Source organism: Hyla sarda, chromosome 4 (genome assembly GCF_029499605.1).
Source record: "Hyla sarda isolate aHylSar1 chromosome 4, aHylSar1.hap1, whole genome shotgun sequence".
In the NCBI taxonomy this organism is placed as follows: Eukaryota; Metazoa; Chordata; class Amphibia; order Anura; family Hylidae; genus Hyla; species Hyla sarda.
The window spans coordinates 244,408,639-244,480,727 of record NC_079192.1 but is presented as its reverse complement, the minus strand read 5'-3'; the positions used below and the strand labels follow the sequence as shown (position 1 = coordinate 244,480,727).

The following is a 72,089-nucleotide window of genomic DNA, read 5'->3' as shown; positions in this document are numbered from 1 at the left end:
GACAGATGCACATGCACTGATTATTAGGGTTTTTTGTTTGTTTGTTTGCTTGTTTGTTTGTTTGTGTTAGTAAAAACTTATAAAGGATTCTACATAGAGAACTATGAAGGAAAATTTTTTCCTTCTTTTTGGATCCAATACTTGTTTTGGATTGCACTACATGAAGACAATCTTAAAGGAAGTCTACCACCAGTATTGGCAAAATTAATCTGATAGTATTGCTAGATAAAGGGTGTTATTGTGTAATGAGCACTACGTTTAGTATTATGAATTCATGCTTGTCCAGGAAAATTTGCCCATTCAATATACAAATATGCTTTTTGATGCACTGCATGACTATCCCAGGGACCACCACTATGCCTTCCCAGTCCCTCCATCTCCTCCTTCTTCAGACACGGCTATAGCAGAAGATGGGAGAAGACCAGGCAGGCATACTAGTGCTCATGGAAATAAAGCCACTACTCTAGTGCACCAACAGCTAATTTGCATATTGAATAAAAACCATGTAACCACCAAATGTGGCTATAGAAGGAGATGGGAGGGGTCTGGCTCGGCATAGCGGTGCTCCTGGAAATACATCCATGTCTCCAAGAGCTAATTTGCATACTGAATGAAAAACATTTTGCCAGACAAGGACAAAGCACATACTAATACACCATTGGTTTAATTTAGCTAAAACTGGTGGTAGACCCCCTTTAACTTGCCAGTGCATATATGGTAACTGTAGTTCAATACCTGTCTCCATTCATGCCATGTGCGAGAAAGAGCTCTGTGCACAAGGCCATATGGCAGTGCATGGAGCCTACTTCTAGAAAATATCTTGCTGAAGCCTATCACAATTTTGTCTGTTGAAATTGAATGGATCCAAAACATAAAACCTCTATAATCCTCCTTGTGAAATTGAGATCACCTACAGCCACTTTCCCTGCCTACTTGAGTAACTTCACGAAACAAAAGATTCTCAATTGGATGGTGGTTCTTGTTCTTAGTAAGTGTAACGGGATACAAGTCCAAAACAGTAAACAACGCTGTATACAGGTTGTAACAATGCTGGATGTGGATCCTCTGACCTGTGTGGCAGATGACACAGCCGTATCGGGGAGCGGATTTTAAGGTGCTGCTGGTCTTCACCAGGATGGGCTTGCTGCAGCAGGCGACACCTAGGTCGCTACCCCCGATACGACTCGACCACACAGGTAGCTGGGCAAGACGAGGTACAGAAGGATAAGGCAGAGGCGTAGTCGGACTTAGCAGAAAGGTCAAGGCAGGCGGCAAAGGTGCGTAGTCAAATAACGTAGCGGATGGGAAAAAATGCATGGTAACAGACAATAGGGAACGCGTAATCTCAGGCAAGGGGCACTGAAGATCCGGCAGGGAAGAGGGGGAGGAGCTACCTGAAATAACATAGAGAATGGACCAGGCACCAATTAGCGGTGCACTGGCCCTTTAAATCTCATGAAGCCGGTGCGCACGCCTTAGAAGGAGGGGGTGCACGCGCAGGTAACCAGAGAGCCGGACAGAAGCTGGCAAGGAACGGGCCACAATTCACATGGGGGCGGGGTTGTGAGTGCTCACGGTGGGAGTGCCGGGGGAGCGGGTCGGAGCTCCCCCACCCAGTTTGCGCAAAAAAACAAACAAAAACATCCAAGACTAGACATCCTGCACGGTTCCGAGCTTCTTACAGGCCACAGGCATACAGCTGCCTATGGTTTATAAGATTTTAGTAACAGCGCAAGACTCATTACTCAGTCACAGATTTTAACTGTATACACATTTTTTATAACAGGTTAACCCTCTGTGTTCTCCTACTAGGGGGCTGTTCACATCACCATTTAAACTTACATTTAGAATATACTAGAAGGGTGGCCAACACATACTGTGGTGTACTGGCAGTGGTCTATTTCCCTTTAATTGCCTAAACGTAGTCAACTAGTGACTAAGTTATAGTCAATTCGCTGCATGTATATGTTTACTTTGCAGCACTGTAAAGCACAGCAGACCACACTTTTTAGTCATTCCAAGTAAACATATACATACAGAAAATAGACTAAACATAGCCCTTGACTATGTTTAGGCCAATAAAGTAAATGGGGGCATTGCCTCTACACCACAGTATATGTTGACAGAATATATACCCCAAGTGTAAGGTTAAATCATGATGTGAATATATAGGACCATATATACACTGCTCAAAAAACTAAAGGGAGCACTTAAACAACACAATGTAACTCCAAGTCAATCACACTTCTGTGAAATCACACTGTCCACTCAGGAAGCAACACTGATTGACAATCAATTTCACATGCTGTTGTGCAAATGGAAGAGACAACAGGTGGAAATTATAGGCAATTAGCAAGACATCCCCAATAAAGGAGTGGTTCTGCAGGTGGTGACCACAAACCACTTCTCAGTTCCTATGCTTCCTGGCTGATGTTTTGGTCATTTTTGAATGCTGGTGGTGCTTTCTCTCTATTGGTAGCAGGAGATGGAGTCTACAACCGACACAAGTGGCTCAGGTAGTGCAGCTCATCCAGGATGGCACATCAATGCGAGCTGTGACAAGGTTTGCTGTGTCTGTCAGCGTAGTGTCCAGAGCATGGAGGCGCTACCAGGAGACAGGCCAGTACATCAGGAGATGTGGAGGAGGCCGTAGGAGGGCAACAACCCAGCAGCAGGACAGCTACCTTCGCCTTTGTGCAAGGAGGAGCAGGAGGAACACTGCCAGAACCCTGTAAATGACCTCCAGCAGGCCACAAATGTGCATGTGTCCACTCAAATGGTCAGAAACAGACTCCATGAGGGTGGTATGAAGGCCCGACATCCACAGATGGGGTTGTGCTTACAGCCCAACACCGTGCAGGACGTTTACCATTTGCAGGAGAACACCGAGATTGGCGGTGGGTCAGTAACGTGTGGGGTGGGATTTCTTTGGGGGTGCCGCACAGCCCTCCATGTGCTTGACAGAGGTAGCCTGACCGAGATGAGATCCACAGACCCCTGGTGATTCCATATACTGGTGCGGTTGGCCCTGGGTTCCTCCTAATGCAAGACAATGCTGGACCTCATGTGGCTGGAGTGTGTCAGCAGTTCCTGCAAAAGGAAGGCATTGATACTATGGACTGGCACGCCTGTTCCCCAGACCTGAATCCGATTGAGCACATATGGGACATCATGTCTTGCTCCATCCACCAACACCACGTTGCACCACAGACTGTCCAAGGAGTTGTCAGATGCTTTAGTCCAGGTCTGGGAGGATATCCCTCAGGAGACCATCCGCCACCTCATCAGGAGCATGCCCAGGCTTTGTAGGGAAGTCATACGGGCATGTGGAGGCCACACACACTACCTACTGAGCCTCATTTTGACTTGTTTTAAGGTCATTACATCGAAGTTGGATCAGCCTGTTGTGTGATTTTCTACTTAGATTTTGAGTGTGACTCCATATCCAGACCTCCATGGGTTGATAAATTTGATTTCCATTGATAATTTTTGTGTGATTTTGTTGTCAGCACATTCAACTATGTAAAAACGAAAGTATTTCATATGATTCATTCTGATCTAGAATGTGTTATTCTAGTGTTCCCTTTATTTTTTTGAGAAGTGTAGTAGCCAGAGAAGGAGAGAACAGAGGGAACTACTGCCCCCTATCCTAACTTCTACAAATACAAATTCCCACATATGGTGACCATATAATGGTAGATATCAGCTGTGCACAGGCTCTGCAGACCATATAAACGATTACATACAGTTACATAAGGTGACTCGCAGGTGACGTCTTCTCTGATCAGAGTTGGTTACTTTCCTTTTTTTTCTTCATCCGGCCCAAAATATTCCAGACAAACTCGTCTCCACAGAACCAGCAAGACCAACGTTTTAGGCTCTGCACTTTTCCAGCACCTATAGTGCCCCAAACAGTAATAATGCCCCCCTGTACAGATTACCAGCCTTCCTGTATAGCCCCTATATGGCAGTAGGTCCCGACCAAAGTTAGTTACCATCACATTCCAACTCCACAGTAGTGGCTGTTCTGCTCCTCATTGCCAGGCAGCAGAGGGTCCGGTGTATTCTAGCAGACATGACAGTCTCAGCGCGTCTATTCCCAGCAGCCATTGCCCTAGTAAAGTGGTAGAGGGCGGCTGCATTCCTAATGTGGTGGTGACGGCCCTGGGTGACTGTCACTGAAGAATACACACTGTAACAAATTACGTTTCCGATAACAAACTGTAACAAGCCCTTCATAGAATTAAAGACAAGGCTCATTTTGGCCTTGAAGACACAAAAAGTTTACTTTTTTTGCGTTTATATGTTTTTCCTCTTGCTTTATAAGAGCTATAACTAATTTCGCCATCCACAGACCCATAAGAGGCTTATTATTGCACGATCAATTGTACTTTGTAATGACATCACTCATTTTACTATAAAGTGTATGGCGCAACAAAAAAATATATATATATAATTTGTGAGGGAAATTGAAAAGAAAAACTAAATTTTTCAACTTTCTTTTTTTTTGGGGGGGGGGGTTAGTTTATTTGGAGTGTGCTTTATGGTAAAAATGATATGCCATCTTTATTCTGTGGATCAATATGATTAAAATGATTCCCATGCCTACATGCTTTTCTATTGAACTGCTTTACAACAAAAAATTATTTTTTTAACATTTAACATTTATGCCGTTCACCATATGGGATCATAAACATTATATTTTAATAGATCGGACATTTTCACACGCAGTAATACCAAATATTCAGGGTTGTTTATTTCTTTTTATTTAAAAAATTGAAAAAGGGAATGATTTAAATCTTTGTTAGGGGAGGGGCTTATGTGTGTTTAAAAAAAAAAATTTTTATTAGTTTACTTTCACTTTTTTAGGTCCCCCATAGGGAACTTTTACATGCAATCTTCAGATTTCTTACACTGAGTAATGTTGCGCTGTTGCATAGCATTACTCAGTGCTATTGGTGATCTGCTAGTAGAGCCTGGCTCAGCAGGCTCTATCAGCAGATTGGAGCTGGGACCCACATGGAGCAGGTGAGAGGACCTCAGTCAGGGGAGCAAACTGATTGGACAATTTGGGCCCCAGCATACATGTTGTGACGTAGCCAATTGATTTAGGGGGACAGTGATTGTGACACTTAAGGGGTTAATGAAGAACACCATTCTCTGTCATTTACTGTACGTGCACGGCTGCTGACAGCTCCTGCACTTGCTGCATAGTTGGTCTGCTGCTCAGGATGTAAGTGTACTTCCTGTTGCATAAAGTACCAGGGCACCAAGACATATATTTACCTCCAATGGGGGAGATTTATTAAAACCTGTGCAGAGGATAAGTTGACCAGTTGCCCATAGCAAAAGATTGCTTAAATCTGATGTGATTGGTTGCTATGGGCAACTGCACCACTTTTCCTCTGCACAGGTCTTTATATATCTCCCCCAATGTTCTTAACCCCTTAACGACGCAGGACATAAATGTTTGTCCTGGTGCGGTGGTACTAACGCACAAGGATGTACATGTATGTCCTGTACATGACCGCGAGCATCGGAGCGATGCCCGGGTGATGCGCGGCAGTTCCCGGCTGTTGATAGCAGCCAGGGACCTATCCGTAATGGCCGACATCCGCGATCGGGCAGATGTCTGCATTAACCCCTCAGATGCCGTGATCAATACCTGCCTCCATCCGTCTCCCGGCGTCTTCTGCTCTGGTCTGAGATCGAGCAGACCAGAGAAGAAGATCGCCGATAACACTGATCAGTGCTATGCCCTGTGCATATAAAACAGGACTTCAGAGAGAAACCAGGATTTTCGGCGCTGACCATAGAGAAGGTATCGGAGCCCAGGTAAGAGAAGGAGGTTTATTAGCTAATATTGGCTAATAAACCTCCATCTCTTACCTGGGCTCCGATACCTTCTCTATGGTCAGCGCCAAAAATCCTGGTTTCTCTCTGAAGTCCTGTTTTATTCCACATATTCCCCAGGAAGGCTGCAGACAACAGGATTGTGATCCTTAAAATCACATGCATTCAGCATAGTTGTGTATGTCCACACACAACTCAGCAGGGTGAGCACGGATATTTTAGTTTTCCTCCTCCCCACCCTCGTGCTGGCTTTACTCCACAGGGAGCGCCTTTCCTCTTTTCTTTTTCATGCCCTGTGCATAGCACTAAACAGTATTAGCAATCAAATGATTACTATGAATAGTCCCCTATGGAGACTATTAAAGTGTAAAAATAAAAGTAAAAAATAAAAGTAAAACATTTTTTTTAAATCCCCTCCCCCAATAAAAATGTAAATTGTCCCTTTTTCCACATTTTACCCACAAAAAGTGTAATTTTTTTTTTAATAAACATATTTGATATCCCTGCGTGTGCAAATATCCAAACTATTAAAATATAATATGAATTATCCCATACCGTGAATGGCGTGAATGTAGAAAAAAAAAGCCCCAAATTTCTGCTTTTTTTAAAACATTTTATTCCAAAAAAATTGATTAAAAAAATCACGGCGCAAAAAATGAGCTCTCATACCACCGCTTATACGGAAAAATGAAAAAGTTATAGGTCAGCAAAATAGAGGGATTTTAAACGCACTAATTTGGTTAAAAAGTTTGCAATTGTTTTTTTAAGCGTTACAATAATAGAAAAGTATGTAATAATGGGTATAATTTTAATCAAATTGACCCACAGAATAAAACATGTCTATTTTACAGTAAAGTGTAAAGCATGAAAATGAAACCTTCCCAAGTTTGCAAAATTGCGGTTTTGTTATCAATTTCCCCACACAAATAGTATTTTTTTGGTTACGACCTACATTTCATGGTAAAATGAGTGATGTCATTAAAAAGGACAACTGGCTGTGCAAAAAACGAGGCCCCATACTAGTCTGTGGATGAAAATATGAAAGAGTTATGATTTTTAGAAGGCGAGGAGAAAAAAAACGAAAACGTTAAAATAACATTGTCTGAGTCCTTAAGGCCTAAATGAGCTGAGTCCTTAAGGGGTTAAGGGGTTATCATTCTGATAATACACTGTAACAATAACCTCCTTATGTCCTGTGACAGTGTGGCAAGGAAAGGGGGTATTTCCCTAGCTAACCCTGGAGAAACCTCCACCTGTGACCTAATTAAAGAGGTAGCAGAAAGGGGAAGTGTGTTTAAGGGTGCGTTCACACGCTAGTAACTAGCAGCGGATTTTCGGCTGCGGGAAATCCGCTGCGAGTTACGTTACCATTCATTTCAATGGGTCCGCGGACAGTCCACAAATCTGACACTATTGCAGACTGTCTGTGGACTCATTTAAATCAATGGTTGCGTAACTCGCAGCGGATTTCCGCTGCTAGTTACTAGCATGTGAACGCACCCTAAGGGCACATTTCCACTTGGCGTATACACAGTGTATTTCACACTGTGCAAAATCTGCAGAAGCAGCGGGAAATACACTGCGTTTCCCTCGCTCACCATTCACACAGGGCTTTCCTGTGGCAGTCCTATGTGTGCAGTGAGTTTTGGAGGCGGGGCCGTGTGCCGTGTGCCGGCGTGACTGTGACGCGCGGCTCTGCCTCCAAAACTCCCTGCACACATAGGGCTGCCGTGGGAAAACCCTATGTGAATGGTGAGCGAGGTATACGCAGTGTATTTCCCACTGATTTTGCGCAGCATGAAATGCGCTGCGTATATGTCAAGTGGTAACATGCCCTAAAAGGAAGTCAAACAGAATAATCTGAGCCCTCCCCAGAAGACAGCAAGCTGGCTGTAGGGGGAGGCAGGGGTCCTGGTGAGGAACACACAGCCCGAGCTGTGAGTGGCCCCAAGTGTCAGGATGCTGGATTGTTTAGTTAGTGACTAGAGGGTCTAGGGTTTTGTTTGTTCCTGTGTTATGTTTTTATTTATCCTACAACCTATCTAATAAAGCTGGCGAGGGGCCGGACTTGAATAAAGTACTGTTGTTTGCCTGCTGATTGAAGTGGAAACGTGTCCTGTGGAGATGTCATGGATGATCCCAGAGCTATCCCCAGGGAGAAATCCTTACAGTCCCTATCATCATGATAACACACTGTAACAAACCTCCTCCTCATGTAATCTCCTTGCTACTGGGGTGAAACACTGTAACAAACCCCCTCCTCATGTAATTACCCTACAACTGTGGTGACACACTATAACAAATCTCCTTCCATGTAATTACCTTACTGGGGTGACACACTGTAACAAACCTCCTCCTCATGTACTCACCTTACTACTGGGGTGACACACTGTAACAAACCTCCTCCCCATGTAATCTCCTTACTACTGTGGTGACACACTGTAACAAACCTCCTCCTCATGTAATCTCCTTACTACTGGGGTGACCCACTGTAACAAACCTCCTCCCCATGTAATCTCCTTACTACTGGGGTGACACACTGTAACAATCCTCCTTCTCATGTAATCTCCTTAATACTGGGGTGACACACTGTAACAAACCTCCTCCTCATGTAATCACCTTACTACTGGGGTGACACACTGTCACAAGTCTCCTTCCATGTAATTACCTTACTACTGGGGTGACACACTGTAACAAACCTCCTCCTCATGTGATCACCTTCCTACTGGGGTAACACACTGTAACAAACCTCCTACTCATGTAATCTCCTAACTACTGGGGTGACACACTGTAACAAACCTCCTCCACATGTAATCTCACTACTGGGGTGACACACTGTAACAAACCTCCTTCTCATGTATTCTCCTTACTATTAGGGTGACACACTGTTAAAAACCCCCTCCTCATGTAATCTCCATACTACTGGGATGACACACTGTAACAAACCTCCTCCTCATGTAATCTCCATACTACTGGGGTGACACACTGTAACAAACCTCCTCCTCATGTAATCTCCTTACTACTGGGATGACACACTGTAATAAACCTCCTCCCCTTGTCATCTCCTTACTACTGGGGTAACACGCTGTAACAAACCCCCTCTTCATGTAATCTCCTTTCTACTGGGATGACACACTGTAACAAACCTCCTCCTCATGTAATCACCTTACTACTGGGATGACACACTGTAACAAACCTCCTACCCTTGTCATCTCCTTGCTACTGGGGTAACACACTGTAACGAACCTCCTCTTCATGTAATCTCCTTACTACTGGGGTGGCACACTGTAACAAACCTCCTCCCCATGTAATATCCTTACTACTGTGGTGACACACTGTTACAAACCCCATCCTCATGTAATCTCCTTACTACTGGGATGACACACTGTAACAAACCTCCTCCTCCTCAGGTAATCTCCTTACTACTGGGATGACACACTGTAACAAACCTCCTCCCCTTGTCGTCTCCTTACTACTGGGGTAACACACTGTGGCAAACCCCCTCCTCATGTAATCTCCTTACTACTAGGATGACACACTGTAACAAACCTCCTCCTCATGTAATCTCCTTACTACTGGGATGACACACTGTAACAAACCTCCTACCCTTGTAATCTCCTTACTAATGGGGAGACACACTGTAACAAATCTCCTCCTCGTGTAATTTCCTTACTACTGTAGTGGCAGACTGTAACAAACCTCCTCCTCCTCATGAAATTACCCTACTACTGGGGTGATACACTGTAACAAATCTCCTTCCATGTAATTACCTGTGGTGAGCTTGTGGGGATGTAGGGATGGTAGGGTATAGCTGTGCAGTGATGAAAGGGTGTCTGATTAACCCTTAACTGTTGTGACGCCAGGGTGCGGGTTCTTCCTCTATATGTATATATCCTACCGCCACCCGTCCCAGGAACGTTAAGGAGGAATAAAGGATTGTCCACAACCGGAGGTTAAGTAAACTGGAAATAACTTTACTGCAACTTCTCATGCAGGTTAACAGTAGTAACACTCTTTACAGAGGACCGGACTTTAAGTTCCTCAAAGTTGGTTGGGACCTTGTAGGGAAATAAGCTCTGAGGCCTGCTTTACGCTGTTCCACTGAATTTAGGGTTTGGTTTTAGGTTCAGTAGATTTAGGATTGAGTTTAGTTGAACTCACGGTTTTGTATTCGGCTGAAGTTAGCAGGCTTCAGGCCTAGATTTGTCTTGCAGGTATACACGGAACTCCTCTCTCTCTCTCTCTGATAGTCCGGAACACAAGAGAGTGATCATTGCATACAGCGCCCTTATATGGCAAGGGGGCAGACTCAAAGCTTATTGGTTCCACCAACTGTCAGTCCTTTCACAAAGCATTGTGGTACATCATGTGACCCACTCACATGACCTGGAAGGTCCTTAAGCTTAACCTAACAGTAGGCTTAGTAGTCATGTGAACTTATGTCCTGGAAGGACTATACATACATATTAATTATATAAATTATAAACATCAAACACATAAAATTAAAGAAGGAAGAGGTGACAAGGGGTTATCCCACTAGGAGGATCCTACTGGTACGCAGGAACTCTGACTTTGGGGAGTTAGCACACAAGGTACGGTACAAGGTACGGTACCGGGACACTACAAACCACCTTACTTGAGATAAGTCGACCAAGACGACCGTCCCCTAAGGCAGAGGGACGAAGTACTGAAAGTTCTGAAACAGTTCTGGGCATAATTTCCAAATGTCCTTTTATCAGGCTGTATTAATCCACAATAAGAGAGTCTTTGAGCATGAAAATATCCTTGCAAGCTCTGAATAAACTTATTAATATTTTTTTCATTTTTATATCAACAAGATTACTCAACTTTAATGTACAGATATGAGTACTGATAAACCCATGAACAAGAATGTATTGTTCATGAATTTAGGAACAGGATGACATTATTGTACAAGAAATACATCCTAGTATCTTTTTACTATATTTTTCTTACTTTAACTGACTAGAACTGTTATGAGTATGTGTGACAGGCTGAGAGCTACTACATACTAAGACATTAGAAATCTCACATTGCATTTTAATCTATACCTGATGAGTTACCTGTTACGTACACTGATAATGTACTGGCTTGCCTAATGCTGTATAAACAATACCTAGCTACTAGGGTCCATTGGCTACACGCACTTATCCCTAGAACTCTTTTTAGATAAACCTTACCTAGGTTACCTTTATTGAACAGGTGTGTACACTTAGGCTTACAGGAGGGCCTTCTGGCCAGGAAGAGCATCCTGAACACATAGAGAGAACAGAGAACAAATTACAGTACAAACAATGGTATGGACTGGATAATGACATGTGACAGTCCCTAAAGTTTTTTAGAGTGTGAGATATTAGTTTTGTGCACTGCAATAAGCGTGAGGTAGGTACACTAAAGAAGTTAAAATATGTACTATGTGTACATGAAATTACTTGGGAGTCAGTCTTGATATCTGAGGGGTAGATTACCCTGAGTAGGTGTTAGCGATGAGTGACATTAACGTTACTCTCAGTGGAGCTGAGAGAGTCACCTGAATACAGCTACTACAACACCCTTAAAATTTTGTGTACACTTGTATAGAGTTGAAATCCCTGTACAACAACCATTTACATTGGTTTAACCTATGGACACATATTTATTAGCAAGTACAGAAATTTTCAGGTGCATTCACCTGATAGAAGTGCAATGGAGCAACGTAAGAAAATAATATATACTTTTGAGTTATGTACATGTAAACAGACGCACAAGGATCGACAGTCCACCTGTGCTAGAAGTCCAATAAAACACGGCTACCACATTTAGCCGGACACATACTTACGAATCTCCTAATGACCAGGAGTCTCTTGGACAAGGGCCAGGCACAAGCTTAGTGGTTGCATAAGTAATTGTAACTGTCTTAGCATAGTCCTGCTAGGTGCTTCTTCAATGTTGCAGTCTGTAGAGACAAAGCTGAACATCAAAAAAAACATCAGATCAGCCTTCACACAAACCCCTTCCTGACATACCCTCCCCTCTGGGTGACACTCTTGCGCCTCTGGGAGTCAGGATGAGCTGAGGACCGCATGACAGGGTTAATGTTGGTGTCCCAAGCAACATTAGACAGGGTGGACTCGGACACCGTGGAGTTTACATTGAACATAAAATTAATAGCTGCTGTTCCCATTGGTGCCGGTTGGTTCTGGACCTTAAATAATTACTCCTGGGGTGTGGTCCTCGACCCCAGGAGATGCCCGTTTAAAGCCCAGCATTGACTCTTCCAGTGTCCAGTCTTATTGCAAAAAACTACAAACAGGCAGCTGAGTCCCAGGTGGTCTCACAGGGGGAGCATTAGGTGGATTAACAGGACGAGGGGCAGGCTTTTTAGGTGTAAGCGTATCGGGCCTAGATGAGTTGGATCCGCCTACCATCTCTTTAAAAGCTTTGATCAATTGCTCGATGTCCTGTCATACATTCTGTAGGTCGGTAGTCCAGGGACTAGTGGGGGTAGATGCAGTAATAGGCTGGGGAGGGGATAATGGTTGTACCGAGGCCCCCAGGGGTTCAACAGAAGGGGCACTGATTTCCTCTGCCTCGGGCCCTGACTCAATAACCTTGATAGCTAATCTCTTAAAGGCTGGGAAAGGCATATCAGGATTCTGCACCGCCAGCATCCTAAGTTGGGCCTTATCCCATTTGTTCAGTGCCCCATCTATGCACCGGTCCATCAGCACTTTGTTACCCTGTTCGGGGGTAATACCATCTAACTTTTGCACCGTTTCCAAAGCATTCTGTAATGCCACAGCATATGCCAGAAGAGTCTCACCTGGCTTCTGAAGTTGCTCATATAGTCTTGGACGTACCTCAGAGGGGGAGTGAGATTCAAACACTTGGTAAAGCCGCTCAAAGATTTTCTCCACTGTAGCCTTGTTGGCTGCCGGCCATGTGTGGACCTCCTCCAGTGCAGGCCCCTGCAGCTGTCCTGTAAGTAACTGCACCTGTTGGTTAGGGGGAAAAGAATAAAAAACAAAAATACTTTGTATCTTCTCCTTGAAGTCCCTCAAAGTAAAGGGGTCCCCATTGTAGTAGGGAAGAACTGGATTCCCCAAGAAAACAGGTGGGGCAACTGGAGCTTTTGAAAGGAATGGAGAAGCTGGAAATGAATCAGCTTCATCTTGTCTAGCTTGCAGTGGTGGTCCCAATGATGAGACCACAGGAGCACCACCATCTTGCTGGGCAGGTGGAGCAGGAGGTGGAGCAGGACCTGGAAGTGGCATTGGTGCTGTAGGGTCGGACATCCTGGTTTACGGTGCTGGCCCTTTAAATGAGTCTTGAAAATGCAGCACTCTTTAAGCAACACAGCTGTTCTTTAATCTGGAACTTGAGAGCGGTGATCTCGAACTTGAGAGCGGTGACCTGGAACTGGAGTGCGTTGAGCAGGAACTTGAGTGCGATGATCGGAAGCTGGAGTGAGTTGATGCAGAACCTCAGTATAGCCATCTGGCACCTTAAAGCTTTACAGAGCACTGGCTCTTTAAGAACTTTAGCCTGCCGCAGCACTCTGTGCTTTTCCCCCACTCTAGCTGCACCTTCCTGCAGGCCTTCTGATTTAGGCTCCACCAAAATGGCCGCTGTGACTCCGGAGACCTCAGTGGGCGTAGCATCGGGCGCGCGGGAAGGCCCTGCGCTGACTTTAACCCCTTCCGATGAGTCTTGCAACTCCACTGACTTTTTCGCCTCCCCCCTTACTTTTCGTGCGCACTTCTTGTACACCGTACCATAAGCACAGTCCCGTACACGTGAATGTAATTCACAGTACATTAATACAGTTCTTTACATGGGGGTAGTATACTCTGTTAATGGTGGCAACAGCTGTAGGCACACACCCTATCCTGTTCGTAAGACGCCAAAAAGCTATGTGGTGAGCTTGTGGGGATGTAGGGTAGGTATAGGGTGTAGCTGTGCAGTGATGAAAGGGTGTCTGATTAACCCTTAACTGTCGTGACGCCAGGGCGTGGGTTCTTCCTCTATATATATATATATATATATATATATATCCTACCGCCACCCGTCCCAGGAAACATAGGGAGGAATAAAGGATTGTCCACAACTGGAGGTTTAGTAAACTGGAAATAACTTTACTGCAATGTTTATGCAAGTTAACAGTAGTAACACTCTTTACAGAGGACCGGACTTTAAGTTCTTCACAGTTGGTTGGGACCTTGTAGGGAAATAAGCTCTGAGGCTTGCTGTTCCACTGAATTTAGGGTTTGGTTTTAGGTTCAGTAGTCAGGTAGATTTAGGATTGAGTTTAGTTGAACTCACGGTTTTGTATTCGGCTGAAGTTAGAAGGCTTCAGGCCTAGATTTGTCTTGCAGTTATACATGGAACTCCTCTCTCTCTCTGATAGTCTGGGACCCAAGAGAGTGATCATTGGATACAGCGCACTTATATGGCAAGGGGGCAGACTCAAAGCTTATTGGTTCCACCAACTGTCAGTCCTTTCACAAAGCATTGTGGTACATCATGTGACCCACTCACATGACCTGGAAGGTCCTTAAGCTTAACCTAACAGTAGGCTTAGTAGTCATGTGACCTAAGGTCCTGGAAGTACTATACATACATATTAATTATATAAATTATTTACATCAAACACAGAAAATTAAAGAAGTAAGAGGTGACAAGGGGTTATCCCACTAGGAGGATCCTACTGGTATACAGGAACTCTGACTTTGGGGACTTAGCACACAAGTTACGGTACAAGGTACGGTATCGGGACACCACATACCTTACTGGAGTGACATGTGACCTCTTTTCCAGCTCAGCCCCGCCTCCTCCACTGCATCACACAGGTTCTTCAGCCACAATCATTCCTCTCCTCCACAGCCATGCTCCGCCCCCAACATGTGATGGTGACATCATTACAGGCCCTACATTTCCAGCATCTAGTAGTCCGGGCCAGGGGAGGAGACGGAGGGAGTAATAATTCAGAGGTTGATTCTGCAAAACAAATGCAACAGTCCTCTGGGAAAAGCAAAGGAATGCCGTTCCTGTGCGTTCCTGCAGGACTCGAGCCCTGAGGTCAGCATACACAGAATGGATGAAACTAGGAGCATTATAAGAGCTAGAGTAGAGGGATTCAAACACATGCAAGAATGACAGGCAAGCTGGGAATTTCTATCCACCTGAGAAGGATGTGGAGGCTGAGACCAGATTGGCCAGGGCCTTGTCACAGCAAAGCATGATGCTTAAAGGGGTACTCAGCCCCTAGACATCTTATCACCTATCCAAAGAATAGGGGATAAGATGTCTGATCGCAGGGGTCCCGCTCCTGGGAACCCCCGCGATCTCTCCTGCAGCACCCCCTGTCATCTGGTGCATGGAGCTCGATCGCTCTGTGCCTGATGGCAGGCGATACAGGGGCCGGAGTATCATGACATCACAGCCCCGCCCCCTCATGATGTCATGCCCCGCCTCCTCAATACAAATCTATGGGAGTGGGCATCATGGCTGCCTCGCCCCCATCCAAAGACTTGCATTGAAGGGGCAGGGCGGGACATCACGAGAGGTCGAGGCCGTGACGTCACGATACTCCCGCCCCTGTATCGCCTGTCATCAAGTTCGCTCCGTGCCGCAGATTACAGGGGGTGCTGCAGGAGAGATTGCGGGGGTTCCCAGCGGAGGGACCCCCGCGGTCAGATATCTTCTCCCCTATCCTTTGGATAGGGGATATGATGTCTAGAAGCAGAGTACCCCTGAAAGGCCTCGTTCACATTGCCGTCAGACTCCGTTATTGGGAGTTCCATCAGCAATCCGGCCAGAAGGACGGAAGTTTAAGCAGAGAAAAAAATTGTGGAAGCTCAATTTTTTTCTCCACCAAATTCATGTAAAATTACCGGATCACCAACATACCACATGCAAGTGAAGGGGGTCTGTTGGGACCAGGTAGTAGCCGTTTCCATCTGACCTGTTTTAAGGTCCAGTCGTCTCAATAAAAAGAAAAAAGAGCCTTAAAGGGTTGCTTCGCTCCCCAGCATCTGGAAACATTGAGTTTCTGAACGCTGTGTGCGGGCTTCCATGTTCATGCCCGCCCCCCTAGTGACATCACACCCCATCATGTGATGTCATGTCCCGCCCCCTCAATGCAAGTCTATGGGAGGGGGCGTGACGGCGGTCAATCCCCCTTCCCATAGACTTTCCTTGAGGGGGCAGGCCATGACGTCATGAGGGGGCGGGCATGAACACGGAAGCCCGCACACAGCGTTAAGGAACTCAATGTTACGAATGCTGGGGAGCGGAGCAACCCTTTAACGGGTGGGATGCAAATGTGATGCTAGCCTAAGCGAAGCACCAGAAAATGTAAACCTTCTGGCAGAACCAGGTCATAACACATATGGATGTACAGTAGAGGATCTGCGCACCTTTAGGGTCACTTGATGGAGTGATCAAGATTAAACACAGACATAAAACTATTTCAAGAATGGATTAACCTAGTAGCGGTGCCTATCATTCAGCACAGCAATAAAAAGCAGTGAACATTATTAACATACAGTAAAACCAACCCTTTTTATATTTCCTGGTGTAACACTCTAATGGTATAAGTTCATTTTATGGTTTTTAACATTTTTGATTTTAAACATTGCACACAATTCTTGAATCTTGTTTCTATACATTTTTCCATTCAGGCACCTCAGCACATAGTATAAGGCTAGGTTCACATCTCCGTTCTCTCCCGTCCTGCTATTCTCCCGTCATTGCTGCTAAACGGAACATACTAACATACGTATGTAAACTGATGCAAAGGGATGCCATTAAGTGGCATCCTGTTGCTTCAGTTTTTAATCCGTTTGTATCCTTTATTGGTTGATCACACCTGACTACGTTCAGAAATAATAACGGATCAAAAATGGATTGAAAAAAAAAAAAAGATGCAAATGGACGACATTACAGGCACATCCGTCTGCCATAGACTTCAATGTTAAATTTCATATATCCGTTTCTAATCTGTTATTTTTGAAGGAGAAAAAAATACTGCATGCAACGTCTTTTCTCCCCTAGAAATAATGGAATAGGAACCAAACAAGTGCAAATGGGTGACACAGGACTGTAAAGAAGTCCTATTGACATCAATGGGATCTATTTACAGCCGTAAAGGCCATGACTTACGTTAAAATTAGAGATGAGCGAACCTACAGTAAATTCGATTCGTCACGAACTTCTCGGCTCGGCAGTTTATGACTTATCCTGAGAAAATTTGTTATGTTTTCAGGTGCTCCGGTGGGCTGGAAAAGGTGGATACATTCCTAGGAAAGAGTCTCCTAGGACTGTATCCACCTTTTCCAGCCCACGGGAGCACCTGAAAGCTGCACCTGCTTTTATGCAGGAAAAGTCATCAACTGCCGAGCCGAGAAGTTCGTGACGAATCCAATTTACTGTAAGTTCGCTCATCTCTAGTTAAAATGTCTGAACTCTTTTTGTTATTTTATATCATTTTTATTTTAGTAAAAACTATTTTTCTGATATTGAGATGTCTGTGCAGTATGAAGCCATCCTAATTCTCTGTTCACCTGTTCACCTTTATTTTTTTATAAATAGTTTTTATTGGCATTCATCAGATTTGACATTTTTTTCATCAAACCCAACACAAAACCCCATCTCCAAAGCAAGTGAATGGGGTTTTTGAATGGGAAAATAAATCTGCAAAAATAAATAGCATACTATGGACTGTCCATACACTGGAAAGCAAGCTGATTACCCCACACTGGTTTGTCCCATTGAATAGGGGTAATCCTTGTAGGCTCAACAGGACATCAAAGTGCACATCCACTGGCCCTGGGTCTATATAACCCAGGGAGGCATTCATAGCTGGTCACTCACAGACGGAGCTTCTGGACTGCGTGCGCACCAGGGGCGGATCCAGAGTCTAGTCTCGGGAGGGGCACTATTAGAGAATTTTGCGTTGGCGGATAGAAAATAAGGTGTTGCTTAAGGAACTTACAATATTATTAAATGTATCCAGTATAATAATCAAATACACCAATTACCACAGAATGGGAAAGCACTAGAGAAGTTTTTACCATTTAAAACTACAACTCCCAATATAAACTAAGTAGTGGTGAGGGGATGTTGGGAGTTGTTGTTTCACCCATCATTACTGCAAAACTTACCAGTGATGGGACAGTCAGGACCCTACACAATGATATCAGTGACTACAGGTGACGTTTTCTCTATAGTCTTTCCTTATCTAATTCAGATGGCACATACCGCCAGGTCCAGCTAAATGCTCTCTGCCCCTCATATATAGTAATAATGCCCCATCCTGTGCCTCCACATATAACTATGACCCACCCTGTTCTCCCTCATAATAATAATGCCCTCTGTCCTGTCCCCCTAGCATATAATGCCCCCATGTGCTGTGCCCCTCACATATAATGCCCCTGTAATGTTCCCCTCACATATAATGCCCCTGTAATGTTATAATGCCCCCTGTCCTGCACCCTCAGCGGGAATTTTAAGTAAGGGGCACAAGACAGGGGGGGGCATTATAAGTGAGTGGCACATGACAGGGGGGCATTAAATGAGTATGCTTTAAAGTGTCCTCTTCTCACCCCTATAACCCTTTTATTTTTCCGCATACAGGACTATATGAGGGCTTATTTTTTGTGCTGTGATCTGAAGTTTTTGTCAGAACCATTTTTATTTAGATTTTATTTTTTTTTTTAGTTATTGAAGTAACCAAAAATACGCACTTCTGGACTTTGATATTTTTTCATGCTTTCACCTTTCAGTGTGCAACTTAACTATTACCGTATATACTCGAGTATAAGCCGACCCGAATATAAGCCGAGGCCCCTAATTTCACCCCAAAATCCCAGGAAAAGTTATTGACTCGACTATAAGCCTAGGGTGGGAAATACATCATCCCCCCTGTCATCATCCAGACCCCCGTCATTAACACCCCCATCATCATCACCCTGTCATCATCCCCCCTTCATCATCACTGCCTGTCATCATCCCCCTTCATCATCACCGCCTGTCATCATCCCCCCCTTCATCATCACCGCCTGTCATCATCCCCTTGTCATCATCCCACACCCCCCTTCATCATCCCCTTGTAATCATCCCACACCCCCCTTCATCATCCCCTTGTCATCATCCCACCCCCCCCTTCATCATCCCCTTGTCATCATCCCACACCCCCTCTTCATCATCCCCTCCTCATCATCCCCTTGTCATCATCCCCTTGTCATCATCCCACACCCCCCCCCCCTTCATCATCCCCTTGTCATCATCCCCACCCCCCTTCATCATCCCCCTGTCATAATCCCCCCCTTCATCATCCCCTTGTCATAATCCCACCCCCCTTCATCATCCCCTTGTCATCATCCCACACTCCCCCTTCATTATCCCCTTGTCATCATCACCACATGTCATCAGCCCCCCCCCCCCACCTTCATCATCACCGCTTGTCAATGTCTGATACAGTGGTCTTCAACCTGCGGACCTTCAGATGTTTCAAAACTACAACTCCCAGCAAGCCGATGGCTGCCCGGGCTTGCTGGGAGTTGCAGTTTTGAAACATCTGAAGGTCCACAGGTTGAAGACCACTGCGGCCTTCGACATCATCCAGGCCCCCTCCCCCCCTCTCACCCCCTTTAGTTTTGTACTCACCTCCACTCGGCGGAACGTTAGGGTGCGCTGGTCCGGTGCTGCAGGACTGTCTGGTGGGGAGGTCGTCCGGTGGGATAGTGGTTCCGGGCTGCCATCTTCACCGGGGGCCTCTTCTCCGCGCTTCGGGCCCGGAATAGAAGCGTTGCCTTGACGACGATGCAGAGGTACGTTGGTAATGAACGTCCCTCTGCGTCGTTGTCAAGGCAACGTGACTATTCCGGGGCCGGGCCCGAAGCGTGGAGAAGAGGCCTCCCCGGTGAAGATGGCAGCCCGGAACCACTATCCCACCGGATGACCTCCCCACCGGACAGTCCTGCAGCACCGGACCAGCACACCCTAACGTCCCGCCGAGCGGAGGTGAGTACAGAACTAAAGGGGGTGAGAGGGGGGGGCTGGATGATGTCGAAGGCCGCAGTGGTCTTCAACCTGCGGACCTCCAGAGGTTTCAAAACTACAACTCCCAGCAAGCCCGGACAGCCGATGGCTGCCCGGGCTTGCTGGGAGTTGTAGTTTTGAAACATCTGGAGGTCCGCAGGTTGATGACCACTGAGGGCGGAGAGTTCACTCGTGTATAAGCCGAGGGGGGTGTTTTCAGCATGAAAAATCGTGCTGAAAAACTCGGCTTATACTCGAGTATATACGGTATATTTTATTAGTTCACACATTTGTGCATGTGGCGCTACCACATATGTTTAGGGTTTATGTATAGGGTTTTCCTTACATTATTTCATTTAAAAAATGGGAACAAAGGGTGATTCAAACTTTTATTAGGCAAGGGGTAAATCACATTTATTACTTTTTTTAAATGTATTTTTTTTTTTTTACACTTTTTTGGTCCCCATGTATAGGCTGGTATAGGCCAGTGAGAAAAGGGACATAATACTGCGGGACTATATACATCAGCTGTGCTGTACCCACTGCCCTGGCTACTATATATGTTTCTGTGCATAAATATAGCTGCCAGGGCAGTGGGTACAGCACAGGGAAGCTGATGTATATAGACCAACAGTATTATGTCCCTATATACGAATGTCTGTGCTAACAACAAACTGGCTAACACATACTACATATATTATATACGTATTATGGGCCAGGCAGGGCAGAGAATACAGCACAGACATTGGCATACAGTGACATAACACTGAGGCGCTATATACATCAGCTGTGCTGTACCCACTGCCCTGGCTACTATATATAATATATAGCTGCCAGGGCAGTGGGTACAGCACAGATAAGCTGATGTATATAGTCCTGCAGTATTATGTCCCTATAATGCTGTGCTGTGTGTCCTCTGAACTGGCTAGCCCATACTACATATATTATATACGTATTATGGGTCAGGCAGGGCAGAGAACACAGCACAGACATTGGTATATAGTGACATAACACTGAGGGGCTATATACATTAATTGTAGCCTTAACTACTATATACATGCATATTTTTATAGCAGCCAGGGCAGTGGTACAGCACAGCTGATGTATATAGCCCCACAGTGTTTCCCAACTAGGGTGCCTCCCGCTGTTGCAAAACAACAACTCTGGTTGGCTGTCTGGGCATGCTGGTAGTTGTAGTTTTGCAACAGCTGGAGGCACCCTCTTTGAGAAACACATCACTGTATATCAATGACTGGCCCATACTGAATATACTATATGTAGTAGGCCAGAGAGGGCACAGCAGTCACTGGTATACAGATAGTGACTGACATGCCCGGACACTGGGGCCTAACTACAGACCTCCTCACCTCTGATGGCCGCCCTGCAGATCAGAGACTGTCAGACTGGACGGAGCTCCGCTGGTATGGAGGATACAGGCCGCATAGGCTGTACAGCATGCAGGCAGTGTCTTCTCTTCAGCTCTGCGTGAGCAGCCGGGGGAGGGGTCGGACGAGCAGGGACTAAGTTGCAGCGTCCATCAGCTCCCTCTCTTAAAGGAGTAGTCCGGTGCACACTTTTTTCATGTTATCCCGTCCGGGCTGCAAAATAAAAGAAAACACACTTTATCTTACCTGCCAACGAGCCCCCGGTACAGTCCGGTACAGTCCGGTACAGGTGTTCGGTCCCCGGGCTGTATTCTTCTTACTTCCTGTTAGCCCGGCACGTCACATGGAGCTTCAGCCTATCACCGGCCGAGGCGGAACATCGCTGCGGCCAGCCCGGGGACCAAACACCTGTACCGGAGCTCTGGGGGCTCCTTGGCAGGTAAGATAAAGTGTGTTTTCTTTTATGTTGCAGCCCGGACGGGATAACATGAAAAAAGTGTGCACCGGAGTACTCCTTTAAAGGGGCAGCAGGAGCTGGAGCAGCGTGTGAAAGGTGAGGGGACAGTGGAGCCGGGGACAGCTCCTGCTCCTCAATAATAGGGGCAGCAATCTCGGGGGGGGGGGGGGGGTAATTGCCCTGTTGCCCCCCCTGGATCCGCCACTGGTGCGCACACAGTTCAGAGAAGGCCATGACCTCTTTCCAGACGCAGTCGCCGAAGATGTCAGTCATCAACGCCTGCACTGTGGAGAAGAGAGAACGCGGCCCGGCTCTTCTGGAGATCGCTGCGTGGGACTAGGTGAGATTTTTTTGTTATTTTCTTCTATATACTCTCTGGGATGGGGAATCGTGTGGGGTGGTGACCGAGGGGGAGGGAGGGATGGGGTTAGGGCAAATGTGGCTTTTAGTCACAATACACAGTGTTACTTCACATGTACTCTACTGGACCCTTTTCACATAGACACGCTATAATGCAGTTACTTCTGTGAATGTTTATTACTGCTCTTTATTTTGCAGTCCAATTATATGTTAATGTCCTTTGTATGTTTAGTTCACAAATAGAGCAACTGATGGAGTCACTTCATACAATCATAGATGCACAGCCTCTAGTGCAGTGGTCTCCAACCTGCGGACCTCCAGATGTTGCAAAACTTCAACTCCCATCATGCCCGGACAGCCAACGGCTGTCAGGGCATGCTGGGAGTTGTAGTTTTGCAACATCTGGAGGTCGTAGGTTGAAGATCACTGCCCTAGTGTTATTTAAAGTGCATATATAATTAGGTGTTACGGTTTTTTTGTGTAAACTGCGCATTCATAAACATAAGATGCATAACTTTGCCTTGATGTCAGGACCCTTGTATAATTGCACAAAGTCCTGTGTATTACATCGGGTCCCTATATTAGCACCAGGTAATGTATTCACTGTTCACTTTATTGCAGATGTCCCAACACTGCGCTATTGCACTAGTGCCCGTCACTCCATTTCCTAATCCACATATGTACACAGCTTCCTTTGTTATGCATTGGCTGCAGATTGTATAACACTATGCCATTGCACTTCGCTGTTTCCTAGGTAGTGGTAGCTGGTTTCAAGTATTTGGGCTCCGTTCACATTGCCATAGGCGATCCTACGTGTTTCATCCGCTTCAATTAATCAGGGATCACGTTGTAGCGTGTATTCTTCTAATATCGCTTCACAGCCACCAGTGACGTGAAGTGTGAAGTGACACTGTGTATTGTGATCTGACTTTGCCTACATGCTATCTACCTAGCTATCAACTACCAATCCACCTAGCTATCAACTGACCTACCTAGCTAAAAACCAACCTACATACCTTATAGACACTGATTTGAATAGGGACCTTCCATATCATAAGATATACCTTTTTATTAAGTTCCATTTAAATATTCACTTACACTACCAAATAAACCGGCTGTCACCTATGGTTTAGCAGCATTTATCATATTGCACTTGAGTATACGTAGTCTCTCACGATAAACTCCATATAAAGTGAAAAGATATATACACAAAGAATTCCAACGGGAGGTATGGTTCAGGTTTATCTTCTATTCTGTTCTCACTATCGGTCAGAGCTGAGGTTTTTTTTTTTGTTACATGACATAAATTCCTTTATGTATCAATGTTCTCATTTATGCCACTGTTCACATGTAACTCTGTTTATTTACTGTATCTGACTATATTTATTCTGGGGATAAAGGAATTTATGTCATGTACAGAACAGAAGATAAACCTGGACCATACCTCCTGTTGGAATTTTTTGTGTGTATATTTTGTGTGTTTTATACACTGTTTTTGCACTTTATATGGAGTTTATCCTGAGAGACTACTTATACTCAAGTGCAATAAGATAAATGTGTGCTAATCCATAGGTGGCAGCCTGTATATTTTGTAGTGTAAGTCGATATTTTATTGGAACGTAATAAAAGGTATATTTTATTATATGGAAGGTCCCTATTCAACACAGTGTCTATATTATTAATGTACCCACCATTTTAACCTGAAAAGTGTTAATTCCTACCTGCCAATCTAGCTAACAACCTACCTACCTGGTTTCCTACTTGCCTGGCTATCTAACTACCTGGCTACCTACATAGCAAGCTGGCTACCTGCCTACCTACCTGGCGATCTAGCAACCTGAATATCTACCTACCTAACTATCCATCTACCTAACTACCTGGCTACCTACCTAGCTATCTATCTACCTAGCAACCTAACTACATGGCTACCTAGCTAGCTAACAACCTACCTAGCTAATTGCCTACCTGGCTACCTAGCTAGCTACCCACCTATGTTGCTAATTGCCAACCTTGCTACCTACCTGGCTATCTACCTAGCAACCTAACTACCTACCTGTATGACTATCTACTTATCTAGCTAACAATCTACCTAGACACTTAACAAGCTATCTAGCTAACAACCAACCTAGCTATGAACATACCTAGCTACTGACATAGTTGCAACCTACCCATGTAGCTAGCTACCTACTTACCTGACTACCTACCTATCTAGCTAGCTAACAACCTACCTACTTTCAGACGTATTTATCTAATGAGGGGGTCTATGGTGGGGGATAGACCTACTTAATGGGGTACCTACTATTCCTTATTATGAGAGGGCATTGCACTGGAAAAATGCAAGTCAAACATGTTTTTCCTGCAGATGCTAAAGAGACGGGTTTTACCAGGAAGAAGTTGACATGTCAGTCTAATCCAGATGCACAAGAAAAGGAAAGAGGACATCGCTGATCAGAAATGATGTTACCTGTGAGTCCCTAGATGTAACTATAATCCCCTATATGGTATACAGATCCTTTGTACAGCTGGTATCTACCCTTATATGATCCTGGATACAATTACTTATATAGTATACAGGTCCTGCAACAAAGTCCAAGACCACAGCACCAAAAATTATAAACTGATACGTGCAAAAGAGCTGTAGTTTATTGGTTCCTCAAAAAACCCTTTTTGAGGAACTTGGACTTGGACTTTCTTGCATGTTTGGTATCCGAATTGACTATCTGGATGACTACGGGGACAATGGATTTATCTAGTGCTGTCTTATCTGTTTATGTATGTGTGCATGCAAGCAAGAGTGTATTTGTGTGTTTGTATATGTGTGTGTGTGTATGTATATGTATGTATATATGTATATATGTATATATATATATATATATATATATATATACGCATGCGTGCGGCGTGAGTTTGTGCTTTAGGGTGCACACCCTAATGCAATAGGCTGCGCACGCCTATGTCCACTGCTAAAATAAGAGTTCTGTCATGGATGCTCATAAACATTGGTCAGGTTTCTCATAGGTATGTGAACAGAATTTATTAGCACATTTTGAAACGTATTTACCTGAAAACTAATTTCTTACTTATTATTTGATGTATAATTTTATTGAAAAATAAAATGGTTTCTTATATCAGGTGTATATGCTTTGGATCACAAAATCAAATGTTTCCTTTTTTAGCTAGAGATATCTTTAATGAAAATGTAACAACACTGCCATCTAGTGTCCAACCTTTTGCTTTGATAAACATAAAAGATTATTGGCATAAAAAGATGGCTCATCTACTCTGCTCTTTTCATAGGATAGATTGAAAAGGTTTACAGTGAGTTTCTCAATGGGAGTTTTTTTGAGCTGCGGCGGAAAGTTGCCGCATCTCAAACTTGTAGCAGAAAACTCGCTGTAAACCCGCCCGTGTGAATATACTCTGTACATTCACATGGGGAGGGGGGGCAAACCTCCAGCTGTTGCAAAACTACAACTCCCAGCATGCACTGACAGACCAAACATGCTGGGGGTTGTAGTTATGCAACAGCTGGAGGCACATTGGTAGCGCAACACTGAGAGTTTTTTTACTTAACTCAGTGTTTTGCAACCAGTGTGCCTCCAGCAACAGCAACAGCTGGAGGCACACTGGTTGCGAAATACTGAGTTAGGACACAAACTCTGTTTCCCAACCAATGTGTCTCGAAGGGCATGCTGGGAGCTGTAGTTTTGCAACAGCCGGAGGCACATTACTACGTCAGATACATAAACCTTTGATATGTTGTAAAGCATATCAATAAAAAATGCTTTCATTAGTAAATTTTCAGTATTTCATACTGAAAAAGCCAGTCAAACAACTGCCTCCCCTCCCTATGGGAGCTATAACACTGCAAAAAAATAAAAAAAAGTTAATAAAGATCATTTAACCCTTTCCCTAATAAAAGTTTGAATCACCCCCCTTTGCCTATGAAAAAAACTAAACTGTGTCAATAAAAATAAACATATGTGGTATCGCCACGTGCGTAAATGTCCAAACTATAAAAATATATCATTATTAAACCACACGGTCAATGGTGTACACGCAAAAAAATTCCAAAGTCCAAAATAGCGTACTTTTGGTTACTTTTTATTCCATAAAAAATGAATAAAAAGCTATCAAAAAGTCCTATTAAAACCAAATGGTATCACTAAAAACTTCAGATCAAGGTGCAAAAAATTAGCCCTCATACCACCCCGTATGTGGAAAAAGTAATAGGGGTCAGAAGATGACAATTTTAAACATATATATTTTCCTGCATATAGTTATGATTTTTTTCAGAAGTAATACAAAATCAAACCTATATAAGTAGGGTATCATTTTAACCATATGGACCAACAGAATAAAGATAAGGTGTAATTTTTACCAAAAAATGTACTGCGTAGAAACAGAAGCCCCCAAAAGCTGCAAAATGGCATTTTTTCTTCTATTTTGTCACACAATGATTTTTGGGTAAAAAAAATGACTGATGTCATTTCAAAGTAGAATTGGTGGCGCAAAAAATAAGCCATCATATGGATTTTTAGGTGCAAAACTGAAAGTGTTATTATTTTTAGAAGGTGATGAGGAAAAAACGAAAATGCAAAAACTGAAAAACCCTCCATCCTTAAGGGGTTAAACTTAGTTTGTCCTAAGCATTGTACTGCTTAAAGTATTACATTTTCTCTCATCTATTTATTTTTCCCAATAACTAACCTGTGACTGTGACCCATTGTTCTTTTGTGGACAAAAATATATGTGTACAGGAAAATACATACATTTTTAACAAGGGTATTTGAATGGGTTGCATTTAAAAAAATAAAAAGTACAGCAATCGCATGGCAGAAAGGATTTCCAAGGCACCGGATATTGAGTACTACATATAAAGGACTGCATTCAGACCATATTTTGAAGTCTTCCATGGGCTATCCATTGGCAAAATGTCAAAAACGAATGCTGTCATACAGACCAATTTGTCCACAATATAAGCGTGCACTCTAAAGACTACTGTGGGAGCTATTAAAAGTGGTTTAGGTTGGGTTCACATCAGCGTTGTCGAGCTCCGTTACAACAACTGACATTAACGGAACCCAAAAAGTCCCATTCACTGTGAATGGGGTCCATCGGGGTTTTCGTTAGATGGCCGTTATTTTGCGAGTTTTAGCAGAAAAAAACCACCGTGCAGGGTCCCATCATTTTAGCAGATTCAACGAACGAAGTTCCATAATTGACCTCTGAATGCTGATGTGAGCACAGCCTTAGCTCTAATTCCAAACATGCAAGAATCAACAATTTATTTCAATAAATTTATTTGCAAATATATTTCTTGTAAAATTCCATGCGGTTCTGCTTTATATATATTTATATTGAACACATTAGAACTAGGGCTGGAACAACTAATCAATTAATCGGCAACTAATCGATTATGAAAATATTTCTCAACTATTCTCATAATCAAAACTAGTGATAAGGCAAGAAAGAGAGGGCACACAAAAGGTAATATCACCTTACTACTGCAGCACGGTATCGGCAACCTGTGTACAAGTCTCCTGCGGGGTGCATATACAAAGGGTAAAGTATCCAAATATTCCAATGAAGAAAGAGTGTATTCACTCACCACTCAACGGAGACAGGTCGGTATGACAGTCCGGTAAACGGGTGGCTGGATCACAGCATCGGCGCAGGTATAATAGCGCTCAGAGGCTATGCCGCCAGTTTCACACTTGAATGCGTTCTTCTTCTGGCCTCCTGGAGGCCAGAAGAAGCACGCATTCACGTGTGAAACTGCCGGCGTAGCCTCTGAGCGTCATTACACCTGCGCCAATGCTGTGATCCTGCCACCCGTTTACCGGACCGTCATACCAACCTGTCTCAGTTGAGTGGTGAGTGCATACACTCTTTCTTCATTGGAATATTCTCATAAGCAATTCATTGGTTGGTTGATTAGTTGGTCACACAATTTCTAAAGTTCTGATTGGTCCCACTAAGCCCCCTCATATGCTTCAGATGCCGTGATCAGTATTGATCAGTATCACGGCATCTGAAGGGTTAATGGAGGACATCAGCTTGATCACTGATGTCCACCATTACTGGTGGGTCCTTGGCTGCTTCATGTAAAAAAGGTAAATGTACATCCTAATGCGTTAAGTACCAGGGCACAAGAATGTTCACTTACTTCCTTTGTTTTAAGGGGTTAAAAAATGAGCACATTCCTAGTATACTTTACAAAAAAAAATGTGTTTGCTAAAGATGTAAAAACGGTCATTAAGGGTTTCTGTCTCTTTCATTTTGTCATCAGACCCTGGTTGCTGGTCTGATAGTACCTAACAACAACAAAATATGGTCAAATTTGCCAATGGTGGGTGGGGTTATCTCCCTGCTCTGCTCATTCCTGGCCTCAGTAAACTCAGCAGTGGCAGCTGAACCATGTGAGAGGAAAGCAAGGGCCAGACATCTGCAGCATTTAAAAAGGAGGACAACTCAGTTTGATGGAATCTATGACCTGGAAAGATAATTTGTTCTAGGGAATAGGCCAGCAACCCAAGTATACACCTTAACTATAAATAAGAAGAATCCAATATTAAGATATGACATAAAGAGAAATTACATTTTAAGATATGATATAAAGAACTATAATGAACTGACAATTTTAATGAACTGACAATAAAGATCCGAGCGCTCACCATCATATATCTATTCAAATGATTTCTTTTTGCTGGAAAACAAAGACAACCAACACCTCCGTGCAGATGTGTGTAGGGCCACCTTTCTGCAAAAAGGTTTTTTTTACACCTTGGCGTGGGTGCTCCCAAGTGTTGCTGGTTTCTTCTGTTTAAGGACGAACTAACAACTTTACTGCCTCGAAGCTGATAATGAATATGTGAGATTTATTATGTATGGGTTTTTTAACAGATAATGGCCTTCATTTATTATGCTTAAACTGACCAGTTTTTGTTGGGTTGTTTTGGTGCAGAGTGACTGCGACATGTCTGCGACAGTGTGCGCCAGGAAAATCTGAAAAACCCAACATTGCACTGTGAAAAGCCAAAGGGGGCGTGGTCTGTTGCAAATGGGCGTGGTCAGCACAAAAGGGGCGTGGTTTTACAACCCAACCTATTTACTATTAAATTCACAGAATATCTTGTGGATACATGGCTGGAAATTTTCACCTAGAAAAAGCTGGTCAGAAAATGTTCCCGACTTTTCCCAATAGTAAATAGAGAGGAATCCTGCAAGTCCAAAACAACATTTCCCACTAGTAAAAACCCGACACTCCTAGTAAATGAGGCCACTGTCTCTGTTCATGAGACAAAGCCATAAACTGCATACTGGCTGAATTCTAGCATAGATCTGTCCTCAAATCTTTACGCTACTCCCTGACCTAGTGGTGCTCTGGAAGTTTGCCTGCTTTTTAGTCCTGGACGATCCTGAGTCTTTCAGGATCGTCCAGGACTAAAAAGCAGGCAAACTAGTTTGTTTATGGTCCTTTGCATGTCTTATGCAAAGGACCATAAACAAACTATCATAAAAGTGCTACCAGGATTTAACCTGGGTTTGGGTAGGAGGGCGCTGTTGCTGACTGACTGGCCGATTCCCTAAAACAAATGCACTTTGTAGGTCATAGATTTCTGCAAACTGTTTTCTGTTCTATGTGAGGCGGCCACCAGCAACAGTTCAGTACACATCTGGAAGCTCTCAAGAAATGTATACGTTCTAAATCATATGGACACCAATAGTGTTTTAAAGGTTAGTTCTTTGCGATTTCCATCTGCGTGGTTTTTAGCTACAAAAAAAAAAAAATATATATCTCTCGCTGCCACCTCTTAAAGAGTATGTTTTGAAAATACCTGTCAAATCTTTCAATAGAGACTCCGTATCTCAAATTGAAGCATATTTAGAAAGTATGGGTCTATATGTTACTGTACTTTTTTGAAGTCTTACCTCCAACACAAAGCAAAGCGGCACTCCAGCAGCCCAGAGCAAAAAATAGTGGTATTAATTCATCCAGTGCTAAAAGTGCAACATTTCAACCTACTCAATGAGGTCTTTCAAAACCCTCAGAAAAATACCTCATTGAGCAGGTCAAAATGTTGCATTTTTTGTGTTGGATGAATGACTAAAATGCCAGAATTTTTGCACAGGATTGCTGGAGTGCCACTTTGCTTTGTGTTGGAGGTTGGCGTACAAGAGATCATGGTCAGGTTTTTCCAGCGAGTTGTCCATGGACTAAAAATCCCAGCACTGTGCCACCCTAAATACTTTTTGTTATTATTTTAGGTTTAATTATTGTTTGTTAGGTTTGGAATTATTATATTCAGTTCCGAACCCAGCGTTTTTAAGTTGTTAGCAGATATACCTTTTCTCCTGGAATTCTAGAGCCAACCATGGTGGATTTGGGAATTTTCTATAAGGCTAGACCTTCAGTTTTAGAATTCAACTAGAACTGATCTAGATCTGGATCAGGTTTTAGGCCTTAGCAACCAATATAATTGCCAAGATAATTAGCTTGTTCTGTTAGTTGTGGATATGAGAAAAGCTTTTCAAGGCTGCAATCCACATAAATTGTGGAAGTTGTACTAATAGATCCCTTAAGCCCTGGAAACACTTGGATGTCATGCTGAGGAATATCTTCTCCTTTATTATCATCTTGTTAAGTTTGGCAAACCAGGGCATGGACAGCCAGAGAGGATACACTAGGACCATTCGAATTTCTGGATTATTGCCAAAAATCTCTCAGCTGTGAGGCTCTTGATAGCTAGGGTTAGCTTCTGTCTGGATAGGGAGTCTGCTATTTCATTGGTATATCTGGGTATAAACGTGAGAGCAATTTTGTTCTTTAATGCCAACGCCCAAAATTCTAGGGCTTCTATGCACAGTTTCTTGGACCTTGCCTCACCCATCTTGTTTGCATAAGCCACAGCAGTCTTGCTAATAGATTGGTGATTAAAGGACCTTTGGGCTGGAGAATGGGAAGTGATTTTTGCCGCTCTCAGTTCTAGTATATTTATGTGTAAATTTCTCTCTTCTTCTGTGGAGGGTAAGGCCCCCCAACCTGTTAGTGTCGTGTTTATCCTGATTGTTATGTCTGGGAGAAGTTGTCTGATTAGAAAAGGAAGAGGCCTGTCTAAAAGTGTTATATGGATCAACTCTTCTGTGACATCTAAAGGAAGAGTTATCTTTTCATTCCATTTGTGCCCTCTCATAGGGATATTTCCCAGCCACATTCATATTTTTCTGAAAAGAGTGAGAGAATTTTTGAACCCCGGTTGCACTGATACTATTTTCCTTTTTATAGGAAGAAGGATAAGGACAGCATGGAAAATGCAAAAAGATCCCTTTATTTGATAAAATCGAAATCACAGGACAAGGCAACCAGAAATGACGCGTTTCAGGCATGGACCACCCTTAGTCATATATGACTAATGGCGGTTCATGCCTGAAACGCGTCATTTCTGGTTGCCTTGTCCTGTGATTTCAATTTAATCAAATAAAGGGATCTTTTTGCATTTTCCACGCTGGCCTTATCCTTCTTCCTATATCTATTGGTGTTGCCGCACACCGGCCGTGCTGTGGACGGGACTTTGGTCTGGTGAGCTGATCTCTACTATTTTCCTTTTTAGGTTTCTCTCTAAAAATCTGATTTCTTGCTAGTCTTTCTAACTCTTCTCACTCTTTTAGTGAAATGCTGTGATAATGTTGTGTGTCAATATGGAAATCCAAAAACACTAGAGTGACAGTCAGGTGAAGAACAGATTTTTCTTTGTTCAGTGTGAAACCTCTTTTCTCTTAAAGAATCATCATATCTCTTTGTTGTATTAAAGGGGTACTCCGGTGGAAAACTTTTTTTTTTTTTTTTAAATCAACTGGTTCCAGAAAGTTAAACAGATTTGTAAATTAGCCTAGACCACTAGAGGAGGAGAGAGCACACCGTGCAGCTGAACATGCAATTATACGATACCGCTGGTATACACTGGCAGCCTCCGGACCCGTTAAGTAACAGAGCAGCACCTGCGGGGTGCACACACTAGATAAAGTATCCAATAGTACAATAAAAAAAGAGGTAGCGTGCACTCACCACGGGTAAACGGCTGCAGGCCCAAGGTCCGGGATCACCGAGGCATAGACGAAGACGGTAAGGGGCGCTCAGAGGCTACGCCGGCTGTTTCGGACGTAGGAACGTCCTTCTTCCGGCCTCCGGAGGCCGGAAGAAGGACGTTCCTACGTCCGAAACAGCCGGCGTAGCCTCTGAGCGCCCCTTACCGTCTTCGTCTATGCCTCGGTGATCCCGGACCTTGGGCCTGCAGCCGTTTACCCGTGGTGAGTGCACGCTACCTCTTTTTTTATTGTAAGATTTGTAAATTACTTCTATTAAATCTTAATCCTTCCAGTACTTATTAGCTGCTGAATACTACAGAGGAAATTCTTTTCTTTTTGAAACACAGTGCTATCTGCTGATATTACAAGCACAGTGCTCTCTGCTGACATCTCTGTCCATTTTAAGAACTGTCCAGAGTAGGAGAAAATCCCCATAGCACACATATCCTGCTCTGGACAGTTCCTAAAATGGACAGAGAAGTCAGCAGAGAGCACTGTGCTCGTGAAGTCAGCAGAGAGCACTGTGTTCCAAAAAGAAAAGAATTTCCTCTGTAGTATTCAGCAGCTAATAAGTACTGGAAGGATTATGTTTTTTTAATAGAAGTAATATACAAATCTGTTTAACTTTCTGGCACCAGTTGATTTAAAAAAAAAAAAAGTTTTCCACAGGAGTACCCCTTTAATTTTTGCATGTCCTGAAGCCAAACCTAAGTGTTGTCTTAATAAGCTAGGCACATCAGGTCTTAAATGAGTTATTACCCCTTTCAGTACCCTCATAAAGGAACAAGGTACTATGGAGAGGCCAAATACCATGACATTTCAATGGTACAGATGAATTTTTCACCAGAATTTAGCCGTCTTCTGTGTTTTGGTGCTGTGTAGACTGAATTGAAGGCATCTTTTAAATTTATCCTCTAAGTTTAACCTCTTAAGGACCCAGGACGTACGGGCAGAGATCGGAACCGGATGCCTGCTGAAATCCTTCAGCAGGCATCCAGGGCAAACGCCGAGGGGGGCCATGTAGGCCCCCATGTCGGCGATCGCCACAAATCGCAAGGGAAATCGACCTTGCGATCTGCGTCGATACTGGGCTGATCGGGTCTCTGGGACCCGACCGCCCGGTAATTTTGCATGATCCCGGCTGTCACAGACAGCCAGGACCATGGTAAAGAATAGGAGCGAGGTGGCGAGCCTGCCACCTCCTCCTATTCCCTGCGATCCTTCGGTTAGTTAACCGACCAATCGCAGGGGGGGGGGGGAGGTTACTTCCTCCCGTCCTGCCCGGCCCCTTGAAGTCCGGAGAGGACGGGAGGAAGACCGGAGGACGCGGCGGAGGACGGGGGAGTGCTGGGGCCCGGCCCCGGTATTTACCTCGTCCCTGAAGACCCGGATCCTGGCATGAAGACGGCGGCGGCGACAGGTGAGTAGATCTTCAGCCGCGGTCGGGCCCTTTACAGCCACTCAGGTTGCCGTAAAGCGACATGCATTGCTGTATTGGGACCCTGTATACTAAAACTCCCAGCATGTCCAGACAGCCCTTGGAGTCTGGGCATGCTGGGAGTTGCAGTTTTGCAACTTCTGGAGGTCCACAGTTTTTGGACCACTGTGCCCTTCCAGATGTTGCAAAACTACACATCCTCAGCATGCCCTTATTGTCCAGGCATGCTGGGAGTTGTAGTTCTGTAACATCTGGCCCTTCAGATGTTGCAGAACTACAACTCCCAGCATGCCTGGACAGTTTTGGCATACTGGGAGTTGTAGTTTTGCAACATCTGGAAGGGCACAGATTGGGAACCACTGTATTAGTGGTCTGCAAACTGTAGTCCTCCAGATGTTGCAAAACTACAACTCCAAGTATGCTGGGAGTTGTAGTTCTGCAACATCTCGCTCTAAAGATGTTGCCGAACTACTACTCCCAGCATGCCTGAGAATGTTTGGGAGTTGTGGTTTTGCAATAGCTGGAGGCACACTGGTTGAGAAACATTGTCTGTTTCCTAACTTAGTGTTTCCCAACCCGTGTGCCTCCAGCTGTTGCAAAACTATAACTACCAGCATGCACTGAGACTGTACATGCTGGGAGTTGTAGTTTTGCAACAGCTGGAGGTCCCCCCCTGTGAATGTACAGGGTACATTCACATGGGCAGAGGGCTTACAGTGAGTATCAGGCTGCAAGTTAGCAATGCAGCAAATTTTGCGCGGCAGCTCAAACTCGCAGCGGGAAACTCGCTGTAATCCCCCGCCCGTGTAACTGTACCCTAAAAACACTACACTACACTACACTAACACAAAATAAAAGAAAAAGTAAAAAAACACTACATATACACATACCCCTACACAGCCCCCTCCCCTTCCGAATAAAAAAAAAAAACATCTGGTACGCCACTGTTTCCAAAATGGAGCCTCCAGCTGTTGCAAAACAACAACTCCCAGTATTGCCGGACAGCCGTTGACTGTCCAAGCATGCTGGGAGTTTTGCAACAGCTGGAGGCACCCTGTTTGGGAATCACTGGCGTAGAATACCCCTATGTCCACCTCTATGCAAATCCCCAATTCAGGCCTCAAATGCACATGGCGCTCTCAATTCGGAGCCCTGTCGTATTTCAAGGCAACAGTTTAGGGCCACATATGGGGTATCGTCGTACTCGGGAGAAATTGCCTAACAAATCTTGGGGGTCTTTTTCTCCTTTCACCACTTATGAAAAGGTGAAGTTGGGGTCTACACCAGCATGTTAGTGTAAAAAAAAAAACTTTTTACACTAACATGCTGGTGTTGCCCTATACTTTTCATTTTGACAAGAGGTAAAGGGGAAAAAAGCCCCCTAAAATTTGTAACGCAATTTCTCCCGAGTACGGAGATACCCCATATGTGGGCGTAAAGTGCTCTGGAGGGCACAACATGGCCCAGAAGGGAGAGAGCACCATGTACATTTGAGGTGATTTGCACAGGGGTGGCTGATTGTTACAGTGGTTTTGACAAACGGAAAAAAAACAAAACCCCACATGTGACCCCATTTCGGAAACTACACCCCTCACGGAATGTAATGAGGGGTGCAGTGAGAATTTACACCCCACAGGTGTCTGACAGATCTTTGGAACAGTGGGCTGTGCAAATAAAACATTTTGTACAGCCCACTGTTCCAAAGATATGACAGACACCAGTGGGGGGTAAATGCTCACTTTACGCCTTGTTACATTCCTCAAGGGGTCTAGTTTCCAAAATGGTATGCCATGTGGGGGTTATTTTGCTGTCCTGGCACCATATGGGCTTCCTAAATGCGACATGCCCCCCGAGCAAAATTTGCTCTCAAAAAGCCAAACATGACTCCTTCTCTTCTGAGCATTGTAGTTCACCCATAGTACACTTCAGGTCAACTTATGGGGTACCTCCATACCCAGAAGAGATGGGGTTACAAATTTTGGGGGGTATTTTCTGCTATTAACCCTTGCAAAAATGTGAAATTTGGGGGGGAAACACACCTTTTAGTGAATTTTTTTTAATTTTTTTTTTTACGTATGCAAAAGTCGTGAAACCCCTGTGGGGTATTAAGGCTCACTTTATTTCTTGTTACGTTCCACAAGGGGTCTAGTTTCCAAAATGGTATGCCATGTGTTTTTTTTTTTTTGTTGTTGTCCTGGCACCATAGGGGCTTCCTAAATGCGACATGCCCCCGAGCAAAATTTGCTTTCAAAAAGCCAAATATGACTCCTTCTCTTCTGAGCATTGTAGTTCACCCATAGTACACTTCAGGTCAACTTATGGGGTACCTCCATACTCAGAAGAGATGGGGTTACAATGTTTGGGGGTATTTTCTGCTATTAACCCTTGCAAAAATTTGAAATTTGGGGGGAAACACACATTTTAGTGAAATTTTTTTTTTTTTTTACATATGCAAAAGTCGTGAAACCCCTGTGGGGTATTAAGGCTCAATTTATTCCTTGTTACGTACCTCAAGGGGTCTAGTTTCCAAAATGGTATGCCATGTGGGGGATTTTTGCTGTTCTGGCACCATAGGGGCTTCCTAAATGCAACATGCCCCTCAAAAACCATTTCAAAAAAACTTACTCTCCAAAATCCCCTTGACGCTCCTTCGCTTCTGAGCCCTCTACTGCGCCCGCCGAACACTTTACATAGACATATGAGGTATGTCCTTACTCGAGAGAAATTGGGCCACAAATAAAAAAGTATACATTTTCTCCTTTTACCCCTTGTAAAAATTAAAAAATTGGGTCTACAAGAACATTTGAGTGTAAAAAATGGAGATTGTGAATTTTCTCCTTCACTTTGCTGTTATTCCTGTGAAACACCTAAAGGGTTAAAACGCTGACTGAATGTCATTCTGAATACTTTGGGGGGTGCAGTTTTTATAATGGGGTCATTTGTGGGGTATTTCTAATATGAAGACCCTTCAAATCCACTTCAAACCTGAACTGGTCCCTGAAAAATTGTGAGTTTGGAAATTTTGTGAAAAATTGGAAAATTGCTGCTGAACTTTGAAGCCCTCTGGTGTCTTCCAATAGTAAAAACACGTAAATTTTATGATGCAAACATAAAGTAGACATATTGTATATGCGAATAAAAAAAAAAAATTTTTGGAATATCCATTTTCCTTACAAGCAGAGAGCTTCAAAGTTAGAAAAATGCAAAATTTTCAAATTTTTCATAAAATTTTGGGATTTTTCACCAAGAAAGGATGCAAGATACCACAAAATTTTACCGCTATGTTAAAGTAGAATATGTCACGAAAAAACAATCTCGGAATCAGAATGATAACTAAAAGCATTCCAGAGTTATTAATGTTTAAAGTGACAGTGGTCAGATGTGCAAAAAATGGCCGGGTCCTAAGGTGTAAAATGGCTGGGTCCTTAAGGGGTTAAGAGAAACATTAATTTCTCTATAAAAAATGTAAGGTCCACCATGCTTTCCAATCTTGACCTTTTCTCTTTGAAGAATTTGTTGAGGTGTTTTACATTCAAGACTGACCTGACTGACCTGCCCAGTTTTAAAATTGGAAATATGTGACTTATCCAGCCTTTTTTTATCTAAGTTTGCCCTTGAAAAATGTCATGCCTTAAAAGCTGTCATTAGCACTTGGTCTAATTTTTCATCTGACCTGAAATGAGTCTTTCTTCTCTGGAAGGGTAGAATGAGGCCATTTTTATCACATTCAAGACCCAACAGTCCAAAGTAATATTCCGCCATATGACTAAATATTCCTAAAATGGGATCACGTTTCTTGTTCTTGCCTGTACTGGTTCCTTTTGTAGAAGCATTTCTGGAAAATCCTCCTCAATGTGCGGAACCTTGACCTCTATTATATGGCTGACCAATATGACCAACCCTAGATGCAAAAGGGCCTCTTGAGCTGGTAGGAAGGTATTTTAAATTTATAAAAAGACTTGCAGACTTGATATCTGCCCTTATTTCCCCAAGTTAAGAAACTCGTGACATTTAGGAGCAAAGTCTGACATTCCTATTGCTGTAAGCAAGCAGGCTCCTTTTGTGTTAGTAATGTAATTGAAGGACTGCTCTATAATTAGGACAATATACTTGCTGATTTGATTAAGGACATTATAGAAGCTAGCAAAACTCTCATGTCATTATTGGTGTTTTTTTTCCTTCTTGTTCCATCTTGCTTATCATTAGTAATAGGGTACCAGATGCGACTGCAATTTTGAACTAGATATTTGTCAAAGTGTTGTCAGTGAAATCTTTGTGAGCTATATTGCCTGTGATAGATAGCAAAGCTGGATCGATTTCTGGTGCCAATGGCGCCTGCATATCTGGTATGCCCACATAGTTTTTGAGAAGCAAATTGTCTTATTTAATTAACTTTGTTTTGAATGCTAGCTGTGCAAAGTCTCACATCAGCGGACTCTGCTATTTCCCATTTCTGTGAGAACAATTTACTGGGGAGCGCTCTGCCAGGGAACTCCACTTGACTCATTTGTGCTTCACTTGTAAGGATTTCTCCCTGGGGATAGCTCTGGGATCATCCTTGACACTGCCACAGGACAGGTTTCCACTTCAATCAGTAGGCAAACAACAGTACTTTATGCAAGTCCGGATAGATAGGTTGCAGGATAAATAAAAACATAACACAGGAACAAACAAAACCCTAGACCGTCTAGTCACTAACTACACAATCCAGCATGCCCTGACTATTGACTGGTGGACTTTTCCCGGCCAGTTAAACTTATGCCTCCTGCAACCTTCTACTCACTGTTCACACACAGCGTTTGCAACCTCTTTCTGTGTGTCTTGTCCACACCACCATTGGGGCCACTCACAGCTCAGGCTGTGTGTTCCTCACCAAGCCACCCTGCTGTCTTCTTGGGAGAGCCTAAATTATTCTGTTTGACTTCCTTTTAACCCCTTAAGGACCCAGCCATTTTACACCTCAGGACCCGGGCATTTTTTGCAATTCTGACCACTGTCACTTTAAACATTAACAACTCTGAAATGCTTTTAGTTATCAATCTGATTCCGAGATAGTTTTTTTGTGACATATTCTACTTTAACATAGTGGTAAAATTTTGTGATAACTTGCATCCTTCCTTGGTGAAAAATCCCCAAATTTTATGAAAAATTTGAAAATTTTGCATTTTTTTTTAACTTTGAAGCTCTCTGCTTGTAAGGAAAATGGATATTCCAAATAATTTTTTTTATTCACATATACAATATGTCTATTTTATGTTTGCATCATAAAATTTATGTGTTTTTACTTTTGGAAGACACCAGAGGGCTTCAAAGTTCAGCAGCAATTTTCCAATTTTTCACAAAATTTCCAAACTCACAATTTTTCAGGGACCAGTTCAGGTTTGAAGTGGATTTGAAGGGCCTTCATATTAGAAATACCCCACAAATGACCCCATTATAAAAACTACACCCCCCAAAGTATTCAAAATGACATTCAGTCTGCGTTTTAACCCTTTAGGTGTTTCACAGGAATAACAGCAAAGTGAAGGGGAAAATTCACAATCTCCATTTTTTACACTCGCATGTTCTTGTAGACCCAATTTTTGAATTTTTACAAGGGGAAAAAGGAGAAAATGTATACTTATATTTGTAGCCCAATTTCTCTCGAGTAAGCACATACCTCATATGTCTATGTAAAGTGTTCGGCGGGCGCAGTAGAGGGCTCAGAAGCGAAGGAGCGACAAGGGGATTTTGGAGAGTACGTTTTTTTGAAATGGTTTTTGGGGGGCATGTTGCATTTAGGAAGCCCCTATTGTGCCAGAACAGCAAAAATCCCCCACATGGCATACCATTTTGGAAACTAGACCCCTTCAGGTACGTAACAAGGAATAAAGTGAGCCTTAATACCCCACAGGGGTTTCACGACTTTTGCATATGTAAAAAAATAAAAATAAAATTTCACTAAAATGTGTGTTTCCCCCCAAATTTCACGTTTTTGCAAGGGTTAATAGCAGAAAATACCCCCAAAATTTGTAACCACATCTCTTCTGAGTATGGAGGTACCCCATAAGTTGACCTGAAGTGCACTACGGGCGAACTACAATGCTCAGAAGAGAAGGAGTCATATTTGGCTTTTTGAGAGCAAATTTTGCTCGGGGGGCATGTCGCATTTAGGAAGCCCATATGGTGCCAGGACAGCAAAATAACCCCCACATGGCATACCATTTTGGAAACTAGACCCCTTGAGGAACGTAACAAGGCATAAAATGAGCATTTACCCCCCACTGGTGTCTGTCATATCTTTGGAACAGTGGGCTGTACAACATTTTTAATTTGCACAGCCCACTCTTCCAAAGATCTGTCAGACACCTGTGGGGTGTAAATTCTCACTGCACCCCTCATTACATTCCGTGAGGGGTGTAGTTTCCGAAATGGGGTCACATGTGGGGTTTTGTTTTTTTTGCGTTTGTCAAAACCGCTGTAACAATCAGCCACCCCTGTGCAAATCACCTCAAATGTACATAACGCACTCTCCCTTCTGGGCACTTTACGCCTACATATGGGGTATCTCCGTAGTCGGGAGAAATTGCGTTACAAATTTTGGGGAGCTTTTTTCCCCTTTACCTCTTGTCAAAATGAAAAGTATAGGGCAACACCAGCATGTTAGTGTAAAAAGTTTATTTTTTTACACTAACATGCTGGTGTAGACCCCAACTTCACCTTTTCATAAGGGGTGAAAGGAGAAAAAGAGCCCCAAGATTTGTTAGTCAATTTCTCCCGAGTACGGCGATACCCCATATGTGACCCTAAACTGTTGCCTTGAAATACGACAGGGCTCCGAAGTGAGAGAGCGCCATGCGCATTTGAGGCCTGAATTAGGGATTTGCATTGGGGTGGACATAGGGGTATTCTACGCCAGTGATTCCCAAACAGGGTGCCTCCAGCTGTTGCAAAACTCCCAGCATGCCTAGACAGTCAACGGCTGTCTGGCAATACTGGGAGTTGTTGTTTTGCAACAGCTGGAGGCTCCATTTTGGAAACCGTGGCGCACCAGGCGTTTTTCATTTTTATTGGGGAGGGAGGGGGGCTGTGTAGGGGTATGTGTATATGTAGTGTTTTTTACTTTTTATTTTATTTTGTGGTAGTGTAGTGTAGTGTAGTGTTTTTAGGGTACAGTCACACGGGCGGGGGGTTACAGCGAGTTTGAGCTGCCGCGCAAAATTTGCTGCATCGCAAACTTGCAGCCCGATACTCACTGTAAGCCCCCTGCCCATGTGAATGTACCCTGTACATTCACAGGGGGGGGACCTCCAGCTGTTGCAAAACTACTACTTCCAGCATGCCTGAGAATGTTTGGGAGTTGTGGTTTTGCAACAGCTGGAGGCACACGGGTTGGGAAAAACTGAGTTAGGAAACAATGTTTCCCAACCAGTGTGCCTCCAGCTGTTGCAAAACCACAACTCCCAAACATTCTCAGGCATGCTGGGAGTAGTAGTTCGGCAACATCTTTAGAGCCAGATGTTGCCGAACTACAACTCCCAGCATGCTGGGAGTTTTAGTTTTGTAACATCTGGAGGACTACAGTTTGCAGACCACTAATACAGTGGTTCCCAATCTGTGCCCTTCCAGATGTTGCAAAACTACAACTCCCAGTATGCCAAAACTGTCCAGGCATGCTGGGAGTTGTAGTTCTGCAACATCTGAAGGGCCAGATGTTACAGCACTACAACTCCCAGCATGCCTGGACAGTAAGGGCATGCTGAGAATGTGTAGTTTTGCAACATCTGGAAGCGCACAGTGGTCTCCAAACTGTGGACCTCCAGATGTTGCAAAACTGCAACTCCCAGCATGCCCAGACGCCAAGGGCTGTCTGGGCATGCTGGGAGTTGTAGTTTACAGGGTCCTATTACAGCAATGCATGTCGCTTTACGGCGACGTGCATTGCTGTAAAGGGCCCGACCGCGGCTGAAGATCTACTCACCTGTCGCCGCCGCCACCATCTTCCTCACTGGGATCCGGATCTTCAGGGACGAGGTAAGTACCGGGGCCGGTCCCCAGCACTCCCCCGTCCCCCGCCGCATCCTCCGGTCTTCCTCCCGTCCTCTCCGGACTTTCAGGGGCCGGGCAGGACGGGAGGAAGTAACCGCCCCCCCCTCCTGCGATTGGTCGGTTAACTAACCGACAGATCGTAGGGAATAGGAGGAGGTGGCCGACTTGCCACCTCGCTCCTATACGTTAGCATGGTCCTGGCTGTCTGTGACATCCGGGATCATGCGAAATTACCGGGTGATCGGGTCCCAGAGACCCGATCAGCCCGGTATCGCCACAAATCGCAAGGACGATTTCCCTTGCGATTTGCGGCGATCGCCGACATGGGGGGCCTACATGGCCCTCCTCGGCGTTTGCCCTGGATGCCTGCTGAAGGATTTCAGCAGGCATCCGGTTCCGATCTCTGCCCGGCGAGCGGCAGAGACCGGAAAACGCCATGACGTATGCATACGTCATGGGTCCTTAAGACCCAGGGTGTGATGGCGTATGCATACGTCATGGGTCCTGAAGAGGTTAAACAAACTTCCCCTTTCTGCTACCTCATTAATTAGGCCACAGGTGGAGGTTTCTAGGGGTTAGCTAGGGAAATATACCTTTCCTTGCCACACTCTCACACATTGGGGCAACCCCTCTCAGACAAGAAGGCCAAGCTGGTGATAGACTCACATTCCCAATCCACGTTTGTGTGGTGGGACCTAAAAGGGGAAGCAAACTCTTCATAAAGGGAACTTCTTGAAGACACAAGCTCGAACAAGCTAAAGATGAGGAGGCTGCTTACTAGACAGTGTGTTCTGTGCCTTTCTACTTTCCTTTTGTAGTCAGCCCTTACTTCAGGGCCTTTCCACCACCTTTTTCTTTTCAGGTGTTGTCCATTAAGATGTGGTGGCAGATGAAGAGCGTCTTTTACTGCTGCGGCGGTTTTGAGGGGAAAATCTTTCAGAGCTGAACCAGTCCATCACAATTGCCGCCAGAAAAATCCTGAGGCAAGTCTGTGTGTGTGTGCACTTGAGCTTACCCCACGTGACAGCTGCTGCTACGGAGAGCAGCATTCACATTCCAGTGGTCTGCCTCCTGAAGAACAAGTGATAGGCACACACCACAAAGTTACTGAATCAATCAATTTATTATATGCACACTTATTTGTTTCTCTATGAGCACAAGATGAACAGATTTCTTGTGGGCTTGCTCCCTATATTATCGATATGATGCACTTCAGGGAAGGTCATGTGACAAGAGAGAGGGAGGACGGAAAGGAATGCCCCCAGCAAAACTGCAGGGAGAGGGAAAAGCCCTATAGGGAAGAAAATAAGTTATTTTACATATAAAATATGCATATTAATATGAATAATTGTTTTAGGGATAATTACTACACCAGCTTGAGAATTTTTGAAGATTTTACTACTAATGACAGTAATGCTTTAGGTGTTAAAAGCACAGAATGCTCAGTGATAAAACTATTGTTTATTGTAGATTCAAATTGATTGTTCATACATAAGAACAGTTATCTTTCCAGTCTGCAAAAAGTTTGATACAGGGGCGGACTGACACATCGGACACTGCTAGAGAGGGGGCCTGTCCAACATCGAGCGCAGACGCTCGCTAATGGGGATTTTAGGACACTTGTACCACATTCCAAGGCAAATGAACCCCACTCTCAAATCTATGTACACCTGCACATAAAGGTGAAAGCTTTTTGTCAGTGTAAGCTGCAGGTAGTGTCGGACATGCGGCCTACACTGAGAGGAGACCATGAGCACTGCCCTGACACAGTGCAGGTACAATGACATCACTCATCGGCGCTTCCACTGTGGAATAAGGACATGGCCCTGCTGTACTTTGTGGGAGATTGCTGCATGGGACAAGAGGTGAGTGTATGTTATTTTCATCCTGGCACAGAGGGGGGGGGGCAAATCTAACTACTGAGGGGAGGGTTCCTACCTATCAATGTGTTTACCTACTGGTGTGTGTGTGTTGTGGTGTGTGTGGGGGGGGAGGGGGACGGTTGGCGGTTGTTATGATTAATCTACCTACCTACCTACCTAAGGATGTATTTTCCTATTGGGGGGACTACCTGTGTGAGACAATACTAGGGGGGATATCAGACATTACTTTTGAATTGTGGTTCAAAAATGATGGTACCCTGAACTTAATATTTTGTTGGACAATCTTTGAAGTGATTTCTGTAACTCAATAAAACTTCTGCACTTGTCATCAGGGATCTTGGCCCACTCCTTACAATAATGATAATTCTTTATTTCTATAGCACACACAGATTTGCAGCACTGTACACTCAAATTGGTCTTTGTCCCCATTGGGGCTCACAATCTAAACCTATCAGTATGTTTTGAAGTGTAAGAAGAAATCGGAGTACCCCGAGAAAACCCACACAAACTTTTTGCAGATGTTGTCCTTGGTGGGATTTGAACCCAAGACCTCAGGGCTGCAATGCAACAGTGCTAACCACTGAGCCACCATGCTACCCCACAAAATTTCTCAGGTCTAAGGGTGTCTTCATCAGACTGAATGTTTCAGCTGCTTCCACAAATATTTAATAGGATTTAGATCAGGGCACATAGAAAGTCACTTCAGAATAGTCCAATAGTTTTGCTCTCAGCCTTAAAGGGGTTATCTAGGAATAGAAAAATAGAGCTACTTTCTATCAAAAACCGCTCCCTGTCTGTCTTCGGGTTGGGTATGGTTCTGCAGCTCTCTTCCATTGAAGTGAATGGAGCCAAGTTGTAAAACTACACCCAACCTGGAGACATATGTGGAGCTGTTCTTGAAAGAATTTAGCTGTGTTTTTCTATTCCTGGATAACCCCTTTAAGTGTTTTAGCTGTGTGTTTGGGGTCATTATCCTGTTGGAGGACCTATGACCTGCGACTGTGACCAAACTTTCTGACACTGGGCAGCATGTTTTGCTCCAGAATGCATTCAAAGTCTTGAGATTTCATAGCAGCCTGTACAGAAGCCCTTTTGCCAAGAACAGTAAAGCAGCCCAAAAACATAATTGTGCCTTCTCCATGCCTCACAGTAGATACAGTCTGTTCTTTTTTTGTATGCTTCCTTTTTTTTGCTTGGGAACACAGAGCTTGCCAAAAAGCTCCAGTGTTGTCTCATCTGTTCAAAGGTAGCTTTTTGGCTTGTCAATATGTCAATTCCAGTCTCACTTTTTTAGAATTTGCATTTAACAGTGGTGTCCTCCTGGCCGCATATCATTAACTCCACTTTGGCTCAAACAGCGATGGATGGTGCAAACTGACGCTGATTTACCTTAGAGTTTACCTCTAATGTCTTTGAAAGTTGTTCTGGGCTTACCATTCATATCCTTCTTTTATTTGTCATCAATTTTTCTCTAGTGCCCACATCTCGTGTACCATAAACTTTGGAATGATATGTGAGTCACTGGATGTAACTGTAATCACTTACATGGTAAACAGATCCTGAGTACAGCTGGCATCTATCTTTTTATGGTCCTATCTGGGGAATACTGGTCTATGTACATGAGTTTTATTCAGTAACAGTATGGTGCATCAGTCTGTCACTGTGTGATATATAGTGTGTTCCTGATGCACCTGTATTATTTGGCCCTAGTATTATTTGTATTCTGGTATTATTGGTCTATGTATAGTGGTTTTTTACTTAGTATGGTGGTATTATCCAGTCTTTATGTGGTGGTATAATTTGTTCCATGTATACTGGTATTGGTCTCAGTATACTGGATTTGGTCAGTAACAGTTTGATAGTAATATGCATGGTAATAATATTTCTCCTTTTATACTGGTATTATAAAAAAAAATGATCTTACCCCTTTTAACGGTATATATATTTATTTTCTGTATGCGATAGGGCATGAAGAGGCCTTCCATATGGGTGGAAAATGTGCACAGCAGAGGTTTTGTCAGGGATGGAGTCTTGCTGGGGGCCCTTGCTCTCTTTGGTCTGCAGGCCCTGAGAGTTGTCAGTCCACCCTTGCTTTGATGTGATAAAGTGAAGTTTTGCATGTGTTTTGTCCCAAATCACTATCTGTGGCAGTATGATGTCATAAAGTAAAAGATATGCTGCCATGGATCATGAACTGCAAGCAGGTTAGCAGTTAGTGTCCCAGAGCAGTAAAACCTTGCTACTTGAACTCTGTTCGGGTGGTTGGAGTTCCCCAAGGTGCCTGTCTCTATTATAGATCTAGTCCTAATATGATTCTGACATAAAATGTATTGTTGCTGCTCTACCCCTCTGGGATAGGGAAGAAATCTTAACAGTTAGATGAGGTTTTGGCTCTGGCCAGTAAAGATGTAACAGCTCCTGTTTGGGGTTTCTCTGTCGGATGCTCTACAGTCAGTGGCATCTCATCAACACCCAAAGAAAGGTAGGTGAGGGAGAGGAACTTTTCTTGTTTCCACAGACTTCCCCACGTGAAGATCTTAGAAGTAAGCACTTAATGTGATACCCAGCTGGATAGAGCCAGGTCTAAAATCTCCGAGAACTATTTAATTATGTCAAATTGTCCAACATATTATCCCAAATCTAAAACAAGTCAAGTCCAGTCTGCTGCAAGTCAGTACAAGTCTAGTACAACTTTAACTCCTCATTACAAATTTTGGCATTATTGCACATAGTTCCAAATCTTACTCAGCAGCTCTTCTTTAGTGGAAGGAAGAGTCAGACGAGGAAGAGTCAGGCATAGATGGCTAGGTTAGCAGCATCACAACACAGGCAGATATGTCCCATAGCCTGAGATGTATTTGCCCACTGAACCTCCGCTGCATTTACTCAGCACATCAGTACGTTTCCTTGACTATATAGAGGGCGGAATCACTGGGCAGATATATAATACATCATTAAGCTTTCTGTTCAATAACATGTCATGTGACTGTCTGCATTTGATCAGGAAAAACATCCTTTTCTTCTCTTCCATCAGTAAAAGATGTTGCATTATTAACAAAATTGTCATGAATACAGCCCTAAAGATAAAGTGTCATGGATTATGACAACAGTGTGATGCTATACAGCAAGTTCAGTGATGATAGTCCTTATGACAAATAGGTTACTCTATCATTAAAGTGTGGTAACACCAAAGTTGAGGTGTGACCATGGGGTGTGAAGGGTGTAGGTGGATGGGGCAGATTGTATAGCCCAGGGGCAAGGTGTTATTAACCCCTAATGTTCATGACGCCAGAGTGGTTTTTCCGGTAACCACCCGAACGGTAGCACCGCTATCCCAAGGGCAATAATAGTCCAAGACAAGGTAAGGGTTAACAGACAGATGTTAGACAGAAGTCTTTACAGCTAGGCCAGAGTCCCAGAGAGTCAACCAGTAACACGGAAAGGGCCTTGCAGCTTGCCGGGACTCGCATTAGTTTTGGGTCAGACTTCAGTACAGCCACTCTGACTATAATTGACTTGACTTGACTAGTGACTTGACATTGGTAGAGACAGCAGACATAGATGAGTTGACTTACTGACAATGTGACTGGTGTGCAGGCTTTGTGGCCTCCAGCTGTACTGAACACAGGATCTGGGATGTCTGTGCTTTACTGTTCCTCAGGATCTAAGAGAGATTGTAATGGCTCCCCCTCTTATAAAGGGGGGCTGAGCAAGAAGCCCATAGGTCAAGCTGCAGGTCAGGTGGTGAACTGGTGCTCTCTGGGTAACATAACACATCATGTGAACATAACAGGTGATACCTCCATACGTCCTTTATACTTTATATACCTATACAGTGGTCTCTCAAGATACAATGGTAATTCGTTCCAAATGAACCATCGTTTGTTGAAACCATCGTATGTTAAGGGATCCGTGCAATGTTAAATATAGGAAGGTATACTCACCTGTCCCCGCAGCTCCGGACCATCACCGCTGCCCTGGATGTCGCCATCCATCGCTGTCCCCGCGGAGTCCCTGCCGCTCCAGACCATCTCCGCTGCCCGGGATCGTCGTTCCTTATCGCCATCATCACGCCGCTACACACGCCGCTCCTATTGGATGACGGGACGGCGTGCGCGGTGACGCGAGGACGACGATGGAGAGCGATGCAGGGGATCCCGAAGAGGATGGTCCGGAGCACCGAGGACATGTAAGTGATCGTCACCGGACCACACGGTGCAACTTAAACGGCTATCCGGTGGCAGCTGAAGCAGTCTGTGCTGCCGGGTAGCCGTTTATACGATGGCCCCGACATACAAAAGCATCGTATGTTGATGCTACCTTCAACATGCGATGGCCTCTGAGAAGCCATCGTATGTTGAAATTATCGTATGTCGGGGCCATCTTAGGTCGGGGGGTCACTGTACACAACATTATGCACTATATTTACAACACTATACATAACATTAGACTTACTACTATGGGGGAGACGCTACAGGAGAGCCCCTAGGACAATGAGGGACTCAACCTGACAGGTCCTAAGTACTGTACAGGAGTATATCCTGTACTGAGACATTACAAAAGCATTACAATCATTGGTAAAAACTTTTGACATATCATCTAGACATGTCAAAAGTTTAGATTGCACAGGGTCTCTGTCCTGAGACCCGCTCTGATTGTAAGTTATACCAGGTGAAGTATGTGGCACTATGCGGTCACTCAAACCCGACTCATTGAACACAGACTATATTGGATTGAAAGAGTCAGATGAGGCGGCTGGCCAGGCAGTGATGCAAGGTGCAAAGCACTTCACCAGATAATGTATTAACCCCTTAACGACGCAGGACGTAAATGTACGTCCTGGTGATGTGGTACTTAACGCACCAGGACGTACATTTACGCCCTGAGCATAATCGCGGGCATCGGAGCGATGCCGGCATCATGCGCGGCAGGTCCCGGCTGTTGATCGCAGCCAGGGACCCGCGGATGTCCGCCATTAACCCCTCAGATGCTGTGATCAATACAGATCACGGCATCTGCAGCATCGCGGTCACTTAACAGGATGATCGGAATGCCCGCAGCGCTGCCGCCCGGCAGACCGAGGTCCCCTCACCTGCCTCCGCTGCCTTCCCGCAGACCAGAGCAGAAGAGCACCGATAACCCTGATCAGTGCTATGTCCCATACATAGCACTGAACAGGATTAGCAATCAAATGACTATATGGGGACTATAAGAGTGTAAAAATAAAACTAAAAAAATTAAGTAAAAAAAATTTGAAAAAAACACTCCCCCAATAAAAACATAAATTGTCCCATTTTCCCTATTTTACCCCCCAAAAGTGTAAAAAAAATTATTTTATATATATATTTGGTATCGCCGCGTGTGTAAATATCCGAAATATTAAAATAAAATGTAAATGATCCCGTACGGTGAACGGCGTGAACATAAAAAAATAATCCAAAATAGCTGCTTTTTTACAACATTTTATTCCCAAAAAAATTCATAAAAAATGTAATAAAAGATTTGTATAAGCAAATATGGTATTAATAAAAAGTACAGATCACGGTGCAAAAAATTAGCCCTCATACCGCCGCTTATACGGAAAAATGAAAAAGTTATAGGTCTTCAAAATAGGGGGATTTTAAACTTACTAATTTGGTTAAAAAGTTAGCGATTTTTTTTAAGCGCAACAGTAATAGAAAAGTACAATATCATGGGTATTATTTTAATCGTATTGACCAGGAGAATAAAAACACATGTCATTTTTACCATAAATTGTACGGCGTGAAAACAAAACCTTACAAAATTTGCAAAATTGCGGTTTTCTTTTTAATTTCCCCACACAAATAGTTTTTTTTTGGTTGCGCCATACATTTTATGGTAAAGAGAGTGATGGCATTACAACGGACAACTGGTCGCACAAAAACCAAGCCCTCATACTAGACTGTGGATGAAAATATAAAAGAGTTATAATTTTTTGAAGGGGAGGAGGAAAAAACGAAAACGTAAAAATAAAATTGTCTTAGTCCTTAAGGTCCAAATGGGCTGAGCCCTTAACCCGTACAGGACCTAGGGCGTATGGATACGCCTTCTGTACCTGGGTCTTAAGGACCCAGGGCATACCTGTACGCCCGTGCGAATTTCGGTCCCCGCCGCGCGCCGGGCGGGGACCGGACTGGGGTGACTGCTGATATCGATCAGCAGGCACCCCCTGCAAATGCCCAGGGGGGTCATCAGACCCCCCATGTCATCGATCGGCGCAAATCGCAAATGAATTCACACTTGCGATTTGCGCCAATTCCGAGTCATACGGTTCTATGGTGACCCGGAATATAAGGGGGATCGTGGTTGTCTAAGACACCCACGATCCCCTTGAAGCGATAGGAGTGAGGTGGCAGAGTTGCCACCCCTCCTATCTCTGCTATTGGTGGTCTAGACGTGACCACCAATAGCAGATCAGGGGCGGGGGGGGGGGGGGTTACTTTCGTTTTCCCCCGTTCTGCCCACCCACAATAGGCGGGGCAGAACGGGGGAAACGACGGGGGCCGAACGCCGAAGATCCACTTACCCGTCGGTAGAAGCTGCGGGACGGGATCTGAGGCGGTGATCGGCGCGGGCGGCAATGTCGTGCGGCAGAAGAGGACGGCTCCCTGGATCCGACGGAAGCCGGTAAGTTGCCTAGCAACATCTAGAGGGCTACAGTCTGAGACTGTAGCCCTCCAGATGTTGCAAAACTACAACTCCCAGCATGCCCAGACAGCTGCTGGGAATGCTGGGATTTGCAGTTATGCGACAGCTGGAGGTCTACAGTTTAGAGAGCACTGCACAGTGATTTCTATACTGTAGCACTCTAGATCTTGCAAAACTACAACTCCTAGCATGCCCACACAGTAGTTTGTTGTCTGTGCATGCTGGGATTTGTAGTCTTGCAACATCTGGAGGTCCACAGTTTGGAGATCACAGTGCAGTGGTCTCTATCTGTAGCCCTCCAGATGTTGCAAAACTGCAAATCCCAGCATGCCGAAACAGCTGGCTCGGCATGCTGGGAAAAGTAGTTGTGTACCTCTAGCTGTTGCATAACTAGATCTCCCAGCATGCCCTTCGGCGATCAGTACATGCTGGGAGATGTAGTTTTGCAACAGCTATAGGCACACTGGTTGGAAAATACTGAGTTAGGTAACAGAACCTAACTGACGGTTTTCCAACCAGTGTGCCTCCAGCTGTTGCAAAACTACAACTCCCAGAATGCACGGTCTGTCAGTACATGCTGGGAGTTGTAGTTTTGAAACAGCTGGAGGTTTGCACCCCCCCCCCCCCCCCCCCCCCCCCCATATGAACGTACCGGGTACATTCACACGGACAGGTTTACAGTAAGTTTCCTGCTTCAAGTATGAGCTGCGGCAAATTTTTCGCCGCAGCGCAAACTTCTAGCGGGAAGCTCACTGTAAACATGTGCCCGTGTGAATGTACCCTAAAAACACTACTCTATACTACACTAACACATAATAAAGGGTAAAACACTACATAAACACCCTCTTACACTGTCCCCCCCAATAAAAATGAAAAACGTATTGTACAGCAGTGTTTCCAAAATGGAGCCTCCAGCTGTTGCAAATCAACAACTCCCAACATTTCCGGACAGCCACTGACTGTCCAGGCATGCTGGGAGTTTAGCAACAGCTGGAGACACCCTGTTTGGGAATCGATGGCGTAGAATACCGCTATGTCCACCCCTATGCAATCCCTAATTTAGTCCTCAAATGCGCATGGCGCTCTCTCACTTCAGAGCCCTGTGGTATTTCAAGGAAACAGTTTAGGGCCACATATGGGGTATCTCTGTACTCGGGAGAAATTGCGTTACAAATTTTGGGGGGCTTTTTCTCCTTTTACCTCTTATGAAAAGGAAAAGTTGGGGGCTACACCAGCCTGTCAGTGTAAAAAAATAAAAAAATGTACACTAACATGCTGGTGTTGTCCTTTACTTTTTATTTTCACAAGTGTTAAAAGGAAAAAAAGACCCCCAAAATTTGTAACGCAATTTCTCTTGAGAACGGAAATACCCCATATATGGGCGTAAAATGCTCTGCGGGCGTACAACAAGGCTCAGGAGTGAGAGCGCACTATGTACATTTGATGCCTAAATTGGTGATTTGCACAGGGGTGGCTGATTTGACAGCGGTTCTGCCATAAACGCAAAAAAAGAAATACCCACACGCGACCCCCAAACTACACCCCTCACGGAAAGTAACAAGAGGTATAGTGAGCCTTAACACCACACAGGTGTTTGACAAAGTTCATTACAGTTGGATGGAAAAATGAAAAAAACATTTAACTAAAATGCTGGTGCTACCCAAAATTTTTCTTTTTCACAAGGAAAAATAGGAAAAAAGCCCCCCAAAATTTGTAACCCCATTTTTTCTGAGTAAGAACATACCCCATATGTGGATGTAAAGTGTTCTGCTGGCGCACTACAATGCTCGGAAGAGAAGGAGCGCCATTGGGATTTTGAAGAGAAAATTTTTCCGGAATTGAAGGCTACGTGTGTTTACAAAGCCCCCATAGAGCCAGAACAATGGACCCCCCCCCCCCACATATGACCCCATTTTGGAAACTACACCCCTCACGTAATGTTATAAGGGGTACAGTGAGCATTTACGCCCCACAGGTGTCTGACAGATTTTTGGAACAGTGGTCCGTGAAAATGAAAAATGTAATTTTTCATTTGCACAGCCCACTGTTCCAAAGATCTGTCAAATGCCAGTGGGGTGTAAATACTCACTGCACTCCTTATTAAATTCTGTAAGGGCTGTAGTTTCCAAAATGGGGTCACGTGGGGGGGTCCACTGTTCTGGCACCATGGGGGGGGGGCTTTGTAAACGCACATGACCCCCGACTTCTATTCCAATCAAATTCTGTCTTCAAAAGCTCAATGGTGCTCCTTCTCTTCTGAGCATTGTAGTGCGCCAGCAGAGCACTTGACATCCACACATTGGGTATTTCCATACTCAGAAAAAATGGGGTTACAAGTTTTGGGGGTCTCCTATTACCCCTTGTAAAAATATAAAATGTGGGGGAAAACCAGCATTTTAGTGAAAATTTTTTTTTTTCTAATTTACACATCCGACTTTAGCAAAAAGTCATCAAACACCTGTGAGGTTTTAAGGCTCACTGTACCCCTTGTTGTGTTCCTTGAGGGGTGTAGTTTCTAAAATAGTATGCCATACTCAGAAGAGATGGGGTTACAAATTTTGGGGGGCATTTTATCCCTTGTAAAAATAAAAAAATTGGGGGAAAACTAGCATTTTAGTGGAAAAAAATAAATAATTTACACATCCAACTTTAACAAAAAGTCGTGAAGCACCTGTGGGGTGTTAAGGCTCACTGGATCCCTTGTTACGTGCCTTGAGGGGTGTAGTTTCCAAAATAGTATGCCATGTGTTTTTTTTTTTTTGCTGTTCTGGCACCATAGGGGCTTCCTCATAGGCGTGCGCAGCCTACTGCATTAGGGTGTGCACCCTAAAGCACAAACTCACTCCGCGCACGCGTGTGTTTATGTATATATATGTATATATATATATATGTATATATATGTATATATATATATATATATATATATATATATACACATATACACACACACACTCCTGCTTGCATAGTATAGGAGGATTGGATCCAGGGCCGGTTTTAGGCTTAGCATGGCCCTGGGCAAAATCAGAAGTGGGGTCCCAAAAGTTGTAATAGTGCACTAATCAGATTAGCACATTTTTGGTCACTTCAAATACCATAAAAAATATCTAAAAAGCAAAAAAAATAAAAAAAATGGTACCGATAAAAACTACAAATCACAGCGCTAAAAATGACCCTCATACATCCCCATATACAGAAAAATAAAAGTGCTCTAGGGATCAGAATAGTACAATTTTATATTTTTGTATAGTTCCCCCACATTAGGTTGGCAGCATAGTTCCCCCACATTAGGTTGGCAGTATAAATCTCCCACATTAGGATGGAAATATATTTCCCCCACATTAGGTTGGCAGTATAGTTCCCCCACATTAGGTTAGTAGTACAGTTTCCCCACATTAGGTTGGCAGTATAGTTCCCCCCCATTAGGTTAGTAGTATAGTTCCCCCACATTAGGTTAGTAGCACAGTTCCTCCACATTAGGTGCAGTACAGTTCCTCCACATTAGGTGCAGTACAGTTCCCCCACATTAGGTGCAGTACAGTTCCCCCACATTAGGTGCAATATAGTTCCCCCACATTAGGTGCAATATAGTTCCCCACATTAGGTGCAATACAGTTCCCCCACATTAGGTGCAATATAGTTCCCCCACATTAGGTGCAGTACAGTTCCCCCACATTAGGTGCAATATAGTTCCCCCACATTAGGTGCAATATAGTTCCCCACATTAGGTGCAATACAGTTCCCCCACATTAGGTGCAATATAGTTCCCCCACATTAGGTGCAGTATAGTTCCCCCACATTAGGTGCAATATAGTTCCCCCACATTAGGTGCAGTATAGTTATAATTGTAGGGAGGAGGACAAGTCTAGAATTTACCATGAGGCTTACGGGACTAATTCTACCCCTGATCTTATATTTGCCAAGGGGTTCAATGGGCGGTGCCAAAGGGTTGTCAAAATTAGGTTTTGCCTAGAGTGTCAAAAATCCATGCACCAGCCCTGACTAGACCTCCCACTTGTGTGTATGTTTGCTGGTGTTTATAGGGCGGCATTTGATGTGGATTTGAAAAAAAAATTGTAAGTTGAATGGTAAAAGTCATGTTTTTCTTTACTTTGCAAACAGAAGAACGCTTTTACTATAAGATGGGGGCACAGAGGGGGGAATATTCCAAATAGAAATTTTTTTTTGCACCAGATTGGTTGAAAAAGTGATGCAGCACCCAGCAAGCTTGGAGCAGCATGCACGTTGTAGTTTTGGGTCTGCAGCTGACCCAAAACTAGGACTCCCAGCATGTTACACCATAATCTAAATTGTACTCCTATATAGTGCAAGATGTGTGGAGTTGTAGTTTTGGTCATCATAGATTGTATCAGGGCATGCTGGGAATTGTAGTTGGTAACTGCACCTCCCAGCATTGCTTTCCTTCAAGGAATGCAATGCTGGGATTTTCAGTTACCAACTACAATTCCCAGCATGCCCTGATACAATATATGGTGACCAAAACTACAACTCCCATTATGTTGCACTGGGGGTGCTGTGTGTGTGTGTGGGGGGGGGGGGGGGGGGGGGGTGCTGTGTGTGGGGGTGCTGTGTGTGTGAGGTGCTGTGTGTGAGTGTGGGGGGGTGCTGTGTGTGTGTGTTTGAGGGGTGCTATGGGTGCTGTGCGGGGGATTGGGCACATAATACATACATAATATAAAATATATACATAATACATAAAAAAAATGTTATTTCAGCTCCTTCAGGTGGGTGCTGTAGTAGTTTTTAGTATTTTTGCTGGTAGAAGAGCACGGACTGCAGAGAGTGGGCCATGTCCCGTGTATCAGAACAAAGGAAAAAAGAAAGGTGCCTCTTTCAAGGTGCTTGTAGTATTAAAACATCAAACCTTTAATCTGTATGCATTAAAAATAGAAAAAGGTGGACATCAATCAAAAGAGAAGCGAAACTCCAACACGTTTTGAGCAAAATGTCGCTCTTAATCATGGCTATATGTAGCCCAAAACACACTGGAGTTTCACTTTCTTTTATGGATGTCACCTTGTTTGCTGAGTTAGTAATGTATACAGATTAAAGGTTGTGATGGTTGAATCTCAGGGAGGGGGAAGGGCGGGAGAGCGGGAGGTGGAATGTCTTGTTGTGTGTCATGTAGGAATGTAATGTAAGTATATACATACTGCATATCGATACATACTCATCATACATGTGCTGAATGGCTACTCGAGTAGATTATATGATAGTAGTATGTATATATATATATAGTATACTACGACACACATACATGCTAGTGCATAGACAGTACTATATGCATACAAACTTTATACTTATGATATACTACAGCATGTATAGCATGCATAACGCTACACTACTAACATATATATATACACACACACATACATACATCATACATATATATATATATATATATATATATATATATATATATATATATATATACACACACACATACATACATCATACATATATAATACATACACACATCATACATGCATAACCTACACACACATATATATATATATATATACACATATACATACATCATACATATATAATACATGCATACATCATACATAGATAATGCATGCATCATACATACATACGCACACCATACATAATACATACACAAATCCATAATATATACATATACACATCATACATAAATACATCATACATACATAACATACAGTACATACTTAACATATGTATATGGTATGTATATGTATATGTATGTACTGTATGTATGATGTGTGTATGTATGATGTATTTATGTATGATGTGTATGTGTATATATTATGGATTTGTGTATGTATGGTGTGCATATGTATTATGTATGGTGTGCATATGTATTATGTATGTATTATATATGTATGATGTGTGCATGTGTATATTATGTATGTATGTATTATATATGTATAATGTTTGTATTTATGCATTATGTGTGTGTATATATATATATATATTATACATACATAATGCATAAATACAAACATCATACATATATAATACATACATACATAATATACACATGCACACATCATACATATATAATACATACATACATAATATACACATGCACACATAATACAGCATACATCCATAATACATACATAATACACACCATACATACATATCACACACACCATACATACCAACCCCCTACCGTGCTCGGTCTGTGCACTTTTCTTACCTGCGGCAGCCATGTTGGGGTCAGAGGCCGGGCACGTCCACTCCCATCTGCTGCACACTTTGCACCATCGCCCACTTCTTCCTCATGCCGAGGAATGGACACTCGGTGCCAGGAGTTGCGGCCAGGATCATCCCAGGAGGTGGAGGCAGACGTGCGCAGCTGCGGGGCAGCCCCTGCGTCTGCAGTTAGCGCAGCAGTGTGCGCGGCCGGGGAAGGGGGAGGAGCGGCCTGGAGGAAGGGGAAAAGAGTGGCCCAGAGGAAGGGGGGATAGAGCGGCCCGGAGGACAGGGGATAGAGCGGCCCGGAGGAAGGGGAAAAGAGTGGCCCAGAGGAAGGGGGGGATAGAGCGGCCCGGAGGACAGGGGAGAGAGCCGCAAATTCCGCAAATAAAAAAAAATTCATTTTTTAAACATCCGGTGTGCCCTGAAAGTCTTTCAGGGCACACCGGATGTTTAAAAATGCATTTTTTTTTTTTTTAAATTTGCGGCTCCGGCCGCTCTATCCCTGCTGCCTGCTGCCACACATGATGGGGATGTAGTCCTGAACTGTGAGCATACATTATGTAGCCTCACAGCTCAGGACTACATCCCCATCATGTATGATTGTGACTGTCGGGGATGTCCGGTGGGGCTGGGGTTTAGTAGGGAGAAAGAAAAAAAAAAAAAGTCCTGCAGCAGCGGGCCACGGCCGCAGTGATTAGGGTGTGTCTGTGCACAACCGGCACACCCCGTGCGCACGCCTATGGGCTTCCTAAGTGTGACATATGCAAATTTTCCCATATGCGAAAATTCGTACACCAGTCTCACACAGTAGTATTAGAGCCTTCTTTAGACCACACAAGCTGGAAGCAGAGAGGAATGATCACTGTGATGTGTACTGTGAAAAAAAAGAACAAAAAACAATATTCGTAATTTCGAATATATAGTGCTATATTGGCGAATATTCGCGAATTTGTGAATATGCGATATTCGCAAATAATATTCGCATTGCGAATATTTGCGAGCAACACAAGTGTTGACCACCAGACGAAGGGGCAGCCGACACGCCCCCTCAAAAAAAGCGCTATGGCAGAGCCAGAGATTGCCAAAGGTGGCGCTGCATCAGTCCCCCAAAAAATTTGAGTTCCTGGATTTAAATATCTATATTCAGGATGGCTGTTTGCATACTGCCACCTATTTTAACCCCTTAAGGACTTAGCCATTTTTCACCTTAAGGACTCGGACGTTTTTTGCAATTCTGACCACTGTCACTTTAAACATTAATAACTCTGGAATGCTTTTAGTTATCATTCTCATTCCGAGATTGTTTTTTTGTGACATATTCTACTTTAACATAGCAGTAAAATTTTGTGGTAACTTGCATCCTTTCTTGGCGAAAAATCCCAAAATTTGATGAAAAATTGGAAAATTTTGCATTTTTCTAACTTTGAAGCTCTCTGCTTGTAAGGAAAATGGATATTCCAAATATTTTTTTTTTATTCACATTTCCAATATGTCTACTTTATGTTTGCATCATAAAATTGACGTGTTTTTACTTTTGGAAGACACCAGAGGGCTTCAAAGTTCAGCAGCAATTTTCAAATTTTCCACAAAATTTTGAAACTCGCTTTTTTTCAGGGACCAGTTCAGGTTTGAAGTGGATTTGAAGGGTCTTCATATTAGAAATACCCCACAAATTACCCCATTATAAAAACTACACCCCCCCCCCCCCCCAAAGTATTAAAATGACATTCAGTCAGCATTTTAACCCTTTAAGTGTTTCACAGGAATAGCAGCAAAGTGAAGGAGAAAATTCACAATCTTCATTTTTTTTACATTCGCATGTTCTTGTAGACCCAATTTTTAAATTTTTACAAGGGGTAAAAGGAGAAAATTTATACTTATATTTGTAGCCCAATTTCTCTCGAGTAAGGACATACCTCATATGTCTATGTAAAGTGTTCGGCGGGCGCAGTAGAGGTCTCAGAAGCGAAGGAGCGACAAGGGGATTTTGGGGAATATGTTTTTCTGAAATGGTTTTTGGGGGGCATGTTGCATTTAGGAAGCCCCTATGGTGCCAGAACAGCAAAAAAAACAAAACACAATGCATACCATTTTGGAAACTAGACCCCTTGAGGAACGTAACAAGGAATAAAGTGACCCTTAATACCCCACAGGTGTTTCACGAGTTTTCCATACATAAAAAAATAAATTAAAAAATTTCACAAAAATGTGTTTCCCCCCAAATTTCACATTTTTGCAAGGGTTAATAGCAGAAAATACCCCCCAAAATTAGTAACGCCATCTCTTCTGAGTATGGAGGTACCCCATAAGTTGGCCTGAAGTGCACTGCGGGCGAACTACAATGCTCAGAAAAGAAGGAGTCATATTTGGCTTTTTGAGACCAAATTTTGCTCGGGGGGCATGTCGCATTTAGGAAGCCCCTAAAACACATGGCATACCATTTTGGAAACTAGACCCCTCGGTGAACGTAACAAGGGGTTAAGTGAACCTTTATACCCCACAGGTGTTTCACGACTTTTGCATATGTAAAAAAAAAATATTTTTTGTTTTCCCAAAAATTTTACATTTTTAAAAAGGGTAAAAGCAGAAAATACCCCCCAAAATTTGTAACACAATTTCTCCCGAGTACGATGATACCCCATATGTGACCCTAAACTGTTGCCTTGAAATACGACAGGGCTCCAAAGTGAGAGAGCGCCATGGCCATTTGAGGCCTAAATTAGGGATTGCATAGGGGTGGACATAGGGGTATTCTACGCCAGTGATTCCCAGACAGGGTGCCTCCAGCTGTTGTAAAACTCACAGCATGCTTGGACAGTCAACGGCTGTCCGGCAATACTGGGAGTAGTTGTTTTGCAACAGCTGGAGGCTCCGTTTTGGAAACAGTGGCGTACCAGACATTTTTTATTGGGGAGGGGAGGGGGGCTGTGTAGGGGTATGTGTATATGTAGTGTTTTTTACTTTTTATTTTATTTTGTGGTAGTGTAGTGTAGTGTTTTTACGGTACAGTCGCACGGGCGGGGGCTCACAGTAGTTTCTTGCTGGCAGTTTGAGCTGCGGCAGAAAATTTGCCGCAGCTCAAACTTGCAGCCGGATACTTACTGTAAACCTCCGCCCATGTGAGTGTACCCTGTATATTCACATTGGGGGGGGGGGACGACATCCAGCTGTTGCAAAATTACAACTCCCAGCATGCGCTGACAGACTGTACATGCTGAGAGTTTTAGTTTTGCAACAGCTGTAGGCACACTGGTTATGTATCACTGAGTTTGTGACCTTACTCAGTGTTTCTCAACCAGTGTGCCTCCAGCTGTTGCAAAACTACAACTCCCAGCATATACGGTGCATGCTGGGAGTTGTAGTTTGCAACAGCTGGAGGCACACCGGTCGTGAAGCACTGAGTTAGGTAAAAAAGAACTCTGAGTTTCACAACCAGTGTGCCTTCAGCTGTTGCCAAACTACAACTCTCAGCAGTCACCGACAGCCAATGGGCATGCTGGGAGTTGTAGTTATGCAACCAGCAGATGCACCACTACAACTCCCAGCATGCACTTTAGCTGTTTGTGCAAGCTGGGAGTTGTAGTTATACAACAGCTGAAGGTACACTTTTCCATAGAAAAAATGTGCCTCCAGCTGTTGCAAAACTATAAGTCCCAGCATGCCCATAAGGGAATGCTGGTATTTGTGGTGGTCTGCCTCCTGCTGTTGCATAACTACAGCTCCCAGCATGCCCTTTTTGCATGCCGGGAGCTGTTGCTAAGCAACAGCAGGAGGCTGTCACTCACCTCCTGCTGCTGCTCCGCTGCAGGTCAGTCCCTCGCCGCCACCGCCGCTCCTGGGGCCCCGATCCCAACAGGGACGCCGGGGATCGGGGTCCCCAGCACCCGGGGTCTTCTTCCCGCACCCGCTCACGTCCTCCGGAAGAGGGGCGGAGTGGGTTGCGGGAGTGACACCCGCAGCAGGTGCCCTGATTGGTCGGCCGGTAAACCGGACGACGAATCAGGGCGATCGTGAGGTGGCACCAGTGCCACCTCACCCCTGCAGGCTATGGCTGTTTGGGCCGTCAGAGACGGCCCCGATCAGCCAGTAAATCCGGGTCACCAGATCACTGGAGACCCGATTGACCCGGAATCGCCACAGATTGCTGGACTCATTTGTCCAGCGATCTGCGGCCATCGCCGACATGGGGGGGCATAATGACCCCCCTGGGCGATATGCCGGGATGCCTGCTGAACGATTTCAGCAGGCATCCGGCTCCAGTCCCCAACCGGCTAGCGGTGGGTACCGGAATTCCCACGGGCGTATGGATACGCCCTGCGTCCTTAAGGACTCGGAATGCAGGGCGTATCCATACGCCCTGCGTCCTGAAGAGGTTAAGGAGGTGGATGCAAACAGCTACCTCGACTTTAACAGTTGCCATCTTAAATAATGGAAGAAGAACATTCCATTCGGTCAAATGAAAAGAATCCGAAGGAATTGTTCTTCCACACAAAAATGCCAGCAACAACTAGATAACCTGGAGGATCGTTTTAAACAAAAAGGGTATCCCAAACCCCTTATACAAGGAGCACGCCAGAGAGTGGACGAATTAGAACAAAGTGCTTGCTTGAAAAATAATAAACAGGGTAATGCAGAGGGTGGTTATAATGATGAATTTGATTCTGTTTTTCTACCTAGGTATTACACTTCACACACCAATATTTAAAAAAAAAAAAAATTATTTTTTTGTATAGGTAATATCACCAGCTCATATTATTGTGTCATGATTACTGGCACCATATATATTCCCCCAGTTATTCTTCTTTAGATGTTTTTCCGTATCCTGTGCAGTATTTCTCCCAGAAGTCCACTTGATGGCCCACGTGGTGGTCTACACCCCGAAGTCATCAATTTTTACTCTAAGAGAGAGTGTGCAGCTGTTTCTGGAGACGGTCAACAATAACCTCTGCATGGTGGAATAATAGGTCACGATGTTTATCAGGATCAGTAGAAGCATCACCCACTCGATGATTATGATGGGGATTTCACGGATCTCGTCCCAGTCTTCATCATTATAGAATAAATCCTTTAATGTTTCATAACCAAAATAGAAAATTACACAGACAAAAGTCAGGCCACAGCAGGTGCATCTACTATGGTGGATGACTTTTTTTGCTCCTGGTAATTTATACATCTGGATGGACTGCCCAAGGTAGTATAAGGCTTCACATGTAATTGAAATTATCGTGCTGACAAAGTGTATCCTGGGATATTCTTTGGGGAAAAATACATGCATGACAGCTGTGGCAAAACAGGAGGCCCACACAATGGCCAGCAGGATCCTCTGGATCAGGACCTGATGACCAATGAACTCTTCAGTATGCATAACCATATACTTATAAATAAGAAAGGTTAGTACCAAAGTGCCAATGGACATCCCTATGAATCCAATTCTGAATAATATGCTTTCAGGAAAGAAATTTCCCACGTCACTGTGAAGGAAAATAAACCAATGTTATTATGGATATTTCCTCACTCCCAACCCATTAAATAAGAATCATGTGTTTGTTTATCTTACCTGATGCTCATCAGTGGCGAGGCGGCATGGCCAAGGACGACCGTCATGATGTAGCTGGTGGCAAGCCAGGCCACACACCAAAACGCCAACAGGAGGGGGACGAACCCCAAACCTTTTAGCTCCATTTCAGACAAGTAGAAGAAGAAGACGCTAATTTCACTAATCTCACTGGAACAATCTACAGACTGAAGGCTCGCATGGCTGTCAGTGGAATGTCAGGACTCCAACTGTCTATGACATCACATGTGACATGTCAGAATGACTGCTTGTTTATTGGAGCTGCCATGATTTAGTATCTGCTATAGACAGAACCTGATGTTTTTACTATGGACCTTACAGACCCCAGAACCCAAGTAATTAGTGCAGGGGCTCCATTTTGATCATCTCATATTTCACATTATTTGAGTTCCAGGGCTCAGATACATTTGCACCCTCTATAGCAGTGGTCTTCAAGCTGTGAACCCCCAACCGCTGCAGAACGACAACTCCCAGCATGCCCAGACAGCAACTACGCATAAGGAAATAGTCTAATTAAACTTTTCTTATATATAGAATCCCTGAAATCTCCAATCTCTCCTTTTATTGGTTTATGATCTGCATTACTTATTTGTAAAAAACAATGTTTCTGATTGTCTGCCACCCCATACTTATGGGCTATCTCTTCAAACAACTTTATTTGACCTAAAGCGTATAATTGATTTACATAAATAAGCCCCTTTTCATCCAAAAGAGTGAATCTTTAATTTTAAGGAATTCTTTAAGTGCTTTATTCGACCATAATGAAGTAAAGTGAAAACTCCATGTGATTTTAAAAAATTTTTAAGTTCCTCCCTTACTTTATTATATAGATATGCATGGGTGTAGTGAGTATCCCAGCTTCCAAAATCTCAAAAATATCCTTATAACGACCCATTAGGGTATGTTCACACTACAGTGTGTGAACGGAATCTCCGCTCGCTGAATTCAGCGAGCGGAGATTCAGACTGGCACCTGGCGGCGGCGGTAGGACAGGCGGCACTGAGCCGTCACCATTGACAGCTATGCAGTGCTCGCGGACTTCCGTGCAAAGAATGAACATGTTCTTTCTTTGCACGGAACAATTTCAGCGGCGCTGAAATTCCGCAGTGTGAACGGGTCTCGCGGAAACCCATTCACACTAATGTTAAGTTCACACCGTGGAATTCGGCTTGCGGAATTCCGCCCATGGAATTCTGCTTGCGGAATTCCGCCCGTGGAATACCGCGGGAATTCCGTAGTTTGAACATACCCTTAGAGAGAAAAAATAGGACTACATTTTCCCTCCTCCTCATAATAGTCTGCAATTTTAGTGCTAAAAAGTACCTAAAAAAAAAGTGCCCAACTCCCATCGTGCTCAGCTAACGTTAAAGAAACATATTTCATTCTCGTGCTTTCCTGCCCCAAAGTAGTGAATTTAATAAAGAAATAAGAGCTTGGTACCATTTTTCTGATATCCATACAGTATAGAAACATAGAATGTGTCGGCAGATAAGAACCAATTGGCCCATCTAGTCTGCCCAATAATCTGAATCCCAATAATAGTCCCTGGCCCTATCTCATATGAAGGATAGCCTTATGCCTATCCCATGCATGTTTAAACTCCTTCACTGTATTTGCAGCGACTAGTGTTGTTCACGAATATTCACAATTCAAATTTTAATCGCGAATATAGCATATTCGCGAATTCGCGAATATTGCAAATATAGCACTATATATTCATAATTACGAATATTTGCTTTTTTTTGTGCTTATGTGAAAATTTGTGCGCATATGCGCAAATTTGCCAATATTGAGCCCTCCCTTCATTAATGGTATAGAGAACTGTGACTAGTGCATCAACTCTGTGATTTTTTTGCCCATTAAAACCAATAGGCTAATTGTGGTCTATGGGGATCTCACTGCATGTAAGATAATCAGGACCGTCTCGGCAGCACAGTGGGATGGGAGACCGTCACTGGTTCAAGTCCCAGGGTGGACAGTGTTACAGTGTTGAGGTTAAACTTTACTTTCCTGGAAAAGCTGTTGAGTTGCCCATAGCAACCAATCAAATTGCTTCCTTCATTTTTCAGAGGCTTTTTCAAAAATGAAAGAAGCAATCTGATTGGTTGCTATGGGCAACTCAGAAACTTTTCCTCTGGACAGGTTTTGATAAATCTCCCTCTATGGGGGAGATTCATCAAGACCAGTGTAGAGGAAGAGTTGTGCAGTTGCCCATAGCAACCAATCAGATTGCTTCTTTCATTTTTCACAATGCCTCTGCAAAATGAAAGAAGCGATCTGATTGGTTGCTGTGGGCAACTCAGCAGATTTTCCTGGAAAAGTTTCTGAGTTGCCCATAGCAACCAATCAGATTGCTTCCTTCATTTTTCAGAGGCCTTTTCAAAAATGAAAGAAGCAATCTGATTGGTTGCTATGGGCAACTGCACAACTCTTCCTCTACCCTGGTTTTGATGAATCTCCCCCATAGAGGGAGATCTATCAAAACCAGTCCAAAGGAAAAGTTTCTGAGTTGCCCATAGCAACCAATCAGATTACTTCCTTCATTTTTCAGAGGCTTTTTCAAAAATGAAAGAAGCGATCTGATTGGTTGCTATGGGCAACTCAGCAGCTTTTCCCCATAGACCACAATGGGCCTACTGGTTTCAATGGGTAAAAAATCACAGAGTTAATGCACTAGACACAGTTCTCTATACCATTAAAGGGGTACTCCGGTGAAAACCTTTTTTCTTTTAAATCAACTGGCTCTGGAAAGTTAAACAGATTTGTAAATTACTTCTATTAAAAAATCGTAATCCTTCCTCTACTTATTAGCTGCTGAATACTACAGAGGAAATTATTTTCTTTTTGGAATGCTCTCTGATGACATCACAAGCACAGTGCTCTCTGCTGACGTTATTATAATAATAATAAGTCTTTATTTATTTATTGTTGTCCTTAGTGGGATTTGAACCCTCTTCAGCTCTACTATATCTTTCTTGTATATTGGTGCCCAGTACTGTACACAGTATTCTAGTGAGGTCTGACTAGTGATTTGTACAGCGGTAGAATTATTTCCTTGTCGTCGGCATTTATGTCCCTATTGATGTATCCCATGATTTTATTAGCCTTGGCAGCAGCTGCCCGACACTAGTCACTACAGCTAAGTCTACTGTTACCTAAGACTCCTAAGTCCTTTTCCATGTCAGTCGTCCCAAGTGTTCTCCCATTTAATACATAATCCCAGCTCGGATTTTTCTTCCCCATGTGCATTACCTTACATTTATCAGTGTTAAACCTCATCTGCCACTTCCCAGCCCAAACCTCCAACCTATCCAGATCCATTTGTAACAGTGCACTGTCCTCTATAGTGTTTACCGCTTTACAGAGTTTGGTGTCATCTGCAAAGATTGCTACTTTACTATTCAACCCCTCTGCAAGGTCATTCATGTATATATTAAATAGGACAGGACCCAAGACGGACCCCAGTGGTACCCCACTAGTAACAGTCACCCAATCAGAATAAGTACCATTAATAACTACCCTCTGTTTCCTATCATTGAGCCAGTTACTTACCCACTTGCACACATTCTCCCCCAGCCCAAACCTTCTCATTTTATGCACCAACCTTTTATGTGGAACCGAATCAAATGCTTTGGAAAAATCCAGATACATGACATCCAGCGATTGCCCCTGGTCCAGTCTGGTGCTCACCTGATCAGGTTAGTTTGACAGGATCAATCCCTCATAAATCCATGCTGATACAGGGTCATACATTTATTTTTATCAAGATATTCCAAAATAACATCTCTTAGGAAACCCTCAAACAATTTACAAACAACCGAGGTTAAACTAACAGGTCTATAATTCCCGGGGTCAACTTTTGACCCCTTCTTAAATATTGGCACCACATTTGCCATGCGCCAGTCCTGGGGAACAGTCCCTGTCACTATAGAGTCCCTGAATATAAAAAATAGGGGTCTGTCTATTACATTACTTAATTCCTTTAGAACATGGGGGTGAATGCCATCTGGACCTGGTGATTTGTCTATTTTGATTTTTTGTAGGTGGCACTGTACTTCTTCCTGGGTTAGACAGGTGACCTGTACTGGGGAGTTTACCTTATCACACTGTATTTCACCTGGCATTTCATTTTCATCAGTGAATACAGTGGAGAAGAATTTGGTTAGTATATTTGCTTTTTCCTGATCCCCGTTTATAATTTCTTCCTCATCATTTTTTAAAGGGCCAACACTTTCATTTTTATATAATTAAAGAACATTTTGGGGTTAGTTATACTCTCTTTGGCAATGAGACTTTGTCTCTATTTTTGCGGCTTTTATCTGTTTTTTACATATTTCACATTTTTCTCTATAGCTTTTTAACTCCTTGGGGACGGAGCCCATTATAACCCTAAGGACGGGAGCATTTTTTGCAATTCTGACCATTTTCACTTTAAGCATTAATAACTCTGGGATGCTTTTACTTTTCATTCTGATTCCGAGATTGTTTTTTCATGACATATTCTACTTTATGTTAGTGGTAAATTTTTGTTGATACTTGCATCGTTTCTTGGTGAAAAATTCCAAAATTTTATGAAAAAATTGAAAATTTTGTATTTTTCTAACTTTGAAGCTCTCTGCTTATAAGGAAAATAAACATTCTAAATAAATAATATTTTTATTCACATATACAATATGTCTACTTTATGTTTGCATCATAAAGTTGACAAGTTTTTACTTTTGGAAAACTTGGAGGGCTTAAAAGTTCAGAAGCAATTTTCCAATTTTTCACAAAATTTTCTCAATCGGAATTTTTTAGGGGCCAGTTCAGTTTTGAAGTGGATTTGAAGGGCCTTTATATTAGAAATAGCCCATAAATGACACCATTATAAAAACTGCACCCCTCAAAGTATTCAAAATGACATTCAGTAAGTTTGCTAACCATTTAGGTGTTTCACAGGAATAGCAGCAAATTGAAGGAGAAAATTCAAAATCTTAATTTTTTACACTCGCATGTTCTTGTAGACCCAGTTTTTGAAATATTACAAGGGGTAAAAGGAGAAAAAGCCCCCCAAAATTTGTAACCCAATTTTTCTCGAGTATGGAAATACCTCATATGTGTATGTCAATTGTTCGGCGGGTGCAGTAGAGGGCTCAGAAGGGAAGGAGCGACAATGGGATTTTGGAGAGTGAGTTTTGCTGAAATGGTTTTTGGGGGCATGTCGCATTTAGGAAGCCCCTATGGTGCCAGAACAGCAAAAAAAAAACATATGGCATACTATTTTGGAAACTACACCCCTCAAGGCACGTAACAAGGGGTCCCATGAGCCTTAACACCCCACAGGTGTTAGACGACTTTTCGTTATATTCGGATGTGTAAATGAAAAAAATAAATTTTCACTAAAGTGCAGGTTTTTTCCCCAAATTTACCATTTCTACAAAGGGTAATGGGAGAAAAATCCCCCCAAACTTTGTAACGCAATTTCTCCTGAGTACGGAGATACCCCATATGTGGCCCTAAACTGTTGCCTTGAAATACGACAGGGCTCTGAAGTGAGAGAGCGCCATGCGCATTTGAGGCCTGAATAAGGAATTTGCAGTAGGGGTGGACCCGGTTACAAGGACGGGGCTTGTCTCCACCAAAACCCCTACAGCAGTGTTTCCCAAACAGGCTGCCTCCAGCTGTTGCAAGACTCCCAGCCTGCCAAGACAGTCTATGGCTGTCCGGCAACACTGGGAGTTGTGGTTTTGCCACAGCTGGAGGCGCCGTTTAGGAAACACTGCCGTATGAGACGTTTTTCATTTTTATTGGGGGGGGGGGAGGCGTGTAAGGGGGTGTATGTGTAGTGTTTTACTTTTTATTATTTGTTAGTGTAGTGTAGTGTTTTTAGGGTACATTCACACAGGCAGGGGTTCACAGTAAGTTTCCTTGAAGGAAACCCACTGTAAACCCGCCCGTGTGAATGTACCCTGTACATTCACATGGGGGGGGGGGGCGCCCCAAACCTTCAGCTGTGGCAAAATGACAACTCCCAGAATGCACTGACAGACCGTACTTGCTGGGAGTTGTAGTTTTACAACAGCTGTAGGCACACTGGTGGGGAACCACTGAGTTAGAAAACAGACTCTAGCTCAGTGATTCCAACCCATGTGCCTCCAGCTGTTGCAAGACTACAATTCCCAGCATGTACGGTCTGTCAGTGCACTATGGGAGTTGTAGTTTTGCAACAGCTGGAGGCACACGGGTTGGAATCACTGAGTTAGGAAACAGACTCTAGCTCAGTGTTTCCCAACCAGTGTGCCTACAGCTGTTGCAAAACTACAATTCCCAGCACGGCCAGACAATCAGGGATGCTGGGCGTGTAGTCCTGCAATATCTGGCCCTTCAGATGTTGCAGAACTACAACTCCCAGCATGCCTGGACAGTCTGGGCATGCTAGGAGTTGTAGTTATGCAACAACTGGGGAAGAACAGTGGCCTCCAAACTGTAGCCCTCCAGATGTTGCAAAACTACATCTCCAAGCATGCCCAGACTGTCCAGACATGCTGGGAGTTGTAGTTCTGCAACATCTGAAGGGCCAGATATTGCAGAACTACACGCCCAGCATCCCTGACTGTCTGGGCATGCTGGGAGTTGTAGTTTTGCAACATCTGGAGGACCACAGTTTAGAGACCACTACACAGTGGTCTCCAAACTGTGATCCTCCAGATGTTGCAAAACTACAACTCCCAGCATGCCCAGACAGCCTTTGGCTGTGTGGGCATGCTGGGAGTTGTAGTTTTGCAGCTTTTAGAAGGCCACAGTGAAGATCACTTACCACGATCTTCACTGCAGCCTTCTCAGCCACACTTTCCGGCCGCCGCTCCTCCTGCTCGCGCCGCTTGTTGCCGATGCCGATCCGGGTAAGCCGGGCCATGGCCCCCCCTCGCCGCCAGTGTTCCCCCCGCTCTGTACCGACTTCGATCGGTGCGCAGAGCAGGGGGAAATGAACTCTAACCCCCCGCCCCCCTCCTGCCATTGGTGGTCAGCCTGACCGACCAATGGCAGGGGATTGGAGGGGGTGGCAACATTGCCACCTCGCTCCTATGCTTTAAGCTGGTCGGAGCTGTCTCTGACAGCTCCGATCAGTCTTATTTTCCGGGAGATCGGGTCACCAGTGACCCGATTTGCCCGGATCGCGGCAAATCGCAGGTCTGAATTGACCTGCGATTTGCTGTGATCGCCGATATGGGGGGGGGTCTCAGGACCCCCCTAGGCATTGCCACGGGATGCCTGCTGATAGATATAAGCAGGCATCCCGGTCCGATCACCGCCCGGCGAGCGGCAGTGATCGGAAATACGGAGGGCGTATGGATACGCCCTCCGTCCTTAAGTGACGGGACGCGAGGGCGTATGCATACGCCCTTCGTCCTCAAGGAGTTAATGCTTCTTCACTGCTGTCCTGTTATAGTAATTGAAATGCTTTATTTTTGTCATTTATTGCCCCCTTAAAATTTTTATTCATCCATATTGGTTTTCTTTTATTTCTGACCCTTTTATTCCCATAAAGTATATACATCTTACAGTGAAAATTTAAGATATTTTTAAAAGTCTCCCATTTAGAGTCAGTATTGTTCTTTTTGAGGACATTATCCCATTTTATATTGTTATGGGCTTCTCTGAGTTGATCGAACTTTGCCTTCCGAAAGTTCATTGTTTTTGTGGCCCCTCGAGAGATTCCCTTATTGAAGAACAAGTTATAATGTATTAAATTATGATCACTATTTCCTAGGTGTCCATCTACTTGCACATTAATTACTCTGTCAGGTACAGTACGTTGGTAAATATTAAGTCTAGTAGGGCGCCTCCTCTGGTCGGGCCCTGCACCATTTGGGACAGATAATTGTCTTTAGCTATAGTCAGAAACCTGTTTCCTTTAAAGTCGAAGTCGGCCCAGTTCTCCATAAACCCAAACCCCTCCTTCCTACACTAGCTTCTGAGCCACTTGTTTACCTCCCTAATCTCCCGCTGCCTTTCTGGTGAGGCTCGTAATACAGGTAATATTTCAGAAAATACTACCTTGGAGGTCCTTGCCTTAAGCTTGCAGCCTAAGTCCCTGAAATCCTTTTTAAGGACACTCCATCTACCTCTTACTTTGTCATTGGTGCCAATATGTACCATGACTGCTGGGTCTTCTCCAGCCCCACCCAGCAACCTGTCAACCCGATCCGCGATGTGCCGAACTCGAGCGCCAGGAAGACGACACACTGTTCGGCGATCCCGGTCTTTGTGACAGATCGCCCTGTCTGTACCCCTAATAATTGAGTCCCCCACTACCAGTACCTGTCTGGCCTGCCCTGCTCTCCTCCCTCCCTCCTTACTGGGCAGACACCCCCCTGGTGGTCAGAGGCAGAGTCCTGCTGCAGTACCGCTAGCCCTGAAATGGCATCCCCCTCATCTGCCAACTGGGCAAACTTGTTGGGGTGTGCCAGTTCAGAACTAGCCTCCCTGACACTTTTCCCTCTACCCCGTTTTCTAACTGTAACCCAGCCAACTGCCTGACTGTCCTGCACCTCCGTCCCACTATCCTCCCCCACCTCTACCCCAGAGAGTACCTGCTCAGTGAGCAGGAGACTCCTCTCCGGGTTGTCAATGCATCTCAGTGTTGCCAGTTGCTCCTCTAGATCAAGGATCTGGGCTTCCAAATGAGCAACTCGCACACATCTCGCACAACAATATGCACCCTCAAACTGTTGTTCAAGGATTGCATACATTGTGCAAGATGCACACTGGACTGCCTTTTCCAACATGGAGGTCATACTAGATTTGGGGATTGCAAAAATTAACAGAAAAAAAAAAATCCAATAGTTCAATTTAAACTTCCTGAATTTAAAGTCCCTTAATTTTAAGTCCCCTCACTTTTATACTCACTCACTTGTATGCTTCACACTCTTGTATAAAGACAAACAATCGCTAGCTCAACATAGTGTATTTGCTTTATATTTATCACAACCACAACCACCTCTCTTCCACTGCCTGGAAGTAAATTCACTTTAGTGAAACTTTTTTTTTTCCTTTACACATCCGAATTTAACGAAAAGTCGTCAAAGACCTGTGGGGTGTTAAGGCTCACTGGACCCCTTGGTACGTGCCTTGAGGGGTGTAGTTTCCAAAATGGTATGCCATGTGGGGGTTTTCTGCTGTTCTGGCACCATAGGGGCTTTCAAAATGTGACATGCCCCCCAAAAACCATTTCAGCAAAAATTCACTCTCCAAAATCCCATTGTTGCTCCTTCCCTTCTGAGCCCTCTACTGCGCCGATCCAACACTTTACATACACATATGAGGTATTTCCTTACTCTAGAGAAATTGGGTTACAAATTTTTGGGGGCTTTTTCTCCTATTACCCCTTGTAAAAATTCAAAAACTGGGTCTACAAGAACATGCGAGTGTAAAAAATGGAGATTTTGAATTTCCTCCTTCACTTTGCTGCTATTCCTGTGAAACACCTAAAGGGTTAACACACTTATCCAAATGTCATTTTGGATACTTTGAGGGGTGCAGTTTTTATAATGGTGTCATTTGTGGGGTATTTCTAATATGAAGGCCCTACAAATCCACTTCAAAACTGAACTGGTCCCTGAAAAATTCCAATTTAGAAAATTTTGTGAAAAATTGGAAAAGTGCTGCTGAACTTTGAAGCCCTCTGATGTCTTCCAAAAGAAAAAAACTGTCAACTTTATGATGAAAATATAAAGAAGACATATTGTATCTGTGAATCAATATATAATTTATTTGGAATGTCTGTTTTTGTTACAAGCAGAGAGCTTCAAAGTTAGAAAAATGCTAAATTTTCAATTTTTTCATCAAATTTTGGAATTTTTCACCAAGAAATGATGCAAGCCTCAACAAAAATTTACCACTAACATGAAGTAGAATATGTCACGAAAAAACAATCTCAGAATCAGAATGAAAAGTAAAAGCATCCCAGAGTTATTAATGCTTAAAGTGACAGTGGTCAGATGTGCAAAAAATGGCTGGGTCCTTAAGGTAAAAATGGGCTGGGTCCTTAAGGGGTTAAGGGGTTAAATGGGTACTGTCAGATATAAAAACTTTTGATATGTTGTAAAGCATGCAAAAACAATAGGTT

At 43.8% G+C, this 72,089-nt stretch overlaps 1 protein-coding gene across 1 annotated transcript; it reads right to left on the bottom strand.

Annotated features, from left to right (window-relative positions):
* Window positions 1-61,143: 61,143 nt before the first annotated feature.
* LOC130366979 (uncharacterized) lies at window positions 61,144-62,126 on the bottom strand. The gene is made up of 2 exons (XM_056569367.1): window positions 61,964-62,126; window positions 61,144-61,877 (listed from the first exon to the last, which is right to left on the bottom strand). The coding sequence occupies exons 1-2, from the start codon at window positions 62,086-62,088 to the stop codon at window positions 61,277-61,279; spliced, it is 726 nt and encodes a 241-aa protein (XP_056425342.1). The 5' UTR covers window positions 62,089-62,126; the 3' UTR covers window positions 61,144-61,276.
* Window positions 62,127-72,089: the final 9,963 nt, after the last annotated feature.

Coding starts and splice junctions, on each gene's coding strand:
- LOC130366979 (XM_056569367.1), bottom strand. CDS start 62,088: ATGGAGCTAAAAGGTTTGGGGTTCGTCCCCCTCCTGTTGGCGTTTTGG. Junction 61,878..61,963: donor TCGCCACTGATGAGCATCAG/GTAAGATAAACA, acceptor TTTCCTTCACAG/TGACGTGGGAAATTTCTTTC.